The sequence below is a fragment of the Ixodes scapularis genome, unplaced genomic scaffold, assembly GCF_016920785.2.
Source record: "Ixodes scapularis isolate PalLabHiFi unplaced genomic scaffold, ASM1692078v2 PGA_scaffold1__304_contigs__length_218370807, whole genome shotgun sequence".
NCBI classification, from domain to species: Eukaryota; Metazoa; Arthropoda; class Arachnida; order Ixodida; family Ixodidae; genus Ixodes; species Ixodes scapularis.
The window spans coordinates 35,629,197-35,690,293 of NW_024609846.1; the positions used below are offsets into that span (position 1 = coordinate 35,629,197).

A 61,097-nucleotide genomic window follows, 5' to 3' on the forward strand; every position below is an offset into this window, starting at 1 on the left:
ACAAAAACTCCTTAAAGGAGCTGTGCAACAATTTCAGTGATTTGCTTAAATAATTTGGGGGTTGGTGCCTCGACATTTCCGAAGTAAAGGGCAAAAAGCCGCTTTTGCCTGCATGTCCTAGTTTGTATTTTAAAAATAGACAAAAGTGAGATTTTTGGCACTTCTCAACTCCTTCACCATCTTCCGAATCACGTGCGCTGTGACGTCAAAGGGGGCCGCACGGGGTTCCGGTGAAGCTCTCTCTTTAGAGCCATCAGTGAGCAGCGAGAACTCATCCGCTCCCGACCGCGTGACCGCGCGCTGGCGCAGCGCGAACAATATGGTGAAAGAACGAGTCTTATCCGGGTTCGGCCACCCTCTTCCGGCTCTGTCACCCTTCCACTCCGGCTTCTGGCGGCTGTTCGCGATAGCAGATGGAGCTGACGTTTCGTGGACCTGGGATACATGGCGTCACTAAAACTCCTTATAGTAAACGTTTTGTCAATGATACGAGGTTTTTGACGCATTTATATTTATGTTGAAACAACAAGATTTATAGAAGATTTACCTTTTATCGAGCAGGTGTTTACACAACTTTTTATCTTTCTGCAAGACCCCCATCGATGTCATGCCGCGCGGTTCTCATGGCCGCCGCTCGCGGCTGCAGGTCGAGGAATATTCTGATTTTTGCCTCGCGATTACGCGGCGGAATCGCAACATTTCGAAAGAAGGAGGTGTGTTTGCTGTCCTTTGTGACAAGACAAACAATGTCAAAAGTAGAAGATGCCAATTCTTTCAACGTTAAAATCGTTGCACAGCTCCTTTAAGCGTTGAACCGTGACGAGCAGGGCTGCCGCTCATTAGTGCTGACAAGTCACACACGAGGTAGAATGTTCTAGGCTAGCGGACGCATGCGTTGCATCCAGGAAGTCAGTGGTAACAAGAGAGCTAATGAAGTCATGTGCATGCCTAACCTTTTTTTTTTTAAATAAAGCGGAACCTAAACCAGATTTTCAGTGCGTTATTTAGCAGAACGTCGGCGCAATTATATGTAACGGGTGAGCACGCAGTCGGTAATAAAGGAGATATATAATTTTTGACAGCCTAACATCTAAGAAATCACGAGTTGCAGTGAGACAACCCATAAAAAGGAAAAAGACATCACTGGTTTCAACGAGCAAGCAAAAAAGAATGCTATGTGAACTGTCATGTCTAGGGACATATAGTTACATGGCATATTCGGTGTTCAAGCTAATCCAGAATATTGCGTTACGAAACTTTATGTTTAAACGACTTAGCATCCATTTGTTTACCTCGGTCATATACATTTTAGCGGGTAACAAACAGCGCAGGAACACGGAAAGAGTAGAAGACGGAAGACAAACACAACGCTGATTTACAACTGAGCTTTAATAGATCTGACAACGCGTATAAATTCAAAATTTGCCCGAACCAAGCGCAAAGGAGGGAAAAAAATTAAGGAAGACTACGCGTATTCCTGGAATCATCTACGCGCACTGCTGCATTCGAACTTGCAAAGAAACTTGCACAATTATACCGACAAGGCAAGTGCCTGGGCACTAACACATTTCGACCCCGTTTGTGCGATAGCGCACACTTCTATAATGTCACGCGTGCGCTTGTCCTTTTTGTCTACCGATAACCGTGCATCTTTTAAAGGCTGGAGCAGATCCGCAGTCACGGCAGTGCACACCAAGATGCCCCCCACAACACCTGTGATATACTGTACCTCTGATCTCTTAACCGCTCATTAAGACAGCGTCCTGACTGTGCTATGCATTTGCAGGCGCAAGATGGGGAATAGAATAAACAACGCCCAAAGCGCACGTCACAAACTGGTTTTATTGTTCCTTAGTGCACGCACGCTTTTTTTTTCACATGCAAATCCACTTTTTTGCACATTCTAGAAAGTTTGTCCAGAGCCGAGAAGACCACATGAGCAGCGACTCGACGTCCGGCTTTCTTCAGATTGTGGGTAACCTGGTGTAGGCGCGGTAGTATGGTGATATTTCTGTCATTTTCTGTTAACATGTTCATCGTTCTAGATACGTCTTCTCTTTAGCAGAATCTCTGGGAGACCCGTTTGGAGGTGCGATGGGTAGCCTGCTGCCATGAATCATATTACCTGATATTTAAAACTATTCTTGACCTATTTAAAGCAGAATTCATGTAGTGCATTCTTAAAACAAACGTTGATTATTTCCCTTTCCATCAGCTTAAAATAGGTTTATGAAAACGGTAAGAGGGATTTGTTCCCTCTAGGTTCTTGAAGACAGCACATTTGTGAGGGATGAGAAGGGTGCTGCAGGTCTAGAAGTCTTACGTAACCATTCACCAGGAATTTGTGTGTGAGAATGAGTGGTTCCAAGCATCCACTAAAAGAGGAAAAAACAACGGATATTTTATTATCAGAACGCTTTGAGTCACAGTCTAGAAGTACCGAGACGTCATCTACAAAACTACAAATATTCTTTCCCTGGAACCTCTAGTTTCTTAGACAAATGTCTGTCATAAAACGCAAGGTAAGTGTTGTTTAACGCGGGAGCTAATCAGGAGCCGGTACACACGCCGTTCCCCTCAATAAAAATCTCTTCACTCCAACTAAATAACGTCGACTACACCTAAAAGGTTAAAGGCTATATGAAATCGCTCACCCTTAGACCACACTCATTTTGAACAGCTACGTATCCGTAGTCGTCGACACAATCTTTAACACACACTAAAAGCTCCGAGTGCGGAATCCAATATTAGAGGTCCTTAATGTCTACGGAGCAGAACATAACGCTGTGGTCTTGGCATTGTTTCAAAAAGTCTACATCGGTTCTGAATTTTTTACCTAAAAACGATCGTCGTTAGATAAAACGTTCAATTGTGCCTGCAAAAATAAGGCCGCCGATTTTTGCAAGGTTTCATTTTCCGATACTATTACGCGTCGCGGACGGTTATTTTTGTGTGTTTTGGCTGATAGAATAAATCTAGATTTAGGCCATTGCCCCTATCGACAGCCAGGGTACCTTTATCTAGATTCAGCTCTTTGAGTAGTTTGCATGCTTCAGTTTTCCCCTTCAACAACAGATATATCCGGTGCTCACTCCGCTGCTCGTTTCGACACTTGCCTGGGCGATTTCCTTGGCACGACGGCTAACATGAGCCCGTAGCTTAACACGTGTTCCATTCACTTCCAAAGGCATACGCCTCCCAACTTCTGGACCTTGGTTTTGGTAGCTGCAGGCGGTGTCTTAGGGATGACTGCTCGAGGCTGAGGCAGTGTTAGATGCCATATGAAGTCAACGGTTCTATCAATGGTAGGGAGAGCTCACGACACCGTGATCAAGTGCAAGGCGAATGCTCACCAGAGAGCAGACGTGGGTTCTGGACACCCTCGATAAAGTTGTATCTGCCGCAGGCGTTTACAGCGTAAAAATATTTTGTATTTAGACGCGCTGTAAGATCCATTGAAACTCCGTTGAAAGGCAGCGCCTTGATTGTCTTCAGTCATCTACTCTGACCGTGTCCCTGTGCTGTTTGTTACCCGTTAAAATAAACTGCCATTCGTCAACGCTATTAGACTTCATTCCTAATCCATCGGGCCCTACCCCTTCTCACCTCCTCGCTTATTTTTATCTGTGACGTCAAAATTATGAAATTTAGAAACTTTGTACGCGTCATTTCTTTAATACTTGATAAGGACATTCGTAAAATATGTTTTTTTAACGCAATTGCAAACGCACTACGTCCCTTATTTTAGTAACACCAAAAATCGGAGTCCAGAGTAATGTCGCGTCCTCACTTTTCATCCTCGCTCGGAAAACATGGCGGCGCTGACGGAGCTCGGCACATGTAGCACTGAGGATGATCGGTGACTCGGGGAATCCGACGAAGTTCTCGTTTTCAGGTGCCCGAAGAACTCTCATCATACTTCTAAAAGTAAATCGTCAAACGGTCAAAACAAAATGGCTTTGCTGTCTGTGTACCGTAGTTTGAATTGTGACTCTTCCGACGCAGCCTTTCACGCAGAACCGGTGCGACGTGGACCCTCACGTCGCTGACAAGAGTTCTCTGCACGCTCTCTTCGACCTCACACCGTTTCAAGGAATTTTAAATGGCTGAAAGGGCCCTAAAATAACTTGAAACCCGAAAGCGACGCGTCGTCTCCTTAGAGCGAAAAGTGGCAGGCACGGATTAGAGCATGATGGCGGGACGCGGGCGATCACAAAACTTCGGGTCTGCAGGGTTCGGAGGCATGAGAGAGACTTGAGTTGCAAAAGGACTCAATCTTTGATGTCACTGAATTGGCGCGGATTTGGCAGGAACTTCAAAATCGGCGTAGGGAAATTCTTTTAGAAATACCTGTTTCCAAAGTTTCGGAATTTGTGAATAATATCGATGCATCGTTTTCACCCGTTTCCGATAATAAAAAAAAATATTATTTTCACGTGTCAGAGCCTCTTTAAGTACGACAATTTTTCAGACATGGACCAGCTGTCAAAGAATGGCTGTCCCTCTGAGGCCATAAGGATCTTTTTTTTCAGGTATCCCTCTTGTACACACATATAGCTATAGCTGTACGCGCTGGAACTCGGATTAATAAGTCGCATTTAGTCCTTTCAGTACCTCTATTCTCGGGGAAAATTTCCGAGGCGGTTCTACAATAAAGAAAACATATATAGGTGCATCAATGATGTGTACATGCAAAGTGGGTCGTGCAACAACTTTGTGCTCTCAGTAAGTACCACTCCGAACGAATCCCTGATATTCGCAACTTGCAGAAACACCAATTAGTTTTCCTCTCCGCGCAATGGCAGACGCAGAAAAAAAAAATAAAAGAGAAAAACAGCCGTCCCCTCTCCAACTCGCAATTAGAGCAAGCGGCCACGTGATCTGACGCTAATTATATACGGTCAGTGTTCATCATAGTCATGCGCTGTGGCTGGCAAAGCATAGAGCATGTGCTGAGTTTTATACACAGTTCAAGTGCAACTCTTGACAGTTGAGCGTGTCATGGTGCGAAGTCGTGATGTCCGGTTACGTCAAAGTACGAATAAAGCTAATACATATAATGACACTATCAAATTATATTGCCTTGACACAGTGAGTCCCGTGACTACGTCACGTGACGTCACGGGTCATGTGACATGACATTACTTGAAAACACGCCTTGGCATCATGACGTAACGTGACACATGATGAATCTGTGCCAATACTGAAGCGCCACCAAACCTCTAGTTTCTCGAACATTTCAACTCTGCATACGTAGATTTGATCAATGTATAGAAATACGAATTCCTTTATTTTCAAATATATATTTCGTGATATCAAGAAAAAACTTAATAAAAAAAATAAAAAAAAAAAAAAGAAACAGTGAACATCTGTGAACCGGTTACCGTTATAGTTGTTTTCCGGTTAAGCTCCAGTTCAGTTCCAAGATAGCGGCGAAGATTTCTGTTCGGTTCAGTTCTGGTGCGGCTAAAAATAACGGTTCGGTTACGGTTCCTGGTTCGGTTCGCTTCCGGTTCGACATTCTGCGGGGAACTAGGAGCGTCTCGCCGTTTGCAGCGCATTTCGCGGTCCGCACCCCTTGCTTCAGAACAAAGCGCCCGTGATTGTAGGCTTCGTCGATATGAAGGCGGCCGCGGCTGTGTTTGTGCGTCTGCAGCACCATATGTTGCCCTGTCATTGGCTGGACCATCACTCGTTAGTCATAATCCATTTGAGTTACGACTGTACGTTTTGTTATTTCACTACAAACTGCTGCGTAACAAAATTAAACTTCCAGGTTTTTTTTTTCTTCTTTTTCTTTTTTTCCAGAACAAACTACGCTTCATCGAACACTGATTCTCCGCCCAGATGTAGCGCTAAGGGCCCGATTTAAATGTCAAAGTTTCAGGATTAACCGTTTCCTTATTAAAAAGTTGTAACTCGTTTTCTAGAATTTTCAATGTGAAAATGGCAGCCGACGTTGTCTACGAATACATGGAGCTAAATGGCGACACTTACAAAAAAAAAAAAACAGATCCCGTCTCCCCATTAGAATTTTTAAGAAATCACATAACTTTTAAATTAGATAACGACTAATTCTCAAATTTTGGCATCTGGTAGATCGCTAACGATACTTTTCGGTAGAGGCTCAGCATCAGCTAATCTGTCGTTTATTTTTGCAATATAAAAATTAAAAACCTCGTCCATTTTCTTTGGGACGAATAGCGCATCAACTTGAACAACTCGCAAAAAGGAGATGTCAGGGTGAATCTCAACGCTTATGTCTGGAGTGAATACCAAAAGAGAGGGCGAATGCTGTCTCCCAACAAACTGAAAAAACGAGTTGGCGGGACTTAGACTTAGCTGTTGTGACTATCGCCAGCATATTATTGGGTAGGTGAGCATGTTCGTTGGGCAAGTAGTAGATGTCGATCTTGCGCTCTTTCAAACTCCATTCGGAATATAAGCTATATTCTTAGAGGAAATGAGTGTTGTTAGAAAAATTAAGAAAGCTAAGTTCAAACCAAGGTTGAGCAAGGTTGTAATTGGTTGTTTACATTTATAACGAGGCAGTTGCAAGAGTAATTTTACTAGTTTGAAAGTAATTTACTAATATGTAAACCTTACTTATTTATCATACTGTCTCCATCTACTGCCAACACGAGGTATAAATCTCTTTTTTCACCGAAGTTCTTACTTTAAGGAAAGCGCGGGTCGTATATTCATATGTCGAAAAAAGAATCACCAGAATTGTAAACAAATGGAAATTGCATCTGAGAAAGTGTCTAGTCAGAAGCCGCGCGGAAAATCAGACGAAACTACATGGTTCCAAGTGGAAGGCATACCATATGTCATCAATCTACCATTTGTAGCCTTTCTGTCACAAATAAAGCTTAACTTTGGAGTAATCAGTGGGTCGTGACAATAGTTCAAGCCTAGACTATCAAGGAAGGAATTGGGCTCGTTGAAAATAAAAGTGCACCCTCCCGTTAATGCACCCTTTTCAGTAACGAGCACCGTCTACGGAGTTGTCTTCGAACCACAAACGAACAGAATACACTGGAAACATGCGGTTGTATTGAACTTAATTGCCTTTTCTGCCCCCAACTAGCTTGCCCTCACACAACAATGGCCAAAAAAGAAGAAATACGCGAAAAGATAGGTGCTAAATATGTTAGTTGACCGTAAATTTTCCCTGCAAAAATGGCGACAGCGGGAAGCAAAGCCAGGGGAGGGGGTGTAGGCATGCGCGGAGGCTTACTGGAAAACGGTCAATTCCAACGCCAAAAGAATTCCGAAAAAATATATCCGTATAACTCATAATAAAATAATGTGTTTTTTTAGGTAAAAAATTGGGCGTTAACTGAAACAATGACCAGAAGGGAATAAGGAATTTTAACAAACAAGCCTTGCATAACGAACAATTCTGTTAGTAATGTATCCACGTCACGACTCGTGCTCTGCTGCGGCCTGAACGAATTTAGCATAACCTTTGCTACTTCCTCCTTTCCTCATCTGATACCTTATGCTTTCGGGAGTTTTACTTGCCCGTTAAAGGGATACTTCAACGAAATTCGAAATATGTCCGTCGTGTTCAAAAATAGGTTGAATATGATCCACAATATCCGTAAATGACAATCGCTCGTTTGTATTCTGAGCCAGGCGGCTGTATTTTTGGTTATAAACGGCCCACTCGAGCAAGCGCTCGAAGAAGGCCCAGCTTAGAGCACGTGACATCCCACGCAGTCATGACGTAGTTCGTCTCGGGACGAGCAAAGCTACGGCGAGGCTGACATCGAGAGAATGGCCTAGTCGTTCCAGCCACCGAAGCGGCTGCTTTTGAACGAATTTTGGAGTGACGGGTTAATTTTTATAATCTTGTAGGGGGACAATTAGCTACTTCTAGAACACACAAAAGAGATTCTCGGGAAGAGGGGAGTTCCTCGTTCCCCTCTTCTCTCGTCATGGCCGGAGGCGAGACACCCACCATCACTAGCTGTCAAGCTTCCTAGACGGGCATTAAGGGGTATTCACGCGAGGGAGAACCGGCACGCGCGCATCACGAAATGAAAACGCGAGGCTTTTGCACATCGCAAAGCCTGGCGTTTTCGTCGTGGGTTGCGCGTGCAGGGGAGAAATCCCCGGGATTTCTCTCTCGTGTGAATACCCCTTTACAAACGAGACGCTAAAGACATCCACCAGGTGCTCTTTGCTAATCGTTTAATTCGTTTTAAAATTCATTTTCGTTACTTTTTTAACAAGATATTGGTGTGTTCGACGTGATACTGCTCCTTTGAACACATATAGACCATAAAATAACTGCCGAAATTTCGTTGTAGTACCCCTTTCAGATATCCTCCTGTTCTTGTGGGATATTAAATCATTGCAGAAACTTGAAAACTGCCCTGCTTTTCATCGCTATGAGTTTGAGTTATGAGCACGCTTTTTTGATCGTTTATTACCTAGATCTTTGCGTTCCCCAGCAAAGGACAACTAAAGCGCAGTTCACACATATGCAACCGAGTAAGACCGAGAGAGACCAAACCGGTTTTTAAGAAGCCTCTTGCGACGTCTTAGCACCAGCTCCGCTGCAGCGCATTCTGTCCTAAGACGTCGCAATAGGCTTAAAAACCGGCCTGGTCTCTCTCGGTCTTACTCGGTTACATATGTGTGAACGGCGCTTTATATATCAATCTTAGATCAATCAGCTTTCTTGTTTATGAAATTTATTTTACCGAACAACCTAATCGATAAAAACATTTTTTTGTAGATCATGAATTGGGCGGTAACTAGCGCCACCTAGCCTAGCTACTTGCAATTACTCTGCTTGACCCTGCCATCTGGTGGCAAGCAATTTAACCTTCTTTCACTCTAAGCGATAATTTCTGGTCAGCGTGCAACAGCGGTTTCGAGTATGTTCTTTTGAGAGCGGCTTTTGGTATCGCGGATTGGTTTACCATTCCTCCGTGATATGCGGTTGACGAATGAATTGACCCGAGGAATAGCAAAGGTAAGACGTAAAGTGCCTGACATAACTGGGTATTCGGGGTCTCCGTTCAACATCGAAGTGCTGATCACGAGAACCCTGAGTAACTGCTTTTGAAACGCAAGTGTCTTTACCTGCGGTAGGAAGCTGACCTCGGAAATAAACACAGTTCGCGGAAAGCTCGTGTTACGCTTTCATTTGCCTCTCCTCTCGTCCCGTACAAGACACGAAGCGGCCCTGTTAAAGGGGTACTCTGGCGATTTCTTCATGGTCCCCGATTTGCTTGAAATTTTGCTAAACTCGTCAAACAACATCGCTAAAGTAGTATCCCAAATATTAGGTAAAATATTTTTTTTTTTTCACGAAGTTATTGAATTTACAATTTTGGTCCTCACCGTGTTTTTCAAACCGAAAGTCTCTACTGGCAACAGTGACGTCAGTGGAAGTGCTGGGGTTCAGTCTTTGGACTGTAGAATTAGTTCCCAACTGTTTCGAAGCCGTTTGATGGTGTCAAATGAATGCTTTGGAAGCTCGCTCCAGAACCCGCGCTGCACCACGGAACAAATGATTGGCATATTCTATTTTTTAGACTGCTCGCTCGACTGGCAAGCTTGCCTTCCACTGACGTCACGGCACTGAAAAGTGCGGGTATATTTGAATGTTGGTTTTTGCATCATTTTCATTTGCCGATTTCACGATAACTATTATGAATGTCGCGATACTAAATATCTTACCGGGAAGGGTAAAGCCCGGAGAGTCAGAAAATATACTTAGTTGAGGTAGCTCAAAAACTCGCCGGAGTATCCCTTTGAGCCTTATTGAGCTCAATTTGCTCGACTCGGGGCCGCCATAATGAATATATGGCGACGGAGGAACCTTGTTCCCCTGCTTAAAAAGCGAAAGCTTCCTCCTTTGTAGAACAACATAAGTTACCAGACCGTTCCCCCACTTAGGGAGGACTACCGATACCCGTTTTTTCTAAGAGTGTACGCGGGATGAGGAAGAGACTTCGAAGATGGCGGCCGTGGCGGTCGATGCCAGCGCACCTAGAAAATGACGTTATGTAAATAGCACCTAAAGTGAAATTCCTGCAGTAATCGTAACGTGGCGCTAAAGAAAGCAATAAAAGTGTTATGAGTTGGGACACGATCATTATTGATCAAACATTTATTAAAAAATTCCATCCATTTTTTTTTTGAGAAATAAGTGCATTCTGTACAAAAGCATATTAAAGTAAATTTCAGGTTGTCCGTGAGAAAATTCACATTCTCGTGGATTTAACTCACGGTTTTTAAAAACGGTTAGAAACCAAAGCATTCGTTTTCTTAAGAATACAGATGTAAGGTGACAATAGTTCAAGGCAATTAAGTTCGCGCTAAGAGCACACGTAAAAGCGACATTGTCTTCCCTACTTCATTATTAAGACATGCCAATCCTATGGTTTAGTAGCAGGAAGTAATTAGAATGGTTTCTTGTGTTGTCAGAATCTCACAACTGGGAGATGTGCGTACGTTGGAAGCTTCTTGGCGTGATAGGTTGCGTAGTCTGTGAGCTGCAACTCCTTGTGTATTTCCCTTCTTTTAATCAATGTGGCGTTTCCTAAATGTTAAATGTTGACCACAGCAGTTAATTTTTGGTTTTTTGCTCCTGACTTATCACCCAACAAACGGTGTGCGAATAGAAACGCGAAACCACATATAAAAATGATTAATCAGAAAAAAAAATTAACTGGGAGATATTCGCTTAAAAAGAGTTTAAAGCGTACTTCGAGCCACTCTCCTTTCGAGAGAAGTCGTAAAATGAAAACCGACATATTGGTTTTGATTATTTTCTACTTAAAGCACAACTCCGCATCTTCTCCTCGCCTAACCGGTATGTATCTCACATACGTTAACGTTGTGTATTTGAGATATAGCGCGTTTTCCCCACTAGAAGGACGGAAACCATTGTAAAGTTCAAGATTATACAGCCGGCAGATTTCAGATAAGATCGACCAAAGGGTGGCTGGTCGACATCTTTAAATCAACTGATGATTTTATATGTCCTTGTCTAGTGTCTGGTATAAACAAATTGACACTAAGTTTTTACCAGAAAAAAAGTTGTGGAGAGGAAGAGTCGGAAGGCATTGATAGCTGAACAGTTGCGTCAACGCCCACTGATGGAGGCAGCACATTTGACATTGAATAACTAAAATGATAAAATTAGGAAACTTCTAATACTTTTTGGAAATAAACTATGGCTACAGCTTTCTTGTTAGATATAGTAATAATATTTATATAATTTAAATTTTTTTCTTAAAAAATGCTAAACATGCCTGATCGAACGAAAAATGTCGAACTTTGCAGGTCTGTATCTCATGAAATAATTTAATCCCATCATATATGTTTTGGATAGTATTCTACTTATATACGGCTGATACTTAAAATATACGTATATTAGGTACCTGAGTCAAAAGGGCTGATTTCCATCAGCCCTTTTCACTTGAAGAGGCTAGCTCCCTGTTGAAAAACGCTAAAGGGAGGGAGAGGAAGACTGAATTCGACAAAAACATGAATCGTGGTCGCCCCCTATCTTTATCAGGTTTCCCATAACCCGAAACAGGTCGCAGGTCGCTATGGTGTCCCGACTGTGTTCTCTGCCCCGCAAAAAAAAAAAAATGGGTCAGATACGTGCAAATGTGGGTGCTATTGCCGAAAGCTGTTAAAAAACCAAGGCACCAAAAAACACGCAGTGCCGTTTGTGGCCTGTGTGTCTGGCGTGGTCTATAAGATCCCCCCGTCTTGTGGCAAGGTGTACGTTGGACAGACGGGCCGATGCCTAAATGATAGACTTAAGGAGCATTCGTATTCACTCAGGGCTACCAGTCGGGGTTTCGCTACCTTTACACTGCAGGGACTGCATGTACCAGCCTAATTTTAGTGAAGACTGTTTTGGACAGACATAGAGACAAGGTGACAAGGGAAATTATCGAGGCCTTTTTTGTCTCAGAACATGGCGGGAGATGCGTCAGCGAATCGTCAGTGGCGCTATCTGACAAAGAGTTCGGGTACCTGCGATCGACTATGACGGGCATTACGTAGCCACTTATTGGACCTATCGCGACATAATATGCTGGTTGGTTGGCACGTTTGTCTGTGTCTCCATAATTTTATTTGATTAAGATGATTCTTGTTTTCTTCCTTCCAATCTTGTGTATTGAACAACAGTTGTTAGTTCAGCGCCGTCGTGTCGTGTTTGTTCCTTTACTATTGGCCGAGTTTCTTTGCTGCTGGTTCTTCCCAAGATGTTCATTTCAAACCAACTAGCCCAACACGTCACATTGTTGTATCTGAGTGATACGATAGCCGTAATATATTTAGCCAAACATGAAAAAAAAATCAAACGACGAAACATTTCGATGCAAATAAAAAAAAAACACCAGCTTCGATTTTTTTTTTTTAATTTGAGTACCCTGTCATACTCTATTTCGTAATTTATTTCTATAAAAAAAAAACAGGCTGCAATATTTGATTGAGAAAGAAGACATAACTTCCCAAAGTAGGGTCCTTTTTCAAAGCCTATGCTTAGCAGTGCCCTATACGAGAAGTGACTCTGAGTTCGAGTTTCCTGAATCTAACACACATCTTTCATATATTTCTATTCAAATGAGGTCATTAATAACTATATCAATCGTTCACACAGTACAAGAAAGGAGAAACTACCGTGCACAAAAAGCTACCCTATTACGGAGTAGTGATCCGAGAAAAGATCCTGCAGCCATCGGCCACTGGGAACTTTGTTGACCTTATTGTCTAACGACACCATATGCTCCTCTTTCTTTCTCTCTATCTCAGTCTTTCTCCCTGAAATATATCCCTGACGTGTATCTAGAATAAAAACGCATTAAAGCAGCTCCTTTCTTCGTGATGGTGTTCTGTGGTTACCAAGAATCATTTCCTCACGAAGATCGCTATTATGGCGCTTTAGTTAATGAAGTATCAGACCACACTCCTCGCTAGTTCTGGCAAAATGGTCGATACAATTTATTTTGCATTTCCCCGCTCGATGTAAAGGATAAGATGGTTCGCTTCAACCAGCAAAATATTGCTTGTTTACTGAGCAGTCGTGCCAGTCACCATCCCACTCGTTGGCCTCACGCGAGTGAACGTTGATTCCTTTTTGGTGCTGATCGGGCGTTGTCTGACCGCTACAGTATTTTCAGATAAAGGCCATACATATTTACAGAGAAGTGAAGTATGCATTGGATCTCGGATAGCTCCTTTACCTCTGCGATGTAAATTTGGTAGCTTGTGGCAAGATCATTGAAAGCAAACTAAAAGATAGCAGGATCAAGGCCACCTTCCGATATGTGGATGATTTTTTGTTATTCTGTGTGACACTGAAGTAAATGAAGAAGAGGATGGGTGCAAAGCAAAAGTTTTGCAGTGTTTCCAAGAATGTTGTTCCGAATTGGATTTCACATATGAATTACCCGCTGCAAAATCCGCCAGGTTCCTTAACCTGGTGTTTCAGTTCGAAGAACGCCACGCATGCTGCAGATATGAGCCGCGCTCGTGCCACGGGTTTCTTCCATACAACTCGGGGAATTCGAAAATCATCAAAAGGAGTGTTTCCACAACTGCTCTTATTTCCACCCTAAAGAGGTCATGTCACCATCAACTAGAACCAAGTTCTGAAAACCAGATAAGGCGTCTTCGTGAGTCTGGTTATCCAGAGTCCCTCCTGGTGGCCGGTTTTTAAACCATTTGCCAGAAATTGAAATGCCAGCATGCAGGCAATGTGCCTTCATCGAAAGCTACAAATTGAAGAAACTTTGCGGTTATACCCTACGTACATGGACTCACGCACAACCTAAAATGACTGCTGAATTTATGATATTCGGCTGTGTTCTCGGCACCAAACGAGGCGTACTCCATGTGCCGCAGAACTAATCAAAGAACGAATCAAGAAAAGGAACAATGCCCTATTGCTCACAGGACGCAGTATACCCCGTGCCAAATGGGCGTTGTGTACCACATACCACTTTCCTGCAGCAGGTACTATATAGGGAAAACTGGGCGGTGTGTGAACGATCGAGCTAGGGAGCACTCGGCTTTTGTTAAAGGAACATTGGCGGGACATCTCTCCACAAACTGCCGCTCCTGCAATTGCACTCCTAATATTAACAACATTACCACTTGAGGGCTACACCGGAACGCCTATGCACGCAAAGTAATTGAAGCCCCGGCCATTGAAAAAAGTGGTCAAGTGCGCGTGAGCACCCAGTCTATCACGATCCAAACGAAAGAAAGACAACCCTTGAGGTGTGGCATGAGCCACTTGGCACCCTAATAGGTGCAGCGCCCGGACATGGGGGATAGGTTTTTATCCCTAGCTGCAGTAGAAAAAAGAAAAGAGGAAGGCGAAGTATTAAAGGAAGCAAGTCGATAGTCAGCGGTATCTGTTTTCCTATCTTGGTTTTTCTTATTTGTAACTGTTCAGCTTACCCTATTAATATGTACCAACTAGCTCAAGTCAAACCTGTAGTACGATAATATTAGGCACAAAGGGGCACACCGACAGACATCAGAATCTCCAAATGCTCGAGCCCCGTCTAAATACAATAGAGCGTAAACACTGTCGCCATGTTAACCTAGAAAAGGTTAACATGGCGACAGTGTTTACGCTCTATATAGCATGGCGTGTGGTATCAGCTAAATCCTTACGCGAGGTGCAAGGAGAGCCCTGAGAACGTGTCTGCTGCCTACGCTCTAGAAGACATGGAGGAAAAAGGTAGCAACGGCTCGTCTCCCTCCCTTCTACTGACGCGCCCCCAAGCGGACACGAGAAGAAGGGAGGAACGAGACGTTTTTCTCCTTCTCCAGGCAGGCGGGACAAAGCTTTCGCCCTCCCGACTCATCTTCTTTCGGTTTCGTTTTTTGAGCACGTCGCGCACATTGTTTAATAAATGTTTTTGACTTGATTAACCTTCAGCGGCGGCGAAGGCCGCCTGCAATTCCGTCTTGTAGTCCAAACGTGCAGAACATTTCGGTTGTACTGACGTTTTTATCACTAATTTTATCAAACGAGCTAACGAAGCCGCTAGAAACAGCGAAGTTCCGGAGCAGTGCCAGCAGCGCTACCTGCACTGGGTAAGATGGCAGTCGCCGGATTGCGGGATCCATGCGGAACTACAGTAGCGGAACCACGCGGAGCTGTGTCGACTTTTTCGATGTTATGGAAATCGCAGGAACTGCATCCAACACAGGCAGGTTTTGCTGCCGGCTGCCTTCCGTGCTGAGTTCGGTTCTGTTTTCCGATGCCGAGTGTGAACCGGCAATCAACGCGGCTCTGTATTTCTGCGTGTCAGCAACAGCAGCAACATCGTGATGGCAGTGTTGTGCGTTGTGAACAGATGACTGGAATTATCGCCGATGTGACCGTGTGTTCGCGTATCAATACTGTAACAACACAATGAGATAACGTAAACTGTCGGGCATTGATGCCGCTGGTCGGGCCGTGATCGGAGGGGGCGGGGTGTCGCAGTTTGACATTCCGCTTTACATTAAAGAGTTTAAGACCACTTGAGGAATTAGGCGCAATCGATCGACGTGCGGATAGTCATGTAGGAACGCTGGTCTGAATGGTAAGCTACTATCGTACAGAAAGATGCCAGTGTGACTGTCGGTTGTCTCCTCCCCGAGATTCGATTGCGCTCTGAGAAAAGGACAGAACAGTACGAAATTATAATGGAAAGTACGTGTATTCACAGTGTGGAATTTTAGCATAAAAAAAAGTAGCACGAAATAAAAAAAAAAGTTACTCTTTATTTTGCTGTTTAAATATACTACGGTTATAAGGTGGAGAACTGGGTCAGTTGGTTGACGTTATACATGATGGGGAAAACAGCTCAGAAAACACGGACTACAAAGAGGAACAAACACGACAGGACAATGCTGTACTCGCATCTGAAGAATTTTAATAACGGAAACAAAGACAGAAAAACTATACACAGTATCTTAAAAGATTATCTTTTAAGATACTGTGTATAGTTTTTCTGTCTTTGTTTCCGTTATTAAAATTCTTCAGTTGCGAGTACAGCATTGTCCTGTCGTGTTTGTTCCTCTTCGTAGTCCGTGTTTTCTGAGCTGTTTTCCCCATCATGTATACTACGGTTCCTGGAGAGACTGCCCTCCAAGTGGCGCGCTGGAATGAGCGCTATAAGTTTTCCAGCACGCCACGGCGTAGCTCCGTACACTTAACACCTGCCGCAAGTCGCGGCTTTGACTGCATTCCAGTTGATCGAAAAGCAATTTCTCTGCCCGTGAAGCATCATTACCAGCTGGTTGATTATCCGTCCTACAGAGATTAATTCAAGACGGCAATTGCAGCCGTGCGCGAACAGCACAAATAGAAAAAAAACAAAAAAACACTACAATAGAAATGCAGGCTACGACGTGCCGTGCGGGGGAACAAACTCATGGCTTCGAACCGCATTGGAGCGGCTTGATTTATTGGCGTTCAAATAATTACGGCATGATCGAGCGTTTACTTTTTAATAAGAGATTCATCCCCTGAGCCATTCAGAATACTCCCAGAGGTATGACATTGCTGGCAAAAAAAATAAACACGCTGGAAATATTTTTTATTGCTGACGCAGGCACCGAAAATTCCGTGCGTTCAAAACGACCAGTATAAAAGACGGAAAAGCAGAGCTGGGGTGAAGTCTTCGGGTTTTAGTGTGCCGTTGTATTGATGTTCGTAAGTGCCATGCATGTGTATGCGCTCAATGTATGTCCACCTGATGCTTGTAGTGTGCGTATGTGTGTGCACATGTGTGTGCACTACAGGTTCCCGAAGATAGCGAAACGCGAGATGGCCAGCGGAAATATTTTTTTTGTAGAACATGAATGGGGCGGTACCTAGCGTAACCTAGCCTAGCTACTTGCAATTACTCTGTTTGACCCTGCCATCTGGTGGCAAAAGATATAACCTTCTTTCACGCTGCGCGATAAACAGCGGCTTCCAGTTTTTTTTGTTTTGTTTTTTTCTTTTTTTAAAGCGGCTTTTGGTTTCGCGGATGTGTTTGCCATTCCTCCGTGATGTACGGTTGCCGAAGGAATTGTGACTCGAGGAACAGCAAAGGTAAGACGTAAACGGCGCGAAGCAACCGGGTATCGGTTGTCTCCGTTTAACATCGCAGTGCTGACGACGAGAATACTGAGTAACTGCTTTCGAAACGCAAGTTTCTTAACCTGCGGGGGGAATCTGGCTTCGGAAAAAAACACAGTTCGCGGAAAGCTCGTGTTACGCTTTTATTTGCTGCTCCTCTCGTCCCGTACAAGAAACATAGCGTCCTTGTTAAGCCTTATTGAGCTTGATTTGCTCGATTCAGCGCCGCCATAATGAGATGCAGGCGACGGAGGAACTATTTGCTCCCCTGCTTCAGGGACGAAGGTTTCTCTCTTTCCCTATCGATACCCTTTTTTCTAAGAGTGTATAGCACTTCACGAAAGACGAGGTACATTGTTCGCGCCAATGTGCCAACCAGAAGTACGTGATCTTTGTCATGCTCGACGGGGAGAAAACGCTCGTGCCAAAGCGCTTCCTGACATGCACGCACAAGCCGAGAGGCCTTTCGTGTATACGAAGACAAGGATCCTGATTCCGGCGTTAGGCTAACGAAATTTTATTCCTTGCGCCCTAAATAGGTGAAATGTATTCCAAACCAGGAAGTGTGTTTTTGTGTGCGCTGCGCTAATTATTTCCTTGTGTTGCCGTTCTAGAGAACGTTATAGGCTCAACATTCAACACTGGTTAAAGGAACTCAGCATTTCTGTGCGATCCACTAACAGGCCTGCGTCTTTAAGTACACTGTGATCACTGCCCAAAAAGCCAGTTTCTTAGACTCGAGGAACTTCATATCCCGGAGGATGAAGAGATTGTGCTTACAACATGGGATTCTGGCGTCCTTGTGAAAGCGACCTTGGATCGTGAGACTTTACTAAAGGCGCTGTCACATTGAGGAAACACGACAGAAACAGCAACACAACATGTTCATGAACAGTCGATCAACTTGTTCGGCGTTCCCCCTGTTGCCCGACAGTCCTGTCACATTGCGGAAACAGAGAAACACGGCGGACGACAGCGACAATGTTGCTTTGATATGACAGCTTTAGCAACGGAAACAAGCAGAAAACTGTGTTGGACGTCGCATGTTGCCCAGGTCGGCGGGTGAGCGAATTTTTTCGCCGGAAACACAACATCATATGTGCTTTTTCACGGCTGAGACGTGCGGTATCTTCTAAATATTTAATTATGCGGGTTGTAAACTTTCAAATTGAAGACCAATCGATATCGCGTTAGCCCATGCTTCTTTCTCTTGCTTTGTCGAGCGAAGTAGTGCAGTTGGTGCAGTCAGTGCAGTCTTCTCACCTTCCTCACGATGCCGTCGACCATCCCAGCCGTGTCGTTTACGCAAGCCGACGAGACTGAAATGATCGGGTTGATCCAAGAACGCCGCTACCTGTGGGATGCAAAGGACGCGCGCTACCACCGACGAGACCTGAAGGACAAGGCCTATGAAGACGTCGCGAGTGTGCTGGGGCCCGGTTTTACAGGTATGCATAAAACGAGGGACCTGGAGTGTTGAATTTGCGCTGTCGTTTTCGCGTAAATTCAGCAGACCTGCGTTTTACAAACCTTAGCTTAGCTTACTTCAGCTCATAATAAGCGACACATATTCAGCTGCTTTGGCACATGCGTATTTGTACCCGATTCGCGCGGCTTGTTAACTTCGAGAAATACACATACAAACATTTGCGTGTACTGGTAGGTGTGAGAACGACAGTCTCACCTTCTGGACTGTCGTTCGTAAAGCAAATTTTCTGTTTTCTCCTGGTGAAATCTGCTTATCCAACTGCTATCTCGCCCCTGGAACAAGGTGACAATTGTACGTCATGTAAAGCTTACTGACATGCGATAGCGTCGAGTACAGAAACACAATGTACTAGCCACAGACAACATGCTTGTGTGCCCGATTGCCCTGCAGAGTTTTTTGTAGCCTATAACTGTTTGTGGTTCATGCAGGGGCAGCGGTGAAAGCCAGGTTCTCGAACCTGCGCTCGCAATTTCAGCGGGAGATCCGAAAGGTAAAGGGCAGCAACAAATCTGGAGCAAGTCTCGACGACCTGTATGTGCCCAGATGGGGCCACTATGTAGACCTCCTGTTCCTACAGAGTGCGTGTCCCCAACATGAGAGCCAGTCAAACATGGTCCCCCCAAATGTAAGTGACAAAAAGTAGCTGTAACCAGTCACCCATTTTTCTCACTCCATAACTGACAATGATTGCTTGTCCCAATTACTTTTGTATGCAAAATGTACACGTTCGCACAGCTACGAAGTGACCTTTCAATAGCCCAGCACTAAAGATTCGAGAAGCAAATATGAAATCACAGATGGTAGGTGTAGATTCTGTTGGAAGGTGCCAACAGACTGGACACCTCGGTTCCATGAGAACTACAGCGAGTTGGTGGGCACACTTTATTGTTTTGCTGGCAATGCCCGAGATGAAGCACTGTAAAATTGCATAGATACGTAAACAAAACATCCACACAGTGTGATAATTGTCAGATGCTTAATTATCACGTCGTTCATCTCTGGCACAGCAAAGGTTTCTTGCTGATATCTGTGAGTAAGCAATGTAAAAAGTGCAATGTTTAGCTGTGATGAGTACTACACTTAATTATAATCCAATCATAATCTACGGACATCAGATATAGCTCAATGCCATAAGGCCGATGACATTTTTCAACAAGGACCAGATTTCTCATAAAAATAGTTTCATGGGAAGAAAACTAGAAGCCAACAATCACTATATGCTGTGTGTTTTTATTTGTTGCAAATAAAGAAAATTATGTCATCTATACAAGCATTTTCATACTTGCAGGCTGAACCATGCTCGCAGGACAGCCGAAGCTCTCAAGTGGGAGCTGACAACAGCCCTTGGGGGCACTTGGAAGGGAGCGATCCTGTAGATCCCTCAAGCCTCGATTTGGAAGATGAGCTGAGCAGCTGCAGCCAAGCGCCCAGCCCAGGCAATGCCCCTAGCAGCTGCCATAGAGGCTCAAGCGACGGAGCTAGCACAAGCGGTGCCGGGAGTTCCAGTGGACGCCCAAGTGTGCCTGCAAAAAGGAAGCAGCCAGATGACTGTGCCGCTGAAAAGAGACTGCTTCTTGAGTCAGCAACACAGGCATTGAGTAAGGCCGTCGAGGCAACCAAGCAAAAGGACGAATGTGACGACTTCGGCGTCATGATGGCCAATGCGCTCCGGCATGTGCCGCAGGGCCCTCACAGGCAAATGGCTGGCCTGCTGGCGCACGAAGCTGTCGTCAAGTATAGCATAAACATTAACACTCGGCCCGAGATTATCCAGGTGGCGCCTGACGAATAAAGTCACACTGGGCTGGTGCTAAGTCCTCCCATATCCTGAAGTTATTTGCATATTCATTTCATCGGTCACCGCTGTGTCTCTGATAAGGCATCATGCTATCTGCATAATCTGTTTGACATCGGGCATACTCTGTTCACCCATAAGTGGAAGCACGGTGAAAGCTACATGCTTCTTGGACCAGCCGACTGTCTGTCTTGCACCATGGGGCCTATCCTCCCTGCCTGCCTTCCTTCCTCTTCCTCCCCCTCCCCCCCCCCCTCCCCCCCCACACACACACAAAGTAAAATCCTGGCTACATGCCTGCATCAACCAATATATAGGCGCATATTTGACTTCGGTGCCGCAGCGACACACTATCACAGTGTCTGTAGGCCCTTAAATTTACGCATTAGTCTACTTTTACGCTGCATTCCTACTTGAAGCAATGACAAATAGCATCACTATTCTTGCTTTATGTGTTGACGAGACGGGTCTGTACCAGACAAAAGCCCATAGTATGATACCTCGCCGTTTCATGCACAGGCAAATGCTCATCAAACAAGTGGTTGCTTAGGTGAACATGGGTTCGGTCAAGATAACTACTACGATTCATTGTTTAGTAGTGAACTAGCAGTCTTTCCAGGCAACCTAAAATGGAGGCTCCTGCTTTATCATAAACAAAGTTCTATTCAATGATTCAATCTGAAATCACCACTTTATTTTAAGTTTGTGCTTGTGACTTCCCATTTTATATTAAAATTTTGTCAGACCGTTTGAAGAAATACCTGTTTAGGGGATCATTCGCCACTGCCAGCTCACTTGTCCCTCGTTGACAAAGTAGTTCATGAACAAGTTGCGCACTGCCTTGGCAGTGTCACTGGAGTTGCTTCCGCCTCTTCGGAACTGTCTCATGGCACCAGCGGGAGTCACCCCCTGTCTCCATGATCCATTTCGCACATTGCCTGTGGGCCATAAAGAAATGTTACTGAGACACACAATTTTAAGAGTGTTTTGCCGCCTGGCGACCACACTGCTGCTGCAGCAATGCATGTGAGATTTAGCCACAGGATCTCACTCTAGCACGTCAGTAATATTACTGAGCTTTAAATTAACGCCATGTGTGTCACTGATCCCTTGGCTAAAACTCACCACGACTTTATCTACGTGGACAAAAGCGTACCAGTCTATTAATGTTCCATGACGAAGCCTCACTGAGTTAAAAGCTTCTATTTGATGTATGTAGCGACTCCAGAGTTGTATGAGAAGAATCCGTGAAATGCCTTTATCACGTTATCCTTCAGAGAGCCCCACATAATAACATATCGCAGCAGATTATATCGCATGAGCATTTTGCTAATTTCCACTAAGACCACTACATGGGCATCCATATTACAGGTTAGAACAACTATATCAGCTAATGTCCCTCTCCCAGATAGGACATAAGCAGCAGCAATCCCATGGCCGCTAAACGGATGGGGTGCCTAGTCATTTAAACTTGAAAGATGGGTGGGGCGGCGGGGGAGGGAAGGGGGGGGGGGGGGGGGGGGCAAAGGAAAGCAAATAAATTTATTCTGATGTTTACATGCAAGATCGGTGAGCTTTTGTCTAGTCAGTTTCTGAGCCCCTTTAGTCATTTCGAGTCATTTCTTCATGACAGAACAGTGTTGAAAAGTGTGAGCGCGGCTCCTGTATTTTAATAGAATGTTAATTCGTTGTTTCGTCGACATTCATGCATTTTCACGTAAGGGGAAGAGAAGGGGATGCCTCCAGGAAACAGGAGCACCACGAGACTCATTACGCGCTGCTCTGTCGGCCATGGACTGCACTACTCTGCGCCAAGGGCGCTATATAGTGCACTTAACAACCTCGCCGTGGGCGTGCGCTTGCACAGCTTGACATACCACGAGCAATTCATGCATTGCAGCCTGTTTCCTGTGAACTGAAGTTATGGCGGTGTCATACATACGCTGATCATCCCATTGCGGGATATAAAAGTGGTTCAGAGTATACACACCAGTCAAGATGTCTTCGACATCCAAGCTGTCCTGTGGGGTATACAGCTGCCGAGTTATCCGCTTTGACCGGAGGAAGTTGTGGAGAGCCACTGTGGCCAGAACGATGTCAGTGGCTCGCTTTGGGTCATGGCGAAGGGGAGACCGGTAGATTTGCCATCGGTTCACAAGCACTCCGAAGGCATTCTCAGACGTGCGGCGGGCACGTGAAAGCCTAGAAGAAAGTGCACAGGTGTCAACTAAGCAACTAAAATGTTGGAGTGCTTTCGTGTGATCCCCCAACCTAGACGGGCCTTTCTGACATTGCGAGCCGAAATGACGTGCCATGTCACTGCTGCAGCACTCGGAGCTAACAGGACCTTACGTCAGCCATTGGCAGACGTATTCCACGTTAACTGAAATCAAAACTAACTTCCCTCAAACATCTGGTCAAAACTTCAGCCCGTCGAAACCAGTGGCTCAGGATGGCCTAATCGATTAAGGTGCTGCCCCGCTTAGGCAGAGGTTATGGATTTAATTGCGACTCCTGGCCCAATTTTTTGCCAGCTCTTTCCTTCCAGCTTAATGAAAAAATTAAACTCCTTCCCCTTCACCCTTTCTTTTGCACATTACTCAAGGCTGCACTTGTCAAAAACAACCCTTCTCACCATATATATATATATATATAAATATATAAGTGAAATGGATTATTGAGGTTGCCTCAAGTGTATAGCCCGTAGCTCATATTTATCAGGCATATAAAAGAATAGTCCAAGATTGCACATAAATTAAAATGATGTGCTATCCATGATACTTTTTCATGCATGCTTCATCCCTTGAAGTCTCAAACTGCTGTATGTTTAGCTGAAGTGACATGACATGCATTATATCACACATTTGTCCACTTCTCCATAACCACTGAACCAACAGTAATAATTTACGGGTGAATCTCTACGCCTGATTTCTTTGCCTCTGTTTATGTGCACCGATCCCTTGCGCATACAAACATAGGTGCGCTGTTTGCATCTCCAATCTGCCCCATAGTATCTTCCAAAACTAGTAGGTATGCCAAATGAGCATGGGGATATAACTCGGCTCATACTATCCACAATAGTGCACTCTACCTGTAGTTAAACAGCCGCTTGTCAGTGGTGAGCTCAGCTGCAGGGTACGGTCTCATCAAGTAGGGTTTTAGCCCAAAGCCTTCATCCCCCACAATGACGTAGGGTGCCGAGTCTCTTGACCTAGGAAGCAGTTCGGCATCCGGAAGTATGGAGGGTTGCCTCTCCAGAGTCTCCTTAAGCTTGCAGGCACCCCAGATGCCGCTGTCGTTCATACGACCATTTCGGCCGACATCTACAAATATGAAGTTTAAGTCTGCATCCACCAGTGCCATCAAAACAATGCTGAAGAATCCTTTGTAGTTTCGGAACTGTGCCCCAGTCTCATGTGGTGGCACCAGGGCAACGTGTTTCCCATCCAGTGCACCAACGCAATGCGGAAACTGCCACAGGTCCTGGTAGCCCTGCGCAACGGCCTTCCACTCTGCAGGACTACTGGGCACCTGAAATAAAAGGAAAAGGTACTTACAACCGTAACAGATGTAACATTGACCTGCATGGCAAACCCAGGCTGGGCATTTAGGGGTGGATGGGTGGCTGACCCGAGAAAGCTTATTCTGATCAGGTTGTCAGCTTATCTTCAGAATTAGACCCGATAATGATGACAACCGGTTTAACCAACAGGCCATCTTGGTGTAACGAGTTAGCCAGACTTGTGGGCGAAACTTTTATTTTCTATTAGGTTCGGCGTGTGAAGTCTGTTGTCCATTAAGATACATTTTGGATTATTTTCAATGCACGGCAAGTTTGTGGGAGGGGGCAGGTATCACATTGTGTTTAAACATACTGCAAAAGTCGGAGAAACCTGGGAGCCCCTCATCTGCTACAAGTAAGCATCTGGCTCCTGCCATATGCCTTTGCTAATGAAGGCAATCATGCACAAATTCAAGCCTGCCAAAGCTACCTTCACGTGCATGATGGTGCTTTCTTGACTGGTGCCCTATGCATGCAAGAGATGCCACGTTTGCAATAGTCGGTTCGTGACCCCAAGCACGCGCTTTAAGTTCTTCAACCGACAGCTTCGTCCGCTATCCACCGTGTGCCCGAAGATTTTGATCAAAAAAGTGAATTAGTGCCGGACCCTCAATGGGCAGGTTCACATTTAGAATGCTTAGTGCCGTTTGCGTAGTAGTAGATGCCCTGCCTCCAACATGCGCTAGTTTTCCACCATGCTCTAGTAACACCTGCGCACTTGTGTTATAGAGAGTACAATGCTTGCATGAAAGGTGGGGCTTCTACTTCATTTTTAACCTCTCGGCAGCTATAGTAGTGAAGCCAGATCGATTACGGACATTTTCCGCAGGGACACGATTGCACTAGCTCCACTGCTCTTTGTTTCTTTGAATCAGCCGGGAGATACCTGCCACCTCAGACATAGTTTGAACTTTTCATGGCCCTTAATCCTCAAAGGGGCACTAAAGAAGTTTCTGAGATTCCCTTTTTTAAGTGATAAGGCATTCTACAATCTCGAACAATCCTAACATTACAATCATGTGCGTATTGCCATAGAAATCTGGGAAATCAAAGTGTGGAAAAATCCAGGGACAAATAAGCACAAGCATTTACGTGTTTCTGTGTCTTCATTTCGCGTTTTATAATTTTTATCCTTCGGAAATCTATGAAAAAAGAATGTCTATAATACCTTTAGGAAATCATCCCTGAGGACACTGTAGATTGCAGGACATACGTCTGCCACAATGTTGGACACGGTGTTGTGCGCCCTCCGGAAGTGGTACTGCAGCGATGTCTGACTGTCTTCTGAAAATAAGTATAGAAGATTGTGACAATGTTAATTTTTACCTTTCTACCGCCAGTTGGTGTCGTTTTAGCAAACATAATCCGCAAAAGAAAAAAGGAAATAGCCATAAAACAGTGAGGGAATGGCAGCATACCTAGGAAATACTGTATTACCGCAAAAAGTGTGGCTAGCGTTCCGTCCAGACGGAACGATAGTCGCCACTAGAGTTCCGTCTGAAATGCGAAGAGCTCGTGTTATTTGGGTCACCCCGATCGGACGGCGCGTGTATTACTGGGAAGCGTGTTAACCCACACCCCCGCCTGCGTTCACGTCGCTTCGACCAAAAAAAAAAAAATTAGCACCCACCGTTAATCAAACCAATACCTCCTAGTTTTTGATCAAACCCGGGTCCGCTGTGTGTAAAGCAGACACCTTTCCACTACGCTACACCACCGCTGCAGAAACCGATTTTCACCATTCGTTTTATACGAGACCCAACGTAGTGCGTATAGCAATTTCCGTCCGAGCTGCACTCCGGAGTGCATATAGCATTACTCTTTATTTATTGTTTTTTTTTTTTTTTTTTTTTTTTTTTGGGGGGGGGGGGGGGGGTATTTTGCTGACACCGGCAGACTGCCACACGTGAAAGTAGACGCGGCCCAAAAGAAAGGGAGGCTGCTTCGGCAATAATTTTACCGGGCTAATGTGCCGGCAAAATAGGGAACTCCTGGCTGCTGAAGCAGCACGAATTCGTACATAAAGCAAGGCCGAAACTTACCAGTGGCAAGATATCGCAATGTAATTGCGAGCCGCTCTCCGGCCGGGACACACAACCGGAAATTCGTGTCCCTTTTCTCGATTAAAGGTCGAACCCTTGCGAGAAGCTCCTCAAAGGAGCCAGTGTCCATTCGGATCCAGCGACGGTATGCTTCTGAATCTTCTAAGGCCAACTCCCTCATTAGATTCTCGTAAGCGCCTTGTTGATGCACTCTTTGCAGCCACTGGCTGGTCCACTTTGATCGCGGCTTCTTGGTTGGTGGCATCTCGTCGTCTGAGTCTACGGCACATAAAAGCACCAAAGAGCCGCAGCAGCAGTTTCTACGTCGTGCGCCATCCCGAAGAGCTGAGGCAAACGGCGGCGGGAGCTAAACGCAAGTGCGCACAAGATAACGCGAGCGAGTTCGCTCTAGCACGATGAACGCCGCGGACCAGGGTGGCCCCGGACGGTAGCTTGCGCCACCTAACCGCAGCGCCAAACGGTCAAGCTGTTTTTCGCGTTTTTGACGACAAACGCGCTGTCAATGAGCACGACGAGCAATAAAATAACAATATTTGCGAGAAAAACGCGGATAAGCACAAAAAGCAAGACAAGCGACTGGAAAAATCTACCAGCGACTCGGAAAAAAAAGAAGCCCACAAATACGCTTTTAATAAGCGGAACTGGCCACCCTGCTGCGGACGCACCGACTCGACGCGATGGTTCCGGTTGCACTTCGCGCACTGCGCAAATGATCGAAAGAGAGGAAGGGTACGAAAGGAGGGGTGAGGAAGGGGGTACTTCGTGTCGTTCAACATGCTTTCTTGGTGTGACAGGCTGTTGTCCGACCGTCGGACAACAAGTCGGCGGAGATGGTTTCCGGGCGACAACGACATGTTTCCCGGAAGTTGCTGTTGCCGCAATGTGACAGGGTAGCCGGACACGTGTTTCCGTCGTGTTCTCAGACATAGTCCTCCGACTGTTTCCGCAGTGTGACACCGCCTTAACAATCGTTAAGTAACGGTTCAAAGTTGCACTGTAAAAAATTTACGCCAATTTGACGTGTCTTTCCCTCGTCAAAAAAGACGGGCACGCTCATCATTTCAAAATACGAGGATGCCCACATTATTTATTTGGCGCGAGAGCTGCTGAGCCTTCCAGAAAAGCCGAAATTCCAGGAGTGCAAGCATGCGCAGATGGCGAGGAGTTGAATGCCCCGCCGCGCAGCGCGCAGCCCCGCAGCTCTTTCGCGGCGCTCCTCTCTCGCAGAATGGCGGTCTTGGTGCGTTGTTGCGGTTGTTGCAACACCCATCTCTGTTGTTTTGCGGTTTTGCTCCGAGTCGTGCGCCCGTGCCGCGCAGGCGCGAACAGAGGTTGCAGCAGCTATCGCCATGCTATCGCTCTTCGGGTGTTCGTCGAACTCGCCTCGGTGGCTGTTGACATCGTGGTCAGTGTAGTGTTCTGTGATGCATCAGGCCCTCATCAGCTCATCGACGACTAAATCGCCCACTTCAAGGTATGCAATGTGACTTTATCCTTGCAATGTCTTGCTTACGTATTGTAATCGAATATTTCTCCATGTTCGCGGTTCGAGTGCTTTCGGTTGAAGACGGAAAGCGCTCGAGCGTGTTCGAAATCTGCGGTCTGAGAACACGGGCGTCCACCGACACATCGTGCTTTTGGTGTTTCTTTTTCAGCACGTTATGTTTTCTGTTATAATATGCACGTGTTTATTTATCCGTGCTGCAGCGGCGGCGCCTTTATTCAGAGCCCTGCGCCTTATCTCTTAGGAGAACTCGTGAGTACGACCTTTTATGGAAGCTTAGTTTCTGTGTTTGTTTTTGCAACAACATTGATGCAGCCAGACAACATGAGCGAGCGGCTAACGTCTTTGTAACGACGCAATGTCATTGAACGACGTTTTAGCGGCTTCGAAAACGGAAGTTTCCAGTGCACTCGATTCACGAGCCTCTAAGACGTACACAAAACTATTGGCCGCCCTCGTAATTTGACGGGAAATTTCTCAAGCAGCTTGGAGGGTTAATTGTTGTAAACATCCACTCTGCAGCTCGCTGCTGGCTCTGACTTTATATTTAACAGTGTGCTTATTTTTTATATCGTATTTTCCGGGCTATAGTCCAAGGTCTATACATGTTTAAAGGGACAATGAAGACGATTTTATTTAATTTTTTTAAAAAGGTGTTTTAATGCTTCTTGGGAACATAGCATGCCGCCCAATTTTTTGTAGACATTTATGACGCGTATTTATGTGCCTACGAAAGAAGTAAAGAAACCGAAACTGAACCATCTCCACTCTTGTTTCTGGGCCTCCGAAAACGGAGGTGACGTAGGAGTGACGTCAAGTGTGAATAGTCGGTATCGGTAGTATTTAGGAGATTGAGACTCTGGTTACCGCGGTGGGTTATAGCAGCACGGTCGTTGCGCGCCGACTCTGTCAACATGGACGAATGCCGCTCTCGCGAGCGAGTTCGAGCTTCCGTTCAGTGACCGAACACCAACGGAACGGGAGTACGTGTGTGGCGGCCTCTGCATGCCATCACCCGACGGAGACCGCCCAGACGGCAACGAGCGGCCCGCATGCCGAAGGACGGACGCGGGGGAGATGCCGAAGGGAAAGCGGCAGCGATCCCACCGTTCCGGGATCCGGTTCCTCCGCGGACTTCCTCTTTTCGTCGTCAAAGAACACGAACAGCAACCCACACGTGAAAACTAGCGTCGCCCGAACGAATACTGGTCTTCAGTCGACCGTTAGAACAGCAATCTACAGCTACCATTTTGCAAAATCTTTCGAGTACCGTGTTCTTTTTTAATTTTATTTTGTCGGCCCGTAGTTGCTCGTTGCCGGTTTCACGTCCAGCGTAGCAAAGAAAAAAACAATGATGCTGCTTTATTTGTGGTTTAGTAATCATTTCCGATCCGATTTATACTTTTGATCATTATTCAAGCGGAAATTAGAACAGTATTCCTAAAAATCGCGAACCAAAACGTGACCGAGGGCACGTTTCTCGTTTCGACCAATCGCTGACGCGTCTCTTGTGACGTCGCGCTCCTTGGCCTCGCATCGGTCACGTGAGCTCCGCTTCTCCTGGTTTCTCCCGCAGCTCTCGGGGCGTCGCCCCAGTCGATCCCGGTACGATTATTACCGCGACTGTTTAATTGATTTGCGCGGCACACAAGCGCCGGTTTCGGCTGAAATATCGGCAACGTAGCCTGAGACGTGCCTGGAACCCAATTCAATCGCCAAAAAGATCTCCGAAATTGCCTTCATTGTCCCTTTAAAAGCTGAAAATTTAGGCTGTGCGGGCTCTCTACGCGTGCGGACTATACACGAATTTTGTTTTTCAAGATCGTTCATTATGAGGAGATGTGACGGATTTTGTGAGTGAAAGAGTGTGTTAATGATGATTTATGTATATTATAGGCAGGCACAAAGCCAGGGGGAGACCCCCCCCCCCCCCCCCCCCCCCCGAAACAAAATTTTGGCTACGTGCCTGATTGTAGGCTTCTTTGTGTGCTAAGAAAGCAGACATGTGTCAAGGTGTGCCGTCTATAGGAAGATTTTCGTGTCGACTAAGCACCAGGTGCCGACTATGCACGGCACGCGGACTATGCACCGGGTGCGGACTATCAAGTATCTAAGCAAGAACTTTTACTTTGAACCCCCAATTTGCCCCTGCGGACTATACACCGGGTACGGACTATAGCCCGGAAAATCGCCAACTATAATTAAAGCCTCTTATCGCTTGACCTCGCTCTCCCCGCGTGAGTATGCGGAGAGGCGGTGACCACGTTGTGCAGAATCGACAGTTGACTGGTCAAACGAACATTCAGCTTCCACCGCACAGTCTGTTTAGGGGTGAACATTTCGCAAAATTGTAATAATTAGCTCAGCATACCCAACGGCTGATCGGCTTCGCAGAAGTTTATATTTTATTTATTTTTCTGCGCTTTCTTGTTTTATTTCTCATTGATGAGTACTGTTCATTCATTTGCACACCTGAGTCATTAGACAGCTGAAATGACATCGAAAGCTTCTTGTGATATAGTTTTTTTTTGTAATCTTGAACGGACTGTAAAGGAAAATGAAGGTGATATATATGTGGATGCCATCCTCACTGTATAATTGTAGGGCTCGGCGGACATTAGACAGGCGGATAAACGTCAAAATATGTTTACTAATTAACCAAAAATTGTAAAGTCACTGTTTAATTACATAGCTTTTTACTTTTCTTTTCTTATTTCTCTGTAGATTACACTTGTTCAGCTTCAGACTCCCCGGCCGTGACACTTCCCCTTTGGACTCGGTTTAATGATTTTGTGTTTAGTATAGTTGCGTTATTTGTTTAGTATAGTTACGTTTATTATCATTAGTGCATGATTTTTTTTAACGAGGTTATAATTGCTTCCTCTTTTTTGCAGTGGCTATTTTCAAACCTAACGTTGCATTTGCATATGTTGGTGTGCATGTGCATGGTGTGTGTCTGCATCTAACTGTGTCACATGACACCTGTGACATCCTATTGACGTCTGCATGTAGTTGCTTCACTTTGCACTCGGGCTCAAAGTATAGCTATGTTGGACTGTTAATTTCAGGGTGGCATATCCCACAAGCCTCATGTTGGCTGTGATGTGCCCGTCATGCTAACTGATGTGCGCTAGATACAATAAATGTATTATATTATTATTATTATGAATATTATTATTATTATTATTTAGCAGGTTAATGGGCCTCTTCGCAATTGCAATTTTAAAGAGAGTAATGTAACCCCAAAACTCTAACCGGCGATTTCCGAATAACATGGATTACCTCAAAACTTGCTGCTTTTTCACAAAATTGTTTCATTTAGGTTGGGCTTTAATAATGTCTCCGTTTAAAATTGCAATCGCAGCATAGCCCATTATACCAGTTCCTTAGAGGGTAAGTAACATATTTTGGTTAGTAAACATAATTTTATGTTTATTCACTTATCTAACGTTTGTCATTGCTGTGGTATTGCTGGCTCTGCAGTGTGTGACCCAATTGTTATATGTTTGTTATAGGTACTTTGGCCAGATAAACCTCAAAAGAGGTACCAGGTGTGCACCATGCCGTACCGCAAAGAGCGGCATTTATCCGAAAGTGCTCAGGCTCATCAAGGAAGGGAAATGAACCCGTAGGTACTATCCAAAGATTGCCAGCCGCTCTCTTCAAGCCGCATGGAGAGCTCTATGAGTTCAGCAAGCGTTCCTAGTGGTCCTTGGGATATTTCATGCTGGAGGCTTATGTAGTATTGGTCTTGTCTTTGTAACTTTGTGGGTATAAGGCAAGCTGTATTAAATTTATTGCAGGTTCCAGTTACACCAAGCTGGTGCACTTACCCTCAGGTTGCAAGCCGCTCTCTTCAAGTCGTATGGGGTGCTTTATGAGGTGAGCAAGCATTTCTAGCAATCCTTGGGACATGTCGTGCTTTAGGCTTATGTATTACTGGCCTTGTCTTTGTTACATTGTGGTATATGGCATGCTGTACTAAATTTATTGCAGGTCCCAGCTGCACCAAACAGGTGCACGCACCATTACAGATTGCAAGCCGTTCTCTTTAAGCCACATGGAATGTTTCATGAGGTGAGCGTGCATTTGTAGTGGTCCTTGGGACATGTGCTGTAGGCTTATGTATTACTGGCTTTGTCTTTGTTGTATACGCCAGGCTGTATTAAATATATTGCAGGTCCCAGCAACAAAAATTGCAAGCCGCTCTCTTCAAGCCGCGTGGAGTGCTCTCTGAGGTGAGCAATGATTTCTGGTGGTCCTTGGTACATGCCCTTCTGGGGGTTTATGTAATACTGACCTTGTCTTTGTTATTTTCTGGTATATGGCAAGCTGCATTAACTTTCTCGCAGTTCCCATCTACACCAAGCGGGTTGACCCACCGTCAGACCGCAAGCCGCTGTCTTCAAGCCGCACAAAGTGTTCTATGAGGTGAGCAATCATTTCTGGCTGTCTTTGGTGCATGCCATGCTGGGGGTTTATGTAATACTGGCTTTGTCTTTGTTACTTTCTGGTTCATGGCAAGCTGCATTAACTTTCTCGCAGTTCCCATCTACACCAAACGGGTTGACCCACCGTCAGACCGCAAGCCGCTGTCTTCAAGCCGCACAAAGTGTTCAGTGAGGTGAGCAATCATTTCTGGCGGTCTTTGGTGCATGCCTGCTGGGGGTTTATGTAATACTGGCCTTGTCTTTGTTACTTTCTGGTATATGGCAAGCTGCGTCAACCTTCTTGCAGGTCCCAGCTGCACCAAGCGGGTAGACCCACCGTCAAAGACCGCAAGCCGCTTTCTTCAAGCCGCACAGAGTGTTCTGAGGTGAGCAATCATTTCTGGCGGCCCTTGGTACATACCATGCTGGGGGTTTATGTAAAACTGGCCTTCTCCAGTTTGATCCAGTTTTACCTAAGGAAAAGGTGGACCTCTATAGTGGGATGGACATGCATTCAATATTTTTATATACATGTATACAAAGCTGTATATCTTGATTCGAACGAAATTAAAAAAAAAAAAAAATGGCACGAGTTACTTAAATGATTTCCTCACTGTGTGTTTATGGGACTTGGAGGACATTAGTTAAGGGGATAACCGTTGCAGAATGTTAATCAAAACTAATGAAAAAAAATTTTTTAATAATGTTTTTAATTAATTGTTTTATGGGATACGTTTCAATTCTAGTTTCAAAGGCAGTAAATATTAGACTAACAGAGTTTCTGTATAGCAACAAGGTTCAAGATATGGAATGCTAAAAATTTGCTTTTTTTGTCACCCGATTCGAAAGTTGCGCACTCGGGGAAGACCTCAGGATGTTGTGCGAACCTGGTTGCTTCGGACGCACCTTTTTTATCTTGGAAGTATGACGCGGATGCATCTACCAAGGACACACTGTCGAGATAGTGACGATGTGCCCAGTACGACTATGTCACTCTTCCACCCACCATTAACGGCACAAATTCTTGAGCTCCTGAGCGCGGTTTTTGCATCCAACATTAAAACACAAAAGTTGGACAATGAATATGTAGAAGCCGCTTGGCATTTGGTGAATTGTTTAAGTCGGGATAGCCTTTAATATTGGCTGGCTTTTAACACTGCTGTTGCAGCATGGCCGATAAAGCCATTAGTTACAAAGCTAACAAATTTTCGTCAATTAGTCAACATACTGTGACGGTTATCCCCTTTACTGATGTCCACAGAGTCCTACGAATGCGCAATGAAGAAGACATTCTGATAACTCTCGCGGTCTTTTTTGAAAATTCTGTTAGCTTTGATATAGAATGATGTGTATACATGTAAAACGACTTGTAGAATGTAATCATGCACATGATTGTGTTACAAGGCTTTGTTTTTCACCCAATTAAGTAGTGCATTTTTATCGCAACCCTCCAAAAATAAGCAAAGCATCCAGTTTGGCATTCAAATTGTATTGTATTTCAGTAATAAATCAACGGACTACTACTTGGTTCGCCTTTGGCTTCATACTGAGAATAATAGGCATGTGTGAATCATGAATTTTGGGCTTAAAGTGTATAATGACTTGAGCTTATTACCTTTTCAGTTGAATATCACAGTGTCTGCACCTCTCTCCAAGCCTGTTACTTAGTGCCGTCACGCTAGCCTCAGCCATCCTGACAGTGTTGGTATCACTTGTTTAGCTGTAGGCTGCTTTGATTACTTTAGTACATATGTTTTCAAAATGCAGTAATATGTCAGTGAAGGAACATGATCGTGCATGAATAGTAACTTTAGGTATGGTACAAAAAAATACCTAATATCAGGGGCAGATAGTCATCCACTGAAATAAAGTTAGAAGTGAATAATTTTGATTACCAAACTGAATGCTCTCTTAAAATTCTCAAGGATCTGCTTAAGCTGCACAGTTGGAATCGAGGCAGCAAGCAAAGCTTGTTATTTATTTATGCTTGTCAGCATCATGCTGCATGGGCATATAGATTTATAAGTGTACATAATCAGCATGAGGGCAATACATATACTTTTTAAATGAAATTCTAATTGATCTCGTTATCATCGCCCCACTGCCAAAGCTCGGTTAGTTCTGATCCAAATTATGTAGTGGCTCTGGCTATCATCAGGTCAAGGCCCACATAGAGGTTGTGAGTATAAATATATGATTTGATGGTCTTCTCGCTATGCTCATCCTTCAATTTCAAATTAGAACTGTTGCTGCAATGTCGTGACATAGCATGTTAGGACATTGCAGCCTAATACATATTCTTGATAACAGAATAGCTACAGTGTTATTTGTTTTCTAAATTTGACCTTGAGGGGAGTACCGACATCCATCAGATGCATAAACATTCACGTAACCATTTTTAAATTTTTTTCTTAATTCCTCCTGTGTACATGTCAAAACCTCTCCGCTATAGAGGTGTGCATTTCCCACCAAAGTATGAGTCTGCACTGCGACAAAGCGAGATTCTTGCGACCGGGGTGTTACTCCACCACCTAGATAAGCAGAAGGCCTCCGCGCCATCATCACAGCCAGATCGATTGAGGCCTGAGATTGGACACGAGTGCTGTGTCAGTGTTCGGCCGGGGCTCGTGTTCCATCAGCACGTCGAAGGTCGGACTCGGGCCCAGTAGCCGAGTTAGCGCCATCCGACTGTGATGATGTTTCATGACGGGAGAGGAGGCGACGCCCAGGCTTTTATTATTCTATAGGTGGTGTTGGGTGTTAACGCGATTAATGCGATTGCGGAGTCTGCTCCATGGGTTTCGCTTCTCCGCAGCGCAGTGCACATGCGGAGAAGCGCTCTGAACAAAGCCAATTCATTGCAATGGTGACTTTACGAGCGCTTTGAAATGTTCGACTGGCGTAAACGACTTTATTTTCACGAGCTTGTTATTTCATACATTTTGTGAAGTGTCAGTTTTGGAAATACTTTGCGGGAACAAAATTTCACAATCAGGAGTAATGTTCAATGTATTCGTAGCCATGGGGTTACTTATTTTGCATGACCAATTTGAAGCAATTTCGATAAACTCGCAAACAGTAAGCCTTTGCAAAAATTAAGCCGTTTACATTAGTACGATTAATGTTGAAACCAATATCAAATATCGTATAATACTAAACTGCTATAAGAAAATTTTAATATTAGCACAGCCCTGAAAAATGGCCATTTGCGGATGCTTTCGCTGTGGCCTTCATCAATCCATATGGGCTTCAAATGTAGCAGCTGCAACCTTGAATCTGGAAAAGGCTATTGTTTGTCACACATTTTCTTTATGGTGCCTAAGGTTTGATGTAATAAATGTTGTGCCCTGCAGTGAAGACTATTACCTGTAGCATAGCCCTGGGCATGCAAAGAAGGCACACCAGCAATGTCTGACATATCAGACTTTCAGAAATGCTATTGTCTGATTTTCCTCACCCTTTTGTCAGGATGAATCTGTTACTATCTTTCTTGCTTTCCTCTCATAGTGGTCCTTTGAGCGAGTTATGTGACGTTATATCATAGGGTGGCATAGGGTAATTTTCTCTTCTCTTTTCCCGCAGGATGTAATGGCACACCATCATCACCAAGCAGAGTGTACAGTGAGGAAACTCGGAAACTTGAATAAAGTGATAAGTAATCTTTCAATTTTTGTCTTTATAATTACGTGAAGAACACTGATCATAATGACTGTATGCTACACATACATACTGTCAGCTGAAAAATGCAATCCACCTTTTCTTTATTGCTTTTCGCACACAGTTTCAGAACACGCTGGTACGTCATTTTCACGAGGAATGTTTGGAAATAGAGCTGCCAAAGATTTCCTCGTAATTTTCACGTACAAAGGCGCAAATAAAAATGACGACTTTCCTAGTCAATTTAGAAAAACGACAGTACGTTATTTTCACGAGGGAAGATTTGAAAACGATTCAATCGTCATTTTCACGTCTATGCTAGTAAACTAAGAATGCGGTGCCTCGTTTTTTCGACAACTTTTCCCACATTATTTAAAAAAAATGATTGTACGTTATTTTGACAGGAAATGTTTGGAAATAGAGCTGCCAGAACTTTCCTCGTAAATTTCACGACTCATTTTTAAGAGTGTGGATATTTCAAAACCCTACCCGACAAACACGCAATCTACGATGAAAAGCAGTGCATGCAACACAGAAGCATTGCCTTTCATTTTGACTTTCCTGAAAACTGGACCATTTTGCTTCCTGACGTAATTCAAGCATACCACTTGAAAAAAATAAGAACAAATCACAATATTTCCATGTGTAGTGACGACAAGAAAATCTACAAAGAGCTTTGGTATCATCACTCAGGACCTATGTTACGACGACGCTCACACGCGCTTGGCTCTGGAAAAAGTGAAAGAGTGGGTTGAAGATAACGTTGCGGTACACTCGCACGTGACGTACGTAAGGCACGGGGCCGCCATTCATTTTAGGAATCGCTACCAGATTCACCAGTATGCACAGAGCAATTTCCCACAAGCCTAGTGGTTATTTTTTGCATCTGGACATAGGAAAAGGCACGCGATGGAGTTGGCGGACTCCTGAAGCACCAGGCCACGCTGAACAACCTAAGAGAACGTGCAGTAAACGCAATTCAGACGGCCAGGACAATGGTGAACTTCCTATCCCAGAAACAGAAAGGCGTGCATCTTGTGTATTCGGACAAAAATGAGGTTGTTCGGTATCGTAAACAACAAAAACTATACAACAAAAAGTGGCTGACGATGCGCGCCTTTCCTGGCATTCAGTCTTGACACGCGGGGCTGCTGTGAAAGACATCAGCAGAAGGGACCTGTGGCATATGCCAGCACGGACAGTCGAATCTGGTGAGAAAAAAAAAAAAACTTTATTAAATGGGGACAGCGGGGAAAGCCTTAGCGTAAAGTGGCGAATTTGATGCCCCAAGGACTGCTCATTTTGAATGCATGGACATCTTAGTTCTCACAGTTTTCTTCGCGGAGTATTTAACCTACTGTTTTACTTGGTGATAGCTTATAATCGTTATCTGATCAACCATACGAGAATCACAAAGCGTTATGCTCTCGCAGGATAAAACATCTCGGCTTGCCACGATCCATTCGTACACCGAGAGTATCGAAGCTGCTACATTCAGGCGCGGTCGCACTCTTCACCTGAAATTGTTTGTACCTGGAAATGCATAGCCAACCTAAACAATTTTTATATTATATCTGTACTTTTGTGTGTGGATGTAAAGTAATTTCTTTTACTCTAACTGTAAAATATACCGGAAAGTAAAACTTCACACTCCCTCATCATTTCTCAAATCACTAGTCTTTAATACAATACCTCTTTGTACAGTGTATGTAAAACGCTGTAAATAGTTTCTCCCTACTTTTACTGTGTGACCTATTGCTCTAGTTGTCAGTGACCTCATCACAACAAAAACATAAAAGATATGTGTTAGTTTGATGAAACTGGGACTCGGAGTCACTTCTTGTATAGGGCACTGCTAAGTGAAGGCTTTGAAAAAGGACCCTTCTTTGAAGAGTTATGTCGTCTTTCTCAATAAAATAATGCGACATGTTTTTAATACAAATGAATGCCAAAAAAGTACATGACAAGGTACCCACGCTAAAAAGAAAAAAAAATGTATATATATATATATATATATATATACATATATATATATATATATAAGTCAAAGATGCGTACTGTCGGAGTTACTAATTCGAAGTTTATTACGACGTTTCGAGCGGGGACCGTAAGGTGTTTTTTTTTTTATACTTACACATTTGTTTAAAAAAAACGTGAAAGTTACAATAATGCGGTTTGTGCAGGTGGGCTATACGGCTTGGCGGACGTTATGTGGGTGGGTAATCTTTGCGATAAGTCGACTAATTAATTAAAATGTGTTAATTGACTTTTTAATTAGTGGAAATAGACATATGGTTTCAATTAGAAACTTGTAGATCATCATTGAAAACCACTAAATCAACTATTTTTGGAAGGATATAACGTCGCGGAAGCATTTTACAGCGTTCTGTAAAAACGCTCCATTTGGACGCGTTTCTAGATTTCGGTTTCTTATCGGAGCGCATCACCGCACCCGCGGTCCTGCTCCCCAGTGGCTGAGACGCGCAACACACGTGCGCCGCACTTCCCTACATTCTACTAGAAAGGCGAGGAGGTGGCTTCGCGTCGCGACCGCCGGGGAGCAGGATCGCCGGCGCGTAGATGCGCTCCGATAAGAAACCGAAATCTAGAAATGCGCCCAAATGGAGCGTTTTTACAGAACGCCGTAAAATGATGCCCTGGCGTTATATCCTGCTAAAAATGGTTGATTTAGGGGTTTTCGATGATGCTCAGCAATTTTCTAATTGAAACCATATGTTTATTTTCAGTAATTAAAAAGTTGATTAACGAATTTTAATTAATTAGCCGACTTATCGAAAAGATTAGCCGCCCCCATAATGTCCGCCTGGCCGTATAACCCACCTGCACAAACCGCATTACTGTAGCTTTCAAGTTTTTTTTTTTATACAAATGTGTAAAAATAAAAAAAACACCCTGTATATACATATATATATATATATATATATATATATATATATATACACACCCGTTACTATAATTTGAATAAGCCGACCGCAAGCACTGAAAGTAGACCTTTAGTATACTTGAGTGCACTTCTTGTATACTGATTTTGAACTACTTTTTACCGTGGGCACTACGATTCTACTACATGTACTAGTTTTGTACGAACGAGTATACTTTCAGTCCACCACAATTTTTACTGAAAGTATATTTTAAGTACACTTAAAGTATACAATCAGTACGAAGACCGCACTGAATGTATACTTTTAGTATACTTCAGTACTCTTCGAGTATACTGATATTGAACGACTTTTCACTAAGGGAAGCGCTTGAATATCTCTATGCATTCACAATTCCGATCAAACATATTTTTCGTCATTCAAATTGGTTTGCAAAGACGTTATTGTTCTATACTTCTCTTAAAAAAGTAAATGCATGGGTGCAGGCGAGCTCGTTAAGAGCTGAGAGTTTTAACCTTGGTGAGTGGGGTAAGTGCTGTCCCCTCCTGTTTCCCCGGTCTGGTTAAAAATGTCAATGCTTCCCTTGCTTTCAATTCTGTTTGTGCGCTAAAATTTTGCAGAATCATTGTAGCCATAGTGTACTGACAGGATCTCGCCTGTTCATATTCTGACACTATAGTTCCATGTATGCAATTTGTATTACTAAGTTTAGTTCTTCATGAAGAGCCAAGAACATTCATCGAAAAACCATTCTGGTAGTTCTCTGTCTTATATACCGGAAGTTAAATAAATGTATTGCACTGCTATTCTTTTTCTACAAAGCATAACCTCCTAATAATTGCACATAACCATTACCAATAAGACGTGTCTAATTCGTTTCGTTCAGAGAATTGCGGACTTGTTACAACAACGCCAGACTCTGTGATAAGTGAACGCATTTTGAACGGCACAAACGCGATTCCTGGAGCTTGGCCATGGATGGTTGAAATTTTACAAGGAAACAAACACCGCTGCGGTGGAGCCCTGATAAGCTCCCGACATGTGCTAACGAGTGCTCACTGTCTAACGTAAGCAATTTTAGATCTATTATTCTGTAACGTTCTGATAGAATAAATCCCAAAGCGATCTAAAATATTTCCTCTATATATAACACTAGTCAACAGTTTTACGAAGCTCAAGAGAAACACATTTTCGGTGATCCTTTCCTTGAAAGCACTGTCGTATTTTCCGGACTGTGGTGTGCAGCCGGTTCATATTTCGCGCCTTGTGCCTAGAAGGCGATGTCAGTTGCGAGTTTAAACTACAATCCGCATGTAAGAGATTTGGCAAGCGACGAGACAACCGACTGCGACCCGCTTCGCTGTCGCTCGGTCAGTCGAGCGACGAGGCAAACTGCATGGAAACGACGGGAGCTAGCGGAAAATTTGATCAGCGACTATTCTCGAAATACAAAAACCAAGCGATCCGACGATTGACTGTGAAGCACGAGACACATGCGCGTTAAAACTGTCCGATCCGGCGTGCGAACTGTCGGGAAGATGGCTGCTCGGATTCGCCGCACAGGACGGTTCGCGACACATGGTTTCCGACGCGTCGTTGCTTCCAGTTGCGTCGCTCCGTTCAGCTCCGCCCAGTTTCGGGTGTCCCTCTACCAAATGGATGGATGGATGCTAATGTATATATCTATAACGGGCGGTAGCCCGCGCCACCTAGCCTAGAAATCTAAAATACTTCCCTCGCCCTTGTTGGTTTTTCTGACTTTAAAACAAACATAATATTTTTATTACATTCTATTAAAGTGTGCGTGTGTGAAGATTTTCCGTGAGGCTACTTCTCTGCTCAACATCACTTAATCGCGAAGGACCGCAGCGGACCTTAGGAGCCATCCCAGCGAAACGAGCACTACGTACAAATCACGTGACTACGTACCGCGCGCATGGCTGCGTCTCTCCCGAAGCTCACATGACACTCACATGACATTGGAATGGCTCGTAGCGTCCGCTGCTGTCCATCCTACACTCTCAAGAAAAAAGGGTGTAAAAAGGTGTATCGTTACACCATTTGTCCCATATAATACACCCCAAAACTTCATTTCGACCTACAGAGCCCTATAGTCGAACAGACGGCAACGAATTTTGCAAGGGGCTTGATAACGGTGCGATGTAACTTTTTAAATAGCTAAAGTACGTATCAAAGACCACATAAAGGAAACACTGAGGTTTTGCAGTAGGGCCAAGAAAACCCCGATTATGTTTTTTGTAGTCAGTAAACCGTACATTAGCTATTTTAATAAGTTGTACCACACGGCCATCAAGCACCTCGTAAAATTTGGGGCCGTCTGTTCGACTATAGGGCTCTCTACGTCGAATTGAAGTTTTGGGGTGTATTATATGGGACAAGGGGTGTAATAATACACCTTTTTTTCTGAGAGTGTAAGGTGAAACCGAGTATATTCGGGTTTCGACGGTCTCGATCGGTCCCACAAGGCCGGCTGGCTTTGGCGCGAGAAAACAGCGGCTAGTTTTGTCCGCGCGGGAAAACTCGATATGGTTTCCAGTGATGGCGTCCGTTCCCTTCACAACCACGACTCGCGTCGCGTGACGCACCGCGCACCGCAACATCCGCTTCCCATAGCACGTAGCGCCTCCTCGCCCGATCGGTCCGAAAGTCACGTGACAACATGACCTTCGCGCCATCCGTACTCATTGGCTGCGGCCCTCCGAAAATCGGACCTTGCGTGCGGCGATATCTGGCAAGTTGGTCGCACGCCGGCGCCGGACGGAGCCCCCGTCCGACGCTCCGGTGCGACGAAAACCCTCTCCCTCGGACGTCGTTTCGGCGGTTCGCACGTCGGATCGGATGCATTTTCCGCGCATGTGTCTCGCGCTTGAGAAAAAGTCGCACGTCGCTGACTGATCGCTGTCGCCACGCTCGTATCGTCGATCGCTTAATCGCTTACATGCAATTCAGCCCTAAAAGTTCAGGTGTGAGTTAAACATCGGTTGTGAGCTAAACTTCAGTTGTGAGTGAAACGTCAGTTTTGAGATAAGCGACAGTTGTGAGTATAGCATTTGTCCTCTACGTCTTTAGCTCTTCCTCGGCGTTTCAGTGTTCGTATATTGCGTTGTATACTTACAGAGAGAGTTCTTCTAACAGCACACCTTGAATAAAACCTGCTTCATTAGCTCACACAGGAGCTTATGTTATAAATAAATTATCAGTAAAAATTTCTGGAATTCACGAAATCCGTCATGTCAAGTCAGAATGAAGGATCTAGAAAAAACGAATCTTTGTATTGTATACCGCAACTGGAGATACTCTGACCCACGTAAAACTTAAACTTTGTAATGTGTATAGTCCGCGGACTCTAGCTCGGGGTAAACGGTACGGTATAAGAAATGGGGCGCCTTATTTAAAAATCGATCGTTTAAACTTTTTTGGAAATATGTGAACGTGTCGCTTTCGGGGCGCAGGAACACAGTGTTTATTTGTTTCTCCATGCACCCTTACAACATCACCACACACTACGGAGAACGTAAGCATACCGTTTAGACCCCTTTCCAAAGTCCGCGCCATCGCCTGTCCGATATTGCTCGCTCACAAACTCTGAGCGTGTAATGGACAAAAAGACTGCGTCATCGTTCGGCGAGTACTCGGATCCAATCACGCGCTTCGTGTCCCAGCAATGGTGACCGCCAATGTTGCTCGGAGAACTTCTCAAAAAGGTCTATTGTGGTCGGAGACGTGGGCATGCTCTTCAGTCAATACAAGTGGAAAGTCGTTCAGCTCGCCCGGAGGTGGAGCAGAGGGTGGTGGGCGAAGATCTATGGGTTTGATTTCTGGTTGGCGTGTATATGTGTTTGTTTAACTTTATCTGTTTCAGTACATCGTCTTAATTCTGCTGTCATGGTAACCAAACCGGTTTTTCTGACGTTTCCTGACACCGGGTATGTGTGGTCCGCGGTTTAAGATATACATGGTGTGCACACCGCGCGCGCCGCAGCATACAAATAAAGCCTACTCCTCGTCTTGGTTGCATTCGGTGCCGCCAGATGGCTCTTTGATAAGCGGCTAATGAAAGCTAATGGGAGCCCGTCCCGGGCTAGGGTTCCTATAGTTCTTTATGGCAGGTACGCTTCTTAAATTTGCCTCCTGGGTAAGCCACGGCATGTAGAACTTGCAATTTGTGCTACTCGTGTTCCTTAGACATTGCTTCGTCATTTATTCTGGTTTGGAACCTCAACTATGGTGCCTGGAACGCGCGTCTCCGACTGGGTTGTTTACCGCGTACAAAAAGTGGTCCCTCGGGTTCTGCCCAATGACGTCATAGCAGTGTGCTTCTGTCGCCTGTCTCGATCCTGGCGGTGTCCCAGCAGCGGTGGTGTATCTGGCAAGCGCCGCTCCTGCTGCAGGTCCCTCTCAAGCTTGACAGTTCACGGAGGTTTCTGCAGCGAGCAGTTCGGACACCGTGACGAGAGCGACATTCGCGATCGCTCGTGCATTTTGCCAGCAATTCTACGATTAACTGCCAGGATAGCCACATGCAACAGCACGACACTCCAGGCTTGTGACATATTTTTTTTACACGATGACTACATTTGATGTACGGGCAAGATAGGACGCTAAAGACACCAATCAGAGACGCGTTTCAGGCACCATATCTCAAAGGCGTCAATGTCAGTTTTACAAAGGCCATGAAGTGGGCAGACATCTGGCGCGGTGTTCAAGAGAGAGTTCGTCAAGATCAAAGCAGACGCTCCGAGCGGCAAGACCGCACGACCAGGTGCCATGAAGAAGGGGACATGTTTACTCCCTTTTTTTCTTGCTTAGTCGCGCCGCCTGGGCAGCGCAACTAAGCAAGAACCTCCAGCAACCTTAACCGATAACACCATCCCGGTCCCTGGTTTCTGCGGGCTTAATTCTTGACCAGCTCTTTGTTTACTATTAGTTTCGAATTCATTTAACTTGTAGACGACAGCAGTTGCTGATTTGAGGCCCGAGCTATACTTCATTTCACCTTATGTGAGAGCGCCGACGATGTTATGAGACGAAGGGCCAATCAAACAGCGTAAAAAGCGCAACGTCATGGCGTGCTCTCTGCGCTTGATAGGACAAGCCGGCGGAGGAGCACCCAGAAAGATACTGTGAATACCGGCTAGTGCTATCAACTGCAGAGAGCCCGCCATGACGTTGTGCCTCTTTCGCTGTTTGATTGGTCCTTCGGCTCATAACATCGGCCGCGCTCGGACCTAAGGCGAAACGAAGTATAGTTCCGAATTGCGGCAGAGACGTCGAGCGTCATCTCAGCTTGCAAATGTCGGAAAGGGTTGCGCGAAGACAGCGCAGTAGAGGTTGGTTGCACTATTTCTCTACGGAGTGCGGTGTCGTCGGGGCCGAGAAGCGCTCCGATTGCAAACCGAAACTTAAAAACCCGTCAAAATTGTGCTGTTTCTTAGAAAGCCGTCTAATACCGCGCGTGCCTTCTATCATTCTGCATATGTTGATGTAGTGTTTTTCGGTGATGCTCAGCAATATTCTAAATGAAATCATTCCCTTAAACTAAATATTAAAAAAAATTAAGGGAAAATATTTAATAATTTAATTATCCCGATCTTTAATAATTTCTTCTAAATAGGCCCCTGCCCTAGGACCACAACAAAGCCAGTCTTTTTTTGGTGCGATGCGCAGTTCTCGCAATGTCAAATTTGTCCATCTTTCGTGATAGGGTGTTTCTGCGAAAGCTTTAAAAAAACTAAAAATATCCGGTTTAAAATTTAAAAAAATTACTTGCAGAAACAATATAAAGGCCTTAGAGGACGTCCAGAACTGCAAAAATATACTAATTCGAGCGATGATTCACTAACATTTAGTAATTAATGGTTTAGTTATTGAAAACAAACATGTGGTTCCACTGAAAAACTTGCCCAGCATCATCAGAAACCACTGAACGAACGTTTTTTACAAAGATATAAAGCAGCTGCGGGGACAGCATATTACGGCGCTCTGAAAAAACGCTACGTTTACACGCGTTTCTATGCTCCAGACTCTTATAGAAGCGCAATTTTGCTTTCCGGCCCGCTCCCCACTGGCTAAGACGCGCAACACACGTGCGCCCTACTTCCCTCCACCCTACGAAAGAGGCGAGGGGGTGGTTTTGCGTCGCGACCACCGGGGACCGTATTCGCCGATATTCGCCTTATCGGGGCGCAAAGATGCGCCCCGAAAAGAAACCGAAACCTACAAACTTAACCAAATTAAGAGGTTTTTTTTTTTTTTTTTTTTTTTTTTTTTTTTTTTTTATAGAACGCCGGGAAGTGTTGCTCCTGTCTAATATCTTCCAAAAATAGTTGATATAGTTATCTTTGGTGATTCTTAGCAGGTTTCTAGTTGGGACCCTATCTCTATTTTCCCTAATTAAAATGTTCATTAACAAATTATACATAATTAGCTGACTGATTGTTACGATTATCCACCTATACTATGCCCCCTGGCAAAAACAACTCACCTGCACAAAGCGCGCAAGTCCAGGTTACGAGTAAGTAAAGCCAGAGTCCCTTAATACCGTTCTGGTCACGAAACTTCTCCGTCACTCTTCGGGAGAGCTTGATATGGTGCCAAGAACGGCCGCTACGCGGCGTGAGCTGTCTTATGGCGCGTTCACACTGGGAGCGGATCCGCGTTCGCGAAGCGGATTTGCGCGTTCTCAACCGCAAAGCGGCTGGGATCGAGCGGTTGGAGCGCGTTTTTGCCAACCGCTTCGGGACCGATTTCTCCCAACCGCTTTGAAGAACCGCAAACCGGTAACCAATCACAACGCGACGCTGACGTGACGTCAGTGAGTTTCGAAACAAGATGGCACCCTTCGCTGGTGAGGTGTCCAAGGCGCTGTAGTCCTAGCGCTGTAGTCTTAGCTTTCTACAAATCAACGGAGAAACTTGATGTTCACGCCCGTCACTTGAATCCGCGGCGAAAAGAATTGACTCGTAATTTTAACGGGCTTCGTACCGGTGATTTGGTTCGGGTAAGAGTTTGTTTATTATTCTGGGTGCCACAGCCCAAGCTCGCTGCCTTCTTAATCTCTGCCTGTTGAACGGCGGAACCCGCTCCTGATCGACCGAAATGTCAGCGTTTGTACCCACTAAGATAGTCGCGTGAACTATTGAAAGCTTTCGACACCGTGCATGACCACCACGAAGGCCGATAGAGACGTCGTGGACTTGATTGCGTAGCCAACGCACTACCGCAGATAGGTAGTGCGTTGGCTACGCACTACCTATCCGTTGCAGGTCGAGCTACCTGCGCTAGCTCGACCTGCAACGTTTACTACTAATAAAATAAATAAAGGAAACCTACTCAAGGAATAAAGTGTACGTACCAGACAATGCAGAGGTAATCCATACGGCGTTTATTGGCGCTTAATGTAGAACAAACAGCAGACTCGATCGACGAGCGAGTGACGAGACGAGAGTCCGCCACCAACGAAGCCACGACCGGCTAGCACCGAACACATTCCCCCGCACCACGGTCCGCCCCACCGCTCACAACTTCGAAAATGATAAGAGCGAACAACAAGGAGGGGGAAAAACTGGCCCTCTATCCCGAAAACAAGGTCAGCTATTTATGCGGGAAGGGTCCACTTCGAAGAAAAGGTCGGGGGCATCCTATTCTGAGTCAGCAAGGCGCGCCTAGCTGGGCTTTGCTTGTGGGCGAAGTCGAGGGAATCACAGGCGAGTCTGGCGGTTCCATGCTTCTTCTTTCGCTGCCTGAACTCGTGATGCGTGCGAACATCCCGGAGAAAAATATTCCGAGTGCCAAAATAGCAAAAGTTTGGCTTTGGATATTGAATTAAAGTGGATTCTGGGTTGTAAAACAGGGTTGCCAAACGCAAATCTCAAAAGATCACGCGTGATCGCCGAGAAACCGCCAACCGCCTCTCGGTGTGTCTGAACGGGGTCGTTCGCGAACCGCATCCGCGACCGCTTCGCGAACGCGGATCCGCTTCCAGTGTGAATGCGCCATTAGGGGGGCCATCGCCCCGTCGCGTCCGGCGGAACGCACTGGCAGCGGCGGCAGCCCGAAGGCGTTGTGTGGAGGTTGATCGCGGTATTCCTTCCAACGAAGTTGTTGCATCAACGTCGCGCGAACTTCATGTGCCAGTGCACCGCGTTCAAGGTCGACGGCATGAAAATTTGAATGAACAATGCCTAAGACGTGCTGCGTGACGGGCTGCAGCTCCGGATACAGAAGCAACAAGGAAAAGGCGTCGCTCTTCTGTTTCCTAAGTTGCGCCGAACTTCGGGAGAAGTGGAAGAGAGTGATACCGCTGTTAGAAGCTGGCGGTTTCAACTTCGAAAGCAAGAACGTTCGGATTTGCGAAAATCATTTTGATGCTAGCGACGTTGTCAGAACCGAAGAGCACATCGTGAACAGGGTGGTTGTGTCGCTTCAGCGAGAGAGACCGAGACTTCGGACCGATGCTGTTCCGAGGATTTTTGACGGGCTCCCCGCGTACCTGACAAAGCCGAAACCGCGTTCCCGGCCAGCGATTCAGAGGCAACCAGCGAAGAGGCGGCGTGAATTGTCACCTGAATGCGCAGCAGTGGAATGCCAAAATGCGAACACCGACTCGGCAGGAGAAGCTAGTGACGGTAAGCTCTTCCGCCGGTTTGGTCGCGGCGTTTCTTTGTTCCTTCAGTCGCATGACCCTGTGTTATAGCGGCTGGTGGCATTGAGGTACTTGTGAACAGTGTTATTGATTTGTTTTACAGATGCCTGCGATAGTGGACGCGCACATCAGGCCTGCCAAAAGGAACGGGCAGTGTGTTCGTTTGTTGAGACGCAGGCGCTGAGGGCGCAGCTTTCTAGCACGAGGCAACGACTGGAACGGTGTCAAAAGGAGCTTGCGAAAATGAGAGTCCTGGCCAACAAAAATGCAAGACTCGTTCAAAACCTGGACAAGCTATCCACCCGCGAGAAGCTTATCTTCGATCACTGCATCATGAAGGCAAATGCAAAATCTCCGAAAGCTGCCAGGTAAGCTTCATCCGCAAATAACTGCCAAAAAGCTATGAATATAATCGCACATATTTTTTCGTGCCACTGTCTTGTCAATATTTTTTGAGAGCAGTGCATGCTAACATTGCATGTCAGAGTAATCCTAAATTGCCGGCTTTGCATGATCGCACAATGCAACCTGTCTGTTGCTCCCGTACTGGAGTAGGGTGCATGTTAATAATGGAAATGATGAGTCATTTTTAATCGCGTTGGTTGTGTATTGCGGTGGGAGGAAAGGGTGTGGCGCATGTCGTGCATCTTTTTTCTGCTTGCTGTGGTTATGTACTTGCACTGTTCACTCACCAGCCTCGGTGTAATTGAATGCACAACAAGCCTGCACTCACTTTAGGTACAAGAAAGAATGGATCTATGACTGCCTGCTGCTGAAGATAAAGTAGACAGCGGTCTATACATTATTTCACGAGAATGAATACCTTCCCTTGCCAAACCCTCGCACCCTCTGCACGTACCTGAGGAGCCTGAAGGCTGACTTTGGTTTTGACAGCACTCTATTCACTGTTCTCAAAGAGAAGCTGCAAGTACTTCCTGAAAGAGAGTGTCGAGGTTTGGAACAATACACAAACTTACTACTGCATTCTGTGACTTCATATCTCATATATGTGCTGCATGTCTAAAGAGATGTATTTTTTTTACAGGTGTGATGATGTTCGACGAGATGAGCTTAAGAAAGAGTGTGCACATTAGGGAGTCAGATATGGCTCTGCTCGTTAAGGTTAACTTCGCCGAGCACACAAGACCCTTGTACTGTGAGAAAGATGGCGATCACGTCCTGGTCTTTCTCTTCCGACCATTTCTTGGAGGGTGGTCGAAGACTGTTGGGACCTTTTGTTCTTTCGGTGCAGCCCCTGGCTCAATAGTGGCGAAGTTGTTGCTCCAGTGCATTGTGCACCTTTCGAACGCTGGTGCTATTGTCGATGTGGTTACGTGTGACAATTCAACGCCAAATCGTTCAGCTTTAAAAAGCTTGGGTTAGTATCTGTGGACGTGAGTTACATTTGTTAAATTAAAGTAGTTGAACACAACTAGCTGCATCGCCACCTTCTTTTCAGGAATAAACAGTGACCAGAGACAGCTGCAAACTTCATTCCAGCATCCATGCGATCCTTCACGGACAGTGCAGGCACTAATTGACCCACCCCATGTCTTGAAATGCATAAGGAGCAATCTTCAGAAGGTTGGAAAGTTCCTGGTAAGCAGTAATTCGAATCTAGATTAGGTTATTTCCTTTTCGAATAGCAGCTTCACTTTTTTTATCGCAGCTACCGCAAGGACATGAGGTCCATCACTGCCACTACTCTGCCCTGCTGGAGTACGAGCAGCAACAGGCTGGCCTTCGTGCTGTCCCGAAGCTCACGAGGGCTCACGTCTTCCCCAACGCCTTCCAGAAGATGAGTGTGCGGCTTGCTGTTCAGGCGAGTAACCACTCTTAGTAATTAGTAAAACCACTTACAGGCAAACTAATGACGTAAGACTTTGCTCATGATCTGCTAACAAACAATGTAAAAAAAATACAAATTCCAATGCAAAGAGCTTTTTCGCTCAAAAACACTGTGCCGTCGTTTTCAGCTTTTCAGCGACAGCACGGCGTCTGCAATGGAGTTTTATAGCAAGCAAGAAGGCTGCCAAAAGCTAAATAACTCCACGGCTTCGTACGACTTCACGAAGCAGATGAACGATCTATTTGACTGCCTCAACTCAAGAAGACCACAGGACGTGCAATACAACGAAGCAGAACACATCGCGGTGAGCGAATAAATTACATCCAAATACGTTTTTCTTCCGGTGTACTCAAGGTTAATATTTCTTGCATCCAGACATTGAAGGCGAACATGAAGTGGCTGGATGATTGCTGCACATACATAGAGAGCCTGCCAAAGCAGAGGCAGGTGTTCTTCCTGAGCAAGCCAATTTGTGGTGCACTGAGAATAACTCTGCAGAGTTATTCTCAGTGCACCACAAATTGGCCACCGTGCTGTGCATGCACCGCACGGTGGCCCTGATTGATCGCCTCTTGAAGTCAGGCTTCCGTTATGTCCTAGTTTGAAACCTCGGCCAAGACCCCTTAGATGTAATTCAGGTACTTTTTGGCATTGTGTGTTGGTACAGATATCTTTCTTTTTCCCTGTACAGCGCTTCTTTGGAATAGCAAGGCATGTTGCAGGAGACGAGGGCCAACCAACTGTTCAGCAGTTTTTGTTTATATACCGGATGCTGTCGGTAAACAACCTTGTGCGGCCACCTAAGCGAGCTTCAGTTGACGGAAACGAGCCACAACTGCTTCTCACTTTGCGAGGTCTTTTTGACAAGGAAAATCCCTCTACGACTCAGGTATTTTGCACTTTGTGTCCTGTAGTTTCCTTTCTTTCACCTTGAAAATTAAGGAAGTTGTGTACATTTCAGGTGGACACACTAGCTATTTTGTTGGACGATATCCTGCTGGAGCCGACAACAGACTGCGTGGAAGACATTGGCCCCTGTCGACCAAAGACTCCATTTTGGATTACCTAGGCGAATATCTGTCCAAGAAGTTTTCTACTTTGGATTGCGCCGGCTGCGTTGAAACGATGTTGAGTGCAACACTTCAGACATTTCACTTGTTCCAGACAAAATCGAGAGGCTATTTGAAAGTACTTAGCAGCCGCCTTCTTGCTCTCCTAAAAATTGTTGAAGAACATGTAGAGACGTACACGGTACAAAAAATTGCATGCGGCGACGTGTACGTGAGGATTGTTGAGGGCATTTTGCTCGACAGCCGTACAGCTTCAGTAAGTGTAGGTTATGTCTCGCACTTTTTAGGGACAACAGCTGAGGTTGCCCACCTTTTTTTTAGATGTAGATTACATTTCTTCACGCGAGAAAAAACAAAGCCTCGCGGACAACTGTGCGAGGTTCATGCCCTGCAGGTGGGGGGCGGAAGCCACAGTGTTAAGCACAATGGCTGTGTATGTGTCTACAAGTATGTTTTTGCAGTTTATGTTTATGTTGCAATCGATAATTCTGCAATGTGATTTTCAAGCAACAAGTATTCGTCGTGTTCACATTTGAGAGTGAGCTTATTCTCTTTTGTGTATGTTTACACAAACTGCCTGGAAAGCCAACAAGCATTCGGTGCTTAGGCAGACCAGAGAAAAAATTATGTAAAACAAAAGTGAACAAAGCTGAATGAATAAATAAGTACACACCTGAGTACTAAGCGGAGTATTATTACCACCAAATTTCAGATTTATTACATGCTTTAAATCATTACCGCCCCCCCCCCCTCATCATCCAAAAAATAAAAAAAATATATACGATGTGGTACCTCGGTAGTGGCAAAGGTGGTCGAGCAGCTAGCACTGGCATCAAAAGGAACTTCCAGATTAGGCTGCTGTACTTCCCTTCCCGAAGAAATCCTGGGTTTTCGGCCGGTAATTAATGCTCTAAACAGTAAACACAAGGAAATGTCAAGCGAAGGGTGTCCCGTGTAAATTGCGTGGAAAAAAGTGATCAATTAAATGTTAGGCACGAGAAACTCGTGTTTATTCGAAAAACACCCTGAATACCGAAGCGAGCGGTCGCGAAAGGGCTCGGCTGCTCACCGCGCCACCGAAACTCCCTGCGTCAAGAAAGCGATCGGCGCTCACAAACGTCTGTCCAAAACAACTGCGCATTTGTGTGCAAACTTAACTGAAAGGTCTGAAATAAAACGTCTAGCTCGACCATTCACTTCATTTGAATACTTGGGTAGTAGCGTGCGAGAGACGAGCCGGATATGAACCGATGCGATCGCCTCCGTCCTGCTTAGTCGTTTTTCATTCGGTTCACCTTCCTCTCCCTATTTGTGGCATTACCAATCACCTACCACATAAACACAATCGCCCTTTGGCCAGGCGCAAATATAAACACGTCGAGCAGATCTAGCATGCTCGCATCGGGAGCATGAGCATCGTCTTTCAACACTTGCAAGATATCACGTACCACTTCGAAGCATCCTAAGTACTCATATAATTGGGCTATGAGGTAATTATCAACGCAATGCGTTATCGCGCGCTGTGAGAACATTTTAAACGCGCTGCGGTTTAGAAGGTAGGCCCGCACTCCCAAGTAAACTACGCGTGCGTTCCTAAGTAAACAGCTCTCATTCGTCGTCGACACTGGATCCCGTTTCGATTTATTTATCTGGTGGCATTGGCGCGTTCAATGATGTTTAAGAAAGCTTAACAGGAAGAAAAGCACGCTCATAATCGCGTCGAAACATCAGCAGCAGTGCGCATACAAGCCCAGCTCTGGCGGCGGCTGCTGGCCCCCTTACGACGGGTGGCGCCCCTAGCGAGAAATTTTGTCCCTATATCAACCTTCGGGCGGAGTTTCGTGACCAGAAAAGCATTGAAGGACTCTGGTAAAGCGTAAAAAAGCACCCTGTACAGATTTCGCAGTGATTTGGCTACATGGGCGGACGGACAAATGTCTGAAACTATGTGATTCTGTTATAGAGCATTTCATGCTTTAAAAGTGGAGGCTGCACCATCGGGTCACCCCAGTTATGAAACAAGTATAACTATATGCAACGCGTAAGTCTTCGGCTGAGCACTATGTAGTATTTTTCAAATGTTTGTACTGAAGCTCTCTTTAGTGAATAATTTCAACCAGGAGGATGCACTAGGTCTCACATCGTGTTCATGTAACGTTCCTTTAAAGTAGAAAGTAAGCTCAGATATAGTAATGTCACGTATAATTAAATTACAGCAACGAACCCAAGAAATTATTTACAGTTTTGCTCGGGAGCTATTCAAGCCGCAAAAAAGAGGGAGGAGGATGGAAGCAAAACATTGAGACCATCTGCATATACTCTCAATTTGTGAACGGCGAATTCCAGGCAAGTGACCGCATGAATGCTCTAAAGAAAATTTTACATTACCAGAATGTTGTGAACGCAAATATTATTAATCAAGCTTGATTAAATTAACTGAACTGCTGAGTTACTAATTCTCCATAAAAAGAGAACTTTGTAATAAATATCCATATGATCTGGCTCTTGCAGCATATACTATGTACTGGTCTGAGTCTCACTTCATTTCTCGACTACATCACATACATTATGTACTTTCGGGGAAGTCAATGTGCGGATGCTATATATTATAAAATACTTTTGTGCTGTTACAGCTAAAGTGACGGTTAAATATTCCAGTTTCCTAACAGCTCAAACAGTTTTCAAGAGGCTATAGTATACAATAATTCAAACCTGTATTGATATTCGAATGCCTCATTTTGAGAAGGGATGCTTAATCCAGTTCGGTGGGCCATATATTAAAGCATTTAATATCTGTGCTGCAACGGGAGACGATAATGCCAGTTCTACGGGTGACTATGAGTGACCTGTATTAACCAGGTGGCGCTGGAAGTCTTTCCTCGAAGCATCATCTCCCGCCAATATTTGTATGCTCTTTCGTGTGGTAAGAAATTAACCGCCTCTCGGCGACACCGGTATCCTGAAGCCTTTAGTGTGCCTGAATTTGAAGTGCTTCAAACTGGTTAAAAGGTGTCACGTGATTTGTGTTATGAGTTACGTTCAGCAGTACAAGGAGCAAGGAGTTGACAAGAGCGTTGGCCGTCTGGAAGCCCTTCCGCCTTTCCGCCCGCGATCTTGCTCTTCGCATTGAAAACGCTGACGTGCAACGAACCAGCACAGGAATTGTCCGCCACGAAACTGAGAGCGTTCTCCATGGTTCAAGTTCCTCCCTTTCTCAAATCTATGTTTTCTGGAAGATCTTATTCTGAAAGCAAAGCGACGAATTTACTTTGGTTTTACGGCAGCTGGGGCTATGTTTGGACATTCTTATCCCTATTGTGCCACTTACTAAATTCTTGGAACGCGGCGCAAATTCCATTGGCTGGTTTCCACACTTGCGTATGACTGCACCCAAGTGTTTTAAACAACATTGTGCACCCAATTGTGGTCGCGTACGACGAAAGAACACAATTACCAGTGACATCATCAATTGGGTATCCCTGAACATTTAAAATGTTCGCACATTTCCTTTTCCTGTACATTTTTGTTGTTTCACCATGTACTTAAGAAACGCTTAATGATGCTATTAACGACCATAACCAATATATAGGAGAAGCAATTGATATCGCAAATATTGAGAAACATTCACACTAGTTAAATGCAGTTTTAATGCTACCTCAGTAATGGCGCCAGAGTACAAGGCAGCGCGTTATCTCGTTACAAGAAAGCGCAAGTCTGCAACACGCCCTTGGTTGTAGAAAAACAAAACGCAAGTGTGTGTACGAGCCTTGTGATGAAACTTTTGTGAGGGGAGCCCACCATTATAGTCGATCACCAAACTTTTACTGCGCCCACTACACTATGAGGATATCACCAATCCCAATAAAAGCCAGCAGCCTTTATGAATAACAAAAAAACTGATATTACAATCTAATTTATTGTGTAAAAATTATGAAAACACTTTCATGACGGCTAAAACATGAAGAAGCGTTAGACTCAAATAAACACTTGAGACTTTTTAATTACGTGAGTTCAGAACTTGTTAGAATAACCTATCCATTAATGACTCCATCCACTAAGCAACAATGACGTTCAAACAATTATTCTGTCAAAAGTGGTCTGGGAAAGGTCTTGACAACCCTTCCCTAGGGTTGCCAAGCTAAACATCAATAACCTAATTACTGGCTAGAATTCTTTTTGTCCGGAACCAAGGGTGATTAGCGCACCTAGACTTGTTGCCGAACGTAAATAATTTATTTTGTGTGCGCAACTTGCAAAGAGAGAGACAATCTGACGTACAGCTGAAATTAATATCACGCGTGTGCTTGCTTAAACGTATTGCCTTCACGTGGAAAACTTTTCTGAGTACATTGTGTTATGATTGTTTTAATATTTTCAGTATAACCTTGTTTCACACTTCTGAATTGCTCAAATACCGCTTGGTAGCTGTCAACTTGACGGCACTAAAAAAGTATGTACGTCTTTTTTATTTGTTTTTATCCTCTACTCCCAACATCGTCCCGTGGCATTTCAATCAATGCGGCACTAAAAAGAACAATTATTGTGTTTCTTTAATAAACCATACGCGGTTCTTTCATGCTTAGGGCTATAAACGAATTCCAGAAAATGTATTACCCTTATTGCATTTATACATTCACAATTACGAAGTTTTATCCTCCTCGAGAATAGACCAATTAACGCTATTATTATTCTGAATGCCACCGATTAGGTCATGCAAAGGGCTAATAATTGAATTATATGTTGATTCTATCGTAAGATTCTAATCTCAAAGAATATAATATTGTTCCCACTCAATTCAGAATTATATCAAACCTCCCGTACCTTTCTTCTTTTAGAAAGACATTGCCATCATAACACTGGAAAGACCTGTGAAATGTTCAGAAACCATTAAAACAGTTTGTCTGCCCGACGTCAATGACAATCCAGATTGTGACGTTCCCATGTATGTTGCTGGATGGGGATTCACTGAACGTAAGAGCGACTAATAAAGTTGTCATTCAAAACACCCGAGGCTAATATTGCAAAAAAACGGAACGTATATTTTAAAAGTTTCTGTCTATCCACATCGAGTTAAGCTGCTGGCGTGTACCGCAAGTTCCGAAAAAACACCCACCCAAAATGAAGAGACATATGATGAAAAACATGGGGTGGTCTATCTTTGGGGATACCACAGCAAAACTTTATAACGAATAAACGTTAAACACCCTGGAACGAACTGCAAACCAGGTGACGCAAAACTGACACCCCAGTCCGCGGACACGGCGAATTCGCGTTTCACGATGCGATAAACACGCACAAATATGCTACGGACTCCTCTGCCACGGGAGGGGATACCGCAGGCTGAGGACGCAGCAGACAGGTGTTTCAAAGTGGGAAGGACGCGCAGAAATCCTCCGATAACTCGCACTTCGAGGGAACGGGTACCGCAAATCGCGTACGCAGGACAATTAATTTTTACGGTGCAATAAACACGCGGTAACCCGCTACAAATTTGTCTGTAACGGGAACCACTATCACGCGCGCAGATCACGGACAAAAACACAGGAATCCACGACAAATTGGTATTGGATCGCAAACGCAACAGAATCGTATCTCACAATACAAAATGCAAGCGGGACCAACTCGCGTGGAATCAAGATCGCGCGCGCACATCCAGGACAAAAACGCGAGAATCCGCTACAAAGTTTATGTCACGGAAACGGATACTGGAAATTGCGGACGCAGGAGATTCTTATTTCATGGCGCAACTTACACGCCGGAAGAACTCGCGTGTTACGGAAGCCGATATCGCGCGTGCAGATCGCGGAAGAAAAAACGCGGGAACACGGTGTGAGCTTGCCTGTCGGACGTGCCGGTACAGGAATTTGCGCGGTTGACGGGATTCCCGTAAGACAGCGCGTGACGTCCGACGGGAATCGGGTGGTGGGCGATAATTCGGAGTTTTATATTACAGACAATTAGACATAAAAACGGGACGGGCGATCTCTCGGGGGCGTGCGTTGTCTTGGACACTTACGGTTGCTATAATTAAAGGAAGGAAATCACAAATAGTTGATGCCACCTCGGGTATTTGCTGGGGTTGCCGCTTTACTCATGAAAAAAACAGAACCTTCATTATTGGAACCTTTCTTGTTTTTAATCCTTACTAATGAACTCGAAAATCATGTATTTTTTAAACGTGCGATCATATGCCCATGACTGGGTAGTTTACTGAAATATTGACATTTATTTAAAATACACCATTATGCAAGGTGACCTTCATCGTATTCTCGGTTAGTGTAATAACTGGAACATGGAGGAGGAAGTTTAGAAGTGCCACCATGTACGGTTTAACAGATAACACCTTCCACTCCTTTGATTTAAGTCTACTGCGTGGCCCAAGAAGCGGTCAGGCTCTTTGAATTGACCGCGAAATTCGGTTTCTTAACCTATCGCGCTACGACTTTGTGCCGCGTTGCCGACAGATGGTGCTTTTCTTTTTTTTTTTTGTAAAATTTGCAAAGAGCGAACTTACGTGAGGTAGACGTAACGACAGTAGAAGGCTTAGCTCGTAAGGAAACGTAGCGAAGCCACCGGTCTTCAAGCAATACGGCGCCGATTCGCACGGGAGACAAGAGATGCGGTCGTGACGCCAAGTGCTGCCAACGAACGAGTATAGGGCGTCGACAGCCGGCGTCTTTAGGAGACGATCTTTCCGACCCAAAAGCAAAGCGAGCCTTTCTGATATCAGTTGCCAATGCATTATTTTATCAATCCTTACTAATAAAACATACTGAACGGACACATCATCGAAAAAAAATTAAACATGTCATGTCACTCATTGAAATAACATACAATGGTTTAGCCTCGCTGTTGCGAGAACTTGATGTCCAGAGAGCAATCGGACCGGATAACATCTCTCCAGTTATATTGAGAAACTGTTCTGAAGAGTTGGCACATTACTTGTGTGTTCTTTTTAATAAATCTCTACTGGAACAAAAGCTTCCATCTGATTGGAAAATGGCAAATGTGGTGCCAATACACAAGTCAGGAGCAAAAAACTGTGTGGAAAACTATAGACCTATTTCTTTGACGTGCATTTGCTGCAAGCTAATGGAACATGTCATTTATAGTAATCTCATTGCTCATCTAAACGTCAAAAAGTTTCTTATTCGAGATCAACACGGATTTCGTACTGGAGCATCCTGTAACACAGTACTTGTTGATGTCTTTCATTTTCTTGCTGGAGCCATTGACGCTAGAGACGAAGTGGATTGTTTGTTTTGGGATTTTCGAAAGGCATTTGACCTTGTAAATCATGATTTGTTATTCTATAAACTTAGCTTACTGTCACTGCATAGCAACGTACTGGCTTGGATTAAAGAACACCTAAGTGGACGAGGGCAATGTGTCGTGCTCGGTGGGGAAAAATCTGAGTATGCAAATGTCGAGTCTAGTGTCCCCCAGGGCTCGGTACTGGGTCCTCTGCTCTTCCTGATCTATAAACGACATTATTTCTGGCATGCAATCATATATTCGAATATTTGCGGATGATTGTGTTATTTACAGATTAATTAATGATTCTAACAATATTAATACTTTACAGAGTGATCTAGAAAAAATTTCTGTATGGTGTAAAAATTGGAGAATGAACCTAAATGTTAAAAAGTGCGTGCATGTTAAATTTACTAAGAAAAAAAATCCTACTACTTCCGTGTACATGATAAATAATGAAATAATTATACCTAGCTAAAATGTAAAATACCTAGGTGTTATGTTATCTAATGATTTAACGTGGACGGGACATGTTGAAATGATAGCCCTAAGGGCAATACGAATGCTTAATCTTGTACGGAGTAATTTTCGGCAAGCCCCGAGGTAAATTAGAGAAACTTTATACTTTGCATATATCCGTCCGTTTATGGAATACGCCTCAGTTGTCTGGGATCCATACCAACATTTTTTAATAGACAAACTTGAAAAGGTACAAAATCAATGTGCTAGATTTGTATTAAACTATTACGAACTTGGAGCGAGTGTCACTAACATGAAACATGCCCTACATTGAGAGAAGCTCAGTGAGCGTAGAAAATTGTTTAGGATGAAAGTTTTAGGTGATATCTACAACAATAGACTACTAATTAACAGAGATGTGTTTTTACATGAACCGTTTTATGTGTCCGAAAGAGCGGATCACCCCAAGAAGATTAGACCGTACTCTTGCCGCACCGGCACCTTTGCTTTTAATTCTTTCTTTCCGAAAACCATAGAAGAATGGAATAGGTTGCCGAAAGATGTGCTTGCGGCAAATATTTTTTTTTCATTTTCAAGCGTGTTGTGTTTTTATAGACAGTATATTTTTATTTAATTTCATTATTGATCCATAAAAAGTGTTTTCTTTTTTTTTTTTTTTTTTTGTGTATTACTTGTGTTCTACAACAAAAGTGTTTGTATGAAACCCACCCCCTGCAATAATGTCTCACGGCGAAGCAGGTTTTTTTCTGTAAATAAAAAAAAGTTATTTGGACTGGTTTTTTTTTTTTTTTTGGGGTACTTTTGTCGTCTGCTTTGCAGCTCCTTGTTGTTACCGCGCCTGTTTTTGGTTCTGCGACTGTTGCCGCCTTCGGAACGTGCGCCGCTTTTGAGTCGAAAAGATAGTCGGCCAAAGACTCAGGCTCTCGGCGCCGTATGCTCGTTCGTTGGCGGCAGTTGGCGTCGCAACCGCTTGCGCCATTTTGTTGTCTCCCGTGCGAAACGGCGCCGTATCGTTTCAAGACCGGTCAAATCAGATTTGGTGGTTTTACGTGCCAAACCTACGACGGGCATCTGGCAAGCCCCAGCGGAGGACTGAGGATTAATTTCGACCACCTGGGGATCTTTTGACGTGCAACCGAAAGCTCGGTTACACGGCGCCTTCTCCGCAATAAGCCTCCGTCAAGACCAGCTTCGCTGCGTTTCAACAGGAGCTAAGCCTTTTTCTTTCTTTACTTTTCGTCAGGTAAGATCGCTCTTTGCAAAATTTACACACATAAAAAATGCAGCATCTGTGGTCAACGCTGCACCAAATCGTAGCGAGCTAGGATTTAGCGCTTGATTTAAAGAGCTTGGCCGCTCCTTAGGTCACCCAGTATAACAAGTGAATTTGTACCTCTAAGTGGACAAATGTAGTCCTTTGGCGTATATTCCACTGAAAATCTTTCATGACGAACAGACCTAGGATTAACACAGTGCTCAAAAAAGCTCCACTCTTGTTTTTTTGCGTTCTTTTTTTTTTAATATACGTCTACTACGAGAGCATCGGTACATTTCACTTAGGCCAGGGTGTTTTTTTTTTTTTTGTCAAAACTGCCTTTTGTTGCTACTCAAACAAAACGAAAATCGACAAGAGTAGGTTTGGAACGATACTACGTGTTACCCTGCAATGGACTAGGTCCCGAAGTCCGTCATGTGGAGCACTACCTGAGAAAATTGGGCATACACATTGCAAAAGAGTGCGCAAGAGAAATTCCACCGCGCAGTGTACGAAGAGCAATAATTTTACGCAAACGATTGACTGTTTTGGTAGGGCGCTCTTTTGTATAGGTGAAGTAAAACTTGACGGTATTTAGTCTCATCAACATTCATGCCATATTTCGTAAACATGTCAATTGTTTGGAGAAGTTGGAGGGCACGCAGGCGATACTAACATAAATTCGCTTAGCTAATCGAATCCAATCTGTTTGTACGAAACCAGACCCGTATCCGCCTTCCGCACGTGGTCCACACATACGCTCTCCCATGTTGAACACTCGATTCGACTCATCTTCATTTCTTAATGGTTACTGGTTTTGAACCCAAGATCTCTTCGCCCCATCTCATCCAGATGGTATTTAGTCCCTTCAGTAGTCTTTCACAAGTAGCAAGCAGACGGAGCCGCTGCCAGGGCTCGAAAAGCAGACGAGAAACTCGCCTTCGCATGATGCGTCTTGGCGCACTGATGCGTACGACGGAGCAAATATACAGCGTGGTTTCTAAGAGGCTCGTTATTGCACCCGGCGGCCTGTAGCACTGGGCTTTAGTCCATTGCAGGATGATACGGAGCATAGTCATACATTATTTCGCAAATGTCCGATCAAACTTGGAATTTTAAAGTTGTACGGTCTACCTAATTGATGCTTTAAGCAATTCTTTTATCCACTAATAGTTCAAGAAAGAAATCGGATTTACAGTAACATGGCGTGAATGATTTCTAATTTTTTTGTTTGCTTTACCTGTTAAACGTACGTAAATACTGCTCGTTTTTTCCATGCTTTGCAGGGTAACAGGCGGTTTGCTTATCCCTGATAGTCCAGTTTGTTCATGCTTCTATTTTCGTGTGTTTTTTAGATATGCCTTTCTTCCAAAGTTGTAATATATTGTAACGATTCCTGTGGTGATGCCCTTTGGGCGTTGCAGTATACCCCTGTATAAACACATTAGACTATACCTAATTAACAGTCAGAGTAAGTTTATTGCATGAAATTATGACACAGCTGTGTATTTGGGATACAACAGCATATTACATTTTTCAGACGTTACTAAAAGCGCTTTTCCCGTACACTGTTACCTTTCCACCGAGAGACAATCAAATTATAATTTTAATGCACACATGAAATCTGCATATAAAAGACATTGTTTCTTTGAAGGGACTTTTTACAACAATAGAAGTTTAATGTGCCGTTGACTAGCAACTATATTAGTTTTGCTAAGAATTTAAGTCAACGGTTTATCTTTTAAAAAAATTCACAATTTAATACCCGCTCCTAAGGAAATCTTTAAAAAGTTACATGAACCGTTAACACTTTTTTTTCTCGCAAGATACCCTCTTGAAACGCGTTTTCTTCACATAACGTACGCTTACTTGCTGTTTTGCATGTGCGTGACAGTTCAGAACGGCAAAGTTCGTAAGGAACCACTTCAATAAAGCACTTTTTAGAAATGATACCAGATAATAGATACAGTAAGCATGAGCGCGTCCACGTCAGCTGCCGTGATTATAA

At 44.6% G+C, this 61,097-nt stretch overlaps 2 protein-coding genes and 1 pseudogene across 2 annotated transcripts; 2 read left to right on the forward strand and 1 right to left on the reverse strand.

Annotated features, from left to right (window-relative positions):
* Window positions 1-18,703: 18,703 nt before the first annotated feature.
* LOC121835688 lies at window positions 18,704-20,397 on the forward strand. Its single transcript, XM_042290137.1, has 3 exons — window positions 18,704-18,896; window positions 19,034-19,230; window positions 19,912-20,397. Exons 1-3 carry the CDS (start codon window positions 18,704-18,706, stop codon window positions 20,395-20,397), a joined length of 876 nt encoding a protein of 291 aa, XP_042146071.1.
* LOC121835689 (protein ALP1-like) lies at window positions 19,868-23,987 on the reverse strand. Its single transcript, XM_042290138.1, has 5 exons — window positions 23,982-23,987; window positions 23,492-23,931; window positions 22,391-22,602; window positions 21,162-21,338; window positions 19,868-20,128 (listed from the first exon to the last, which is right to left on the reverse strand). The coding sequence occupies exons 1-4, from the start codon at window positions 23,985-23,987 to the stop codon at window positions 21,166-21,168; spliced, it is 831 nt and encodes a 276-aa protein (XP_042146072.1). The 3' UTR covers window positions 19,868-20,128; window positions 21,162-21,165.
* Window positions 23,988-46,595: 22,608 nt separating this feature from the next.
* LOC121047708 lies at window positions 46,596-50,617 on the forward strand (annotated as a pseudogene).
* The last annotated feature ends 10,480 nt before the right edge of the window (window positions 50,618-61,097 follow it).

Bases quoted from the DNA above. Each gene is read 5' to 3' on its own strand.
- LOC121835688 (XM_042290137.1), top strand. From the start codon at position 18,704: ATGCGTATTTGTACCCGATTCGCGCGGCTTGTTAACTTCGAGAAATAC. The intron at 18,897-19,033 runs GTACGTCATGTA...TGGTTCATGCAG, and splicing joins CCTGGAACAAGGTGACAATT to GGGCAGCGGTGAAAGCCAGG. The intron at 19,231-19,911 runs GTAAGTGACAAA...CCATGCTCGCAG, and splicing joins CAAACATGGTCCCCCCAAAT to GACAGCCGAAGCTCTCAAGT.
- LOC121835689 (XM_042290138.1), bottom strand. The intron at 22,603-23,491 runs GTAGAGTGCACT...ACTTTCTTCTAG, and splicing joins AAGCGGCTGTTTAACTACAG to GCTTTCACGTGCCCGCCGCA. The intron at 21,339-22,390 runs GTGTGTATACTC...TATGGCCCACAG, and splicing joins TGTCGAAGACATCTTGACTG to GCAATGTGCGAAATGGATCA.